This window comes from Puccinia triticina, chromosome 13A, assembly GCF_026914185.1.
Source record: "Puccinia triticina chromosome 13A, complete sequence".
Lineage (NCBI taxonomy): Eukaryota > Fungi > Basidiomycota > Pucciniomycetes > Pucciniales > Pucciniaceae > Puccinia > Puccinia triticina.
Window position 1 is genome coordinate 1,231,567 of NC_070570.1, and position 65,252 is coordinate 1,296,818.

General features: G+C 46.6%; 3 protein-coding genes across 3 annotated transcripts; 1 reads left to right on the forward strand and 2 right to left on the reverse strand.

Moving 5' to 3' along the window:
- Positions 1-31,830: 31,830 nt before the first annotated feature.
- Positions 31,831-33,295, forward strand: PtA15_13A125 (uncharacterized protein; the record flags this gene model as incomplete). Its single annotated transcript, XM_053162291.1, has 5 exons — positions 31,831-31,845; positions 31,927-31,971; positions 32,099-32,132; positions 32,299-32,466; positions 32,595-33,295. The coding sequence occupies 5 exons, from the start codon at positions 31,831-31,833 to the stop codon at positions 33,293-33,295; spliced, it is 963 nt and encodes a 320-aa protein (XP_053026281.1).
- Positions 33,296-37,511: 4,216 nt separating this feature from the next.
- Positions 37,512-40,774, reverse strand: PtA15_13A126 (uncharacterized protein; the record flags this gene model as incomplete). Its single annotated transcript, XM_053162292.1, has 4 exons — positions 37,512-37,609; positions 37,681-37,719; positions 37,945-38,494; positions 40,757-40,774. 4 exons carry the CDS (start codon positions 40,772-40,774, stop codon positions 37,512-37,514), a joined length of 705 nt encoding a protein of 234 aa, XP_053026282.1.
- Positions 40,775-61,489: 20,715 nt separating this feature from the next.
- Positions 61,490-61,801, reverse strand: PtA15_13A127 (uncharacterized protein; the record flags this gene model as incomplete). Its single annotated transcript, XM_053162293.1, has 1 exon — positions 61,490-61,801. One exon carries the CDS (start codon positions 61,799-61,801, stop codon positions 61,490-61,492), a length of 312 nt encoding a protein of 103 aa, XP_053026283.1.
- Between the last annotated feature and the right edge of the window lie 3,451 nt (positions 61,802-65,252).

The following is a 65,252-nucleotide window of genomic DNA, read 5'->3' on the forward strand; positions in this document are numbered from 1 at the left end:
TCACTCAAGGGTAAAGTAATGCAGCTCAAGAAAGCGCTCTGCAGCACCAAGCAAGTGGCCCACTGTTGGTGGAACTTTTTCCAGAAGATGTTACAGAAAATTGGTTTTGATGCTAGCAAGATTGAACCATCTCTTTATCTCTTCCACCGCCATGAACACATTATTGTTGTAACCTAACCAGTTAGGTTACATGTAGTGACACTCGCCCGCCCTCAAGACCATGTTTTTGGACTTGGAACAAGCTGTAGAGCTTGTTCCTCTCTCTGCATTACATATTCATTGTTTCAGTCACTTCAGGTTATGAGCCTGTGTAACTCATTTTTTTTCTTCTCTTCATCTACATATCGCTATCTTGGTAACTCAGCATAGAGTGTAATTGCCCAAATACTCTCATCAACTATCTATCTTTCTCGCATACTTCTACGGGTATCCCAGAGCAGGGTGTAATCGTCCCGGGTCACGGTTGTCATCATTTTCATCTTCAGTCTCACGATCGCCGGTTTGGCAACAGTCAGTGGTTGTTTATCAATTATCTGAGTTTCTTCCGTTTCCCCCCACTATCTATCCCTGAGTCTCTAGAAGCACAAGTGTGGTCGTAGCAAAGCAGTACGCCAAAACTGTGAAATTTTACTCCTTGGCAGGAGTAAAGGCTCGACGTGGTTTGCTGTGGAAGTTTCTCTTCTCCTCTCGTCAAAATATTGGAACTCAGATAGTTGAACTGAACAAAAATCATCTAACTCATCAACCTGGTCCAACCAATTGATTCAAGAACTCGACGGACAAGCTTTGATTGACGCAGTCACTGCATCCATTCAAAACACACCACGCGCCCTTGCCCGAATTTTTGGACCTCCTGGAGATTTCGCTGGGGTCAGCCTAAAGGCACCCCAAAAATTTACTTCATGTACACCAAAAAGGGGTGCTGCTGAAATGTACCCCAAACCACTTGGGGTGTACTTTTGTGCACCCCTGTGAAGATGGGGTACAGCACCTCATACCCCAGGTAATTTGGGGTGAGCCACGGGGTACCCCAAAACCAGTGAAATCTGTGGTGTACACAGCCACAACACCCCATCATACTGGGGTGCAAACACCCAGTACTCCAATATGTCACCCTGTGAAAGGGGTGAGCCACTCAACACCCCAGATTTATCTGGGGTGCCGCACCCACCCGCCCGACTACACATCAACAGTCATCGAGGGGAGTGGCACCCCTCAATGACCATCACAGACCGGTCATCAAGGGTGCTACTCCCCTTGATGACCAGCACAATCGTTCATTGAGGGGAGCTACTCCCCTCAATGCCAGCACAATGGTTCATCAAGGGTAGTAGCACCTCCCCTCAATGACCAACACAGACCAGTCATTGAGGGGGGTGCTACTCTCCTTGATGACCGGCACAGATTGGTCCTCAAGAAGAATAGCACCTCCCATCAATGACCAGCACAGATTGGATTGGTCCTCGAGAAGAATAGCACCTCCCATCAATGACCGGCACAGATACTCCCCTCAATGACCAACACAGACCGGTCATCAAGGGTGCTGCTCCCCTCGATGAGCGGCACAATTGTTCATTGAGGGGAGTAGCACCTCCCCTTGATAACCAACACAGACCGGTCATCAAGGGTGCTGCTCCCCTCAATGACCGGCACAATTGTTCATCAAGGGGAGTAGCACCTCCCCTCAATAACCAACACAGACCGGTCATTGAGGGGGGTGCTACTCTCCCCTTGAAGACCAATCTGTGCCGGCCATCGTGGGGAGGTGCTACTCCTGTCAATGAATGATTCTGCCGGAAATCGAGGGGAGCAGCACCCCCCTTGATGACCGGTCTGTGTTGGTTATTGAGGGGAGTAGCTCCCCTCAATGAACAATTGTGCCGGTCATCAAGGGGAGCAGCACCCTTGATGACCGGTCTGTGTTGGTCATTGAGGGGTGCTACTCCCCTCGATTACTGATTGTGCCGGTCATCAGGGGAGTAGCAACCTTGATGACCGGTCTTTGTTGGTCATCAAGAGGAGTAGCACCCTTGATTACCGGTCTGTAATGGTCATTGAGGGGTGCTACTCCCCTCAATGACCGATGTGTGCAGGTCTAACAAGTCGGGCGGGTGGGTGGGGGAGTAACTCCCCTCGATGGGGTGCGCGACTGATGTACACCATTTCACTTGGTGTACATTAAATTTCACCCCAAAAATTGAAGCAGTCTGGGGGTTTCAACACCCTCAGCCCAATGTTTTTGGGGTAAGCAGGTCTGCACACCAATAAATTGGGGTAGTCCAGAAGGGCACCCCAGTAATATTGGGGTGCACATATGGGTACACCAAAATTTTGGTGGACATGAAGTAAATTTTTGGGGTGCCTTTAGGCTGACCCATATTGCTGACGCCAACAACTCTCCGGGCAGCGAAACAGCTGCGATCAATTGGCGGATTCCGGGCGGCTGGCAGCAAGCAAGACCGGCAACACCCAGAAATTGGTACTATCCTGACCTACCTCAACTGCCGACACTTGAATCAAATCCCGCAGAACCAGTTTTCATCAAACAACATTTCGCTCCGCTTCCTAGATCAACCTTCCGTGCCCCCCTTTTTCCTCCACCACCTCCTCCTTCCCTTGCATCACCTCCACTACTCTCATCCAAAGAAATCTCACCTCCCAACATCACAGTTCCACCTTCTCCCCCTTCCCCCCATCATCCTCCTCCCGCTTCTTTCCAACAAACTTCCCCACGACAAAGTCCTCCCAAATCACCTCATCTCCCAACTCAACCAATCCTTACAAACTTCCCCCTCACACCGATCATCTGTCTCCTGACAATGGATCCACCACCCCACCTTACAGTGGCAAAACAAGCGGCTGACCTAGCCGAAGCCAAGGCACAGCTAGAAGAATCCAAGATTGTCGGACAAGCCATTCTTTTGGCTACTTCAAAGATTCCGGACAATATCATCCTTGCACCGGACGGATCAAACTTCAAAGTCTGGCATTGAGAACTGGGCAAAAAAGGAGGAATCCACCTCAACAACAAGGAATTCTTTGTTCAGCGGAACTCAAACACGGTCCTTGAAAAAATTGGCAGAGCTATCTTCTTGGCGATGATACACGACAGTCTCAAATCCGATGTCCACGACACTGCAAGCAGTTTTGATATGTATGAGCTGATGTTTAAGAAATTCAAGACCATCAGTAGAGTGGCTCAATTAGACGTCTTCTACCAATTTATTGAATTCAAGAATAGTGAGAATCCAACGTCCGTCGGTGTGGAACTACTCAAAGGGGAGAATAGAGCTTGGAAGGGAAATGGATAGCAACACTAATACTAATGTAAGCTAAGCAAGGGTGCTGAAGAGGCTGCCTTCCTGACTAATGCTGAGGGGATGAGAGTAACACTAAGAAAAAGAAGAAAAGGTGTGGCTGATTTCTGCTTGATCTTAGGAGCTAGTACTATGAGCTTAACTACTGACTACTGAGGGTAAGAGAGTTGGAGTAATGGTTGAAAGGGGGGGGGGGGAAAGCAATGGGCAATGGTTCAATGGCAATGGGTTGATGAGAATGGGCACTTATAATTTCTGTATCTAAAATTATATATAAATTCTGCATGAGGTACAAGTGAGGGGGGAAAGACAGTTCTTATATGAAGGAAGGATGAGCACAGACAATGAGGAGTTCTGGCTATGAGAATGAAGGTTGTACAAATGAGGAAAAGTGATGTGAACATAGTAACAGTGTGTAATGATGAGCAATGCTGAAAGGGGAATGCTGGTTATGGGAATAAAAGAATGTACTAATGGGGAAGAGTGATGAGAACATAGTAACTACTTGTAATGATGAGCACTCCTGAAAGAGGTAAGCACAGATCCAATGATGTAAGGTGTACAATAGGCATAGTACATAATAAGAAATGTATGTAAAGAGTTTAGTATGTGAGAATAAATATGTAAAAGGAATTTACTGTAATGATTCAAGTAGGTTACTAATGAAATGAGTATTGTAACTAATGAAGAATGTAGGTTGTCTGTAAGTCTTATATCCTTTATAACTACTGAACCATTGAAGATAAGGGGGTACTATGTATGAGTGACTATAGGTGAAATTTGGCGTAGAATCTGAATATGCAATAATAATGAGGTATTTGTGAAGGGTTATGGGTAAATGGGCAATGTAATGATGAATATATGTAAAGAAAAGCAATAAAATACTACTTATGGTTTGGAATGGAGCACCACATCCTCCCCCAACTTATTGTCTGTCCCCAGGCAATGCTCCAAAGAGAAGAGTGATCCAGAAAGAGTTGAAGAATGTTGAGTCCAAGAGTCCAAGGTCCAAAGTCCAGTGTTATTCCTCCAAAGGGTGAAATCCAAAGTCCTGAGTAGCAGTCCAAATCCAGAGTCCAGTGTCCAAAGCCAAATAGAATCCAAGTATAATCCAAGTCCAGTATATCTGAGTCCAAGGTATCCAAGTCCAATCCAAAGTCCAATAGTCCTATGTATCCAGAGTATCCATAGTCCAGTATCCAATCCAAAGAGTCCAGTATCCAAAAGAAGGTCCAATTATCAATGAGGGGTGAATGTTTAAGAAGATCTAACTCTGCTGAAGGCAATATCCTTGAGACAGACACATATTAGACTAATTTCCACTCTGAAGAATACAATAATTTTCCCGCCTAACTGAGGCTAAGGAAGAGCAATGCAATGATGATGATGATTGATGGGATTGATAATTGTAGTTTCTGAAGGTTTGTGAATGATTTGAGGTTGAATAACTGAGTTTCTGAGTGTCTGAATATATAATGTAGAGTGCTTTGAAGAGAATTTGAAGTCCAGGGAGGTTGATAAGCTGTCCAAGGAATGTTATTGATCCAATTGGGTGGTTTCTGAAATTGTCCCAGCAGTAGCTAGAAGTTCAACTAAACTCTTAACAGACCTAGATAAATCAAAAGGGATGAATGAATTATCTAAAAGCCATACGCCAGTACTGCTAGTTTTCCTAATTAATCCTCTATGTGCATCATAAGTAATTAGCTGGCACCTCCTGATGGTGTGACCATTCTGAAAGCAATATAAACCTCTATACTTCCTGTGTTGAGAAGGGGTTGGATAAGGCTGAATCCCAGGAATGGAATCCGTGGTGGAAGTAACCATAATGGTGGAGAAGAAAGATTTAGAATATGAATGATTGATTGTCATGATAATGATGATGATGCCGGAATTCCCCCCCAATGACTGGATGAATGCTCCCGGAAAGATGATCCATTATTTCTCTTCATTTTGTCCAGACGGGGAATGGAACATGTGTCCCTGCGCGTGTAATGTCGAAAGAGGGGTCCTGTTATCTGAGCGGGGGCTCCATACGGAAAGCGCGCGTGCGGAACGCCAACAAAAAGGAAAGAGATGGTCGACCTGTATCTTCGGAACGGCTCGATGAAAATTCTCGAAACCCAGTTCATTCGAAAGAGCCGATTCTGCAGATTAAAATGGTATATACTGATTATTTTTAAGGGTTGATTATCGGTTGTGTAGGGCCGATTAAAGATCCAAGCGAAATCCGCGGGCGCGCGTAGTAGTAACACCGCGTAAATGTAAGGTAATATGTTTTCGGGTATAACTTGGGTTTTCGTCGATGAAAAGTTCTGATTTAAGGCTCATTAGAAAGGCAAGAAGGAGGAGATGAATGGACAACCGAGCAATATTAAAGATTAATTCGGCCGATGGGCCGCCGTGGACGCTGAATGAAAGCCGTAAATGAGGCCGCGTAAATCCTAACAAAGCTTCGAGCACTTATAATTCCAAAACCGCTCAATAGAATCGGCTAAAACCAAGTTCAAACGAAAGCCAAAATCGGAAAGATGAAACTAAAAAGGTGTAATATGTATTTTGAGGCCAGCCGAATCGTTATTGAAACGCTCCAAAGTTTCATTACGGTTTCCGCGGTTTCTACCGCAAAGAAGTTGAAATCCAAGGGATACATAATGAAATAAACCAAAGGTACCGCCGAGGGACTGCCCAAATGGACTCCTGCGTCTGAAGAGGGTGTTTAGATGAAATGATCGCGGTATTTAAGCGCCAGGAGATATTGGAAAAGGGTAGATTAAACTGGGTCAAACACCAGAGTCAAAAAATTAAGAAAATGAAAGAGAATCCGCGCCAAACAATTCTGAGCGGTGAAGGCGTCCAAAGTGACGTCATAATATGAATAAGAAGCGGTATCTATAAGGCCCCAGGTCGTCGGCCAACGGAACAATCCCATTATCGCGCTACAATATCCGTAATGTTTGCCTCCAGCGCCACTTCTACGCCCTCATCGCCGAAAGATATCATTGAAAACTCAATAGATTATTCGTCCAATACGTCCATATCATCTTTGCAGCTTGACGAAGAGGCCGTCATTAGACCTTCCTACGAAATCCCCTTTTCTATTTGCAGAGCGCACTTGTTCGTCGACAACATTCACGCGTACAACGCCGGTATGAGAGATTCTTTTAAACCCGAAGAAGTCGATGCCTTGCGCCGCTATATCCAACAAGGACTCCTTGCCTTTGCTCGTGAGGACCTCGACGACCCGGTTACCGCACGAAACGCCCGTCTTAAGTTGTATAGCCGGTTCCACGACGCTTTTGCACATGTATGTTGACTGGATTCTGTATGTATATGATGAAATTTTTAAAAGAGAGAGTTGATTATAATACTAATATTTCTACCCCCTGTTTCTATTTTGATTTTTAGATGGATACTCATTCCATAATAGATGCCATGATAGAGGAAACTGAGGAGAGGAATGCCCGGGAATTATTAAGGATGAGGGACCAAGTGGAAGAGGAGGAAGATGGTTGGAGAGTAGAAGCAGAAATGGAGAGGATAAGAGCTGAGGGTAAGTTCTAATATATTCTATTTTTATTCTTTATTGAGGACTTTTACTAATGTTATGCTTTAATTTTCTTTTTATGTCTTTTGATTTCTCTTTTTTTTTTTTTTTTTTTTTTTTAGATAAGGAGAAGGGAAAAGAGAAGGAGAGGGAGAAAAGTGAAATGGAAGAGGGTGATGTAGTGATAAAAGAAGAAGAGGTGAGCTTTTGATTTTACTAGAGGCCAAGGCGGCTTCGCCGCTGCACACCCAAATTTCAGCCCTACACCCCCTTCGCACTCCTATTCAGCTAGTGTGAGGCATTCAGCTTCTGCTGAAGCCAGTATGCAGCTGCTAATCAGAACAGATCAGGTATTTGATTGAACATCACAATGGACCTCCTGTAGTATAGATGCCACCCCAAGCAGTAAGGGATATGGCATGCAAAAACCATCCTTTCATTTGAAGGAAGGCAAGCAAAGCTCATCAATGAGATTTGAAGCCAGTGCCTCAAAGAAGGAACAAGTTTCACAATATTGGAGTGAAGATTAAATAGTGAGAGCAGGAAGGAGGAAAAAAATTAAAATAAATGATAGTCCAACCAGGACGGTAAAGAAAAACTCTTCAATTTCTCTGTGCTTGATCACACACACTATTAGGGGCTACCATGTACAACCCAATTCAACACTTGGATGGGAATTCAACCAGGAAGTGTTTTTGTTGAGAAAAATCTTGTATTCTTTCAGTTTCTGATAATAAATGGTGACAATTAGGAGCACCACACAGTTACTCAATGATGGTCCTTCAGGGGGTTTGTGCAGCAGAATCCACACCTGCAATTCATGAGACAAGGAAAGAGTTATATTTTTCAAACTGAAGAGATTTCCCTACTCCAGGCAACTTGATAAAAAACTGGTAGTGTAATGCTGACAAGAAGAGGGTCCCTACAGGGCCATCTGACTCTCACCCATCCAATTACCAGAGGGCCTTAATTAAGTTGAGTAAAACCAGCTTGTGAGTCAACCTTGAATCAATGGATGTTTTTGCCAGTGTATAACCCTTGAGCCTATGCAACATTATGTGCTTTTGTAAATCAATCACAGCTGAATGAATCCACAGCTCTCATACCTGCATTTTGCTGTTCATGTGAGATTTCCCTGTTTTGATAAAAGGAATCCTGATAAGTGAATCCAGCAAAGCCTCAGGCAAGGTTGCTTGGTTAAGTTTGAACATCAATCATCAGGAATTAGAAGGGATCCATCCATCTACATATTCACAGTTCCCTTGCCACACACTCAAGTCAGGAGACAATCAACACACTAATCATTACATTGTTCCATCAAAAATTCATTGAGCCAGAAGATAAAATATGGAGAGTGAGGAAAAGAACTGAACAAGACAAGATATAAACACTACAATTACATAAATACATACATACATTGATGGGTGTCAAGTACACAGAGAGGAAGAAGATTATAATAAGCCAAATCCGGGTGTTTGAAAAGTGAATTCAGGGAAAGGGGGGGAAGTGGTCAGGTGGACAACAACTTGTGTTCATATTTCACCAACTTTTGGAAGGCAAATGTGACACAGAGGTTGTACCATGGGGGAAAGCAGGGCGACATTGGCAGCGGTCTATTTTTGGGGGAGGGAGGCGGGGCGGCTGCCGGTTTGATTGGCGCTGGGTCTGCGGGCATAGTGGGCTGCTCGGAGGAGGCGCCAAGCAAGACCCGCAAGCTCGCATATGAGTGGATCGGAATCATTGGCGCCGGCTGTAAGGAATTCCGACGCTGAGAAGAGAGGGCTGAGTTCCTGTCACTCAACCTGCGCAGAGCTTCCTTCAAACTTTTTGGTGAGCGGTACCCGCTCAGTCCTGGTTGTAACAGTTTCGGGTAGCTTGTGGCGCGGCATCAGGAGAATCATGTTCTGGATTGTCTTGATGTCCATCGCTGGGGAGAGACACCCGGAAGAGCACCAAGTTTGAGGCGCGGCGGGATGAAATGTCAGGCAGGTGGGGAAATTAGGGAGGGCCCCCACGAGAGGGGTGGAAAGTCGCATGGGGTAGATCTCCCAATCCAACGCTGAAACGAAGGACTATCCCCCGTCGGGACGCTCGACAAGAGGAGGTGAGATACATAGATGTACTCGAATACATACCATTGCCCTTCGCCCTGCGGGAAAGTCTGAGTTCTTCGTGTCGAAGTCTCTTGTGGTTCACATGGAAACCAGTACAGGCAAGACGTCCCGGCATCGAGAGACGTGGCACGTTGAAGAAGGTCCGCCTTGGCCGAAAGGGGCTCTGGGAAACAGTACATATGCTTGGCTGAGACTCCGCGACGACCAGTTACAAAGTGAATGTACAACGGATGTTTTGCTGGAAGAGGGAGTGAAACGGGGGAATATCCAAACTTCCGAGTATGGACTGTTCGAAGCGATGGAGGTAGAACCTGCCAAGATACATGTATGTACGTCGCCACCGCCACAAAATCTAAGGGCTCACCAGGCCCGTTGACTGGGATAAACCAGACCCTGCGCAACACGACTAAGCAGGGCAACTTCGCGGGCAAAGTCGCGAGGAGCAGGTTTCCTCGCCCAAACCTGTCAAGCAGATCAGACATACCTACGGGGGCGCGTGGCGGTGGCGGTGGCTGTAGGCAACAAGGCATTGGGGATTTGAGGCAAGGCATTGCTGCTGGGGGATGTCCGACCTTGTACACATAAAAGGTAGGCTTTTTTGTTTGCTTTACCCCCAGGGCGTCCTCTGCCGCTGTACTTCCAGCGTGCGGTTCGTCCTCAACCCCCTCCGCTGTTGCACTTGCACAGTTCGAGGGGCTAAACTCGTTGGCCCCCCTTTGCATAATGCCTTCAATGCGGCGCGCTGGGGGTCATCCTCTCACCGTTTTTTAACCCTGCTAGACAGGGATGGACGGTGGGCCACGGTGCATCAGCTTGCTGATGTTAGGTGGCTGTTTGCAGGTTTTTGTTGACTTTGGTATTTGTAGAGAGAAAACCCTCCATGTTTTTTTCATTGAAGTTGTAAAGGGGAAACCCTTGATTTTTTTTTGTGATTTTTGGAGATTTGTAGGGGAAACCCTTGAAGTTTTGTTTTGTGATTCAGAGGCTTTAATAAACTTGGATAATTAGTTATTTTATTTGAGAGTGTTTGAAAATGATTTTTATTGATTTTATTTCTGATTTGTTTATAGATTTGATTTTATTTTGTTTTTATGTTATTGTGTAAGAAGATGAGAAAGAGAAAAGAGAAGAGAAATGAATTGATTATTCCTTATTTATTGTTTTCACCTGGAGTGGTATTCCTTGACATGAGTTGCAGCAAACCTTCTGGCCAATTCTGTGCCATCCAATTCTTCCAAGATGTAAGATCCTCCTGGGTTTTGAGCTTTGATCCTGTAAGGGCCATTCCATTTATTTTCAAAGAGCTTGCCAAACTGAGAGTCCAAAGATTTATTATACACTACTACTAATTGACCTTTCTTTAGTGGCTGCCTTGATGTTTTCTTCTTGTTCCAATAATCCACAGAGTTTTTCCTGGAATCCATAAGCTGCTGGTGTGCTTGCTGCAAGATGGTATCCCTGTTTTCAAGCTGCTGAGTCCTAGCCAATAAAAGATCCTGAGTTGATTCTACCTTTGACCAATCCACTCCAAAGAAGGTTTCCAATTCTAAATCAATGGGTAAGATGGGGGGCTGTCCAAGAACTAGCTCATAAGGTGAGTAACCAGTTGATCTCTTGGTGGAAATTCTGTCTGCAAATAAAACTAAAGGTAAATAATTCCTCCACTTCTTGCCTTCTTTTCCACAGAGCTTGACCAAGGTATCCTTAATTGCCTGATGTCCTCTTTCTACCATACCATTTGCTTCAGGATAATAAGGGGTGGTGACTTTGATTTTGATTCCAGATTCCAGAAGGGATTTTTGAAATTGTTGTCCAAATTCAGAGCCTCCATCCACTGTGACTGACCAAGGGGCTCCATATCTGTAGATCCAGTTGTCCAAGAACCACTGAGAGATTTTCTTTGCCTGAATCTTTTCTAGTCCAACTGCCTCTACCCATCCAGAAAGGTCATCTCTTGCAATTACCAGGTACTTCCATTTGCCAGCTTTGATGTGAACTGTATCCAAACTGACTCTTCCAAAGATGGTTGCTGCTCCTGTAGGTTTCTTGGGTTCCATTGGCAATTTTGAACTCCTCTTCTGGCAAGCTTCACAAGACTGGACCCACTTGGTAACACCTCTCTTGAGACCTGGCCACCAAAATCTGAGTTTAATTCTTCTGTAGGTTTCAGCAATACCTCTGTGGCCTAAGGATTCATGAAGGGAATTGAGGATGGATTTCTGAGCTGAAGGAGAGGTGACTACTATCTGGGAGAATGGTTTGTTGATCCTGTGCAAGACTTCATTGGAAAGGAAGAAGTTGGCTGATTTGTGCAAAATTTGCTTGAATTCCAGGCTGCTGCATCCTGGAGGTTTGTTCATGGTTGAAAGGTATTCCTGGAGATGCTTCCAAATTCCTTGCTGCAAGTTACTTACCCCCTCCCCCAACTTAGCTGATGTCCCCAGAAGCAGGCCAAAAGAAGAATGTTTAGTTCCAAATCCAGGGTGAGGTTTGATCCAGGTTTCATCTTCATCAAAGCTAGGACAATCATCTTCATCAAAATCAGGGGGTCTTCTTGAAAGTCCATCAGGTAAGGTGAAAGTTTTTCCAGGAGTGTGAACAAGGTCATAGGAGAATAACTGAATAAATCCAATCCATCTGTTCATAGGGGCATTGGGAAGTGAAGGGTTGTTGATCATTCCAATAAGGCACTGGGCATCCACTCTGAGTTGAAAATGTTGGCCCCACAGTTTGGTTTGAATTTTCTTGAGGATCTTGGCAACACCATAGAGTTCTAATTTGGATTGTGAGTACTTTGATTCCCTGGGTGAAAAGACTACTGACTCATATAACACAGGCCTATCCAATCCATCAGAATCCTGTTGAGTAAGAACAGCACCTGCAGCAATAACACTGGAGTTCACTGAGAGTTTGATTAAGCCAGCATCAGGTCCATAGTCCAATTTCTTTAGGGTGATATCAGTTCCAACAATCCTTTTAAGGTCCTCAAAGGCATCCTGGCAATCTTCAGTCCAATCCCAAGAGGAGTCCTTCCTGGTGAGTCTTCTGAGTGGAGCAGTGAGGGTTGAGTAATTTTTAATGAACATTCTAACATATACACAGATACCTAGGAATCCTCTGACATCTGAAGGAGTGGTGGGAGTTGGCCAGGTTTCAATTTTGTTGAGCTTCTTGATGGATATCCTTCTGCCTTCCTTACAAACCACATGGCCAACCAGATCCAGAGCAGGTACACAGCAAGCAAATTTCTTCCCAGAGATGGTGAGTCCAGCTTCTTCAATCCTGAAAAGAATCCTTTCCAGAGTAATGGCATATTCATAGATAAATCTTCTGATCTGGGGGTTGTCCTTTAGAGTTTCTTCATTGTAGTCAGAGGTTGGTCCTTTTATACCTCCATCATCCACAAAGATTCCCATATGTTGAGGTAATTCATCCTGGAGTATCCACATCATTTGGGCCTGGTAAACTGCAACTGAATTGGTGGCTCCTTGGGGTAATCTGGTAAGTTGAAATCTCCCAAGGGGTGTTTCAAAGGTGGTCAAAGGTCTGGATTCTGGAGCTAATTCTCTTTCATCATATCCTCCCATAATATCACCTAGTCCATAGCAAGCCCTTCCAGTAAATGATTCAATGAGTTCCTCTGTCTTTGGTGGTAGTCCAGCGTCCTTAATGGTGACTTTGTTGAGTTTCTGAAGGTCATGTACAATTCTGAGCTTACCATCCTGCTTCTTTACACAAAATATAGGGCTGGAATAACTGGAAAAGGAGTGTTCATAGAGGCCAGTGCTGAGTCTTTCCCTTACCAATTCTATAACCTGGTCCTTGATGGGTGCAGGAATTGGAATTGGTTTCTGTTGCCAAGGTTCATGGGAAATGACTGGAATAATATAAGGCTGTCCATAGGTGTGTTTAAGAAGGCCTCTTTCTGTTTCCACAAAAGCCAAAGCACCTTGTCTAATCACAATTACCCATACCAGCAGGAGATATTCTTGAGGAGAGAGCCATCCAGGAGGTCCAAAGTTGATGAGGTCCAGCCTTTCTTGAGTAATCTTAGAGGTAGGAGTGAATGGTGGAGGAAATGGGTTCAAAGGAGTGAGGTAAGGATCTCTGGAGAGTGGTGGCCTTGATAATGGGGGATTGAGAGATAATGGCATTGGTTGGTTTACTGGTTTTATTTTTTTTAAAGTTGATTTATATTTTGCTGAATGAGTGTCTACAGTTTGTTGCTTTTGGTTGTTTTCCAGGGTTGCAGTTGTAAGGGAAGGGAACTGAAAACCTGGTCTCAATCTAAAAAATTTACCAGTCCAGAATTGGAAGGTATGCTGGTTTCCCACTTCTGATTTACTGGGGAGTATGATTGGAACCAAAAAAGTCTGACCAGCTGAATCCATGATTGAAAGTGCTTCTCTTCTGGCTCCATTGTAGTTGATGTTAGCTGAGACATCCATCAAGAAAGGCTTTCCAATAATCATCTGAACTGGTCCTTTGGCTACCCAGAAATGAACTGTCCTGACTACTTTCCCAATGGTTACCTCCACATCTTCAGCAATTCCAGGTATATCAGTAAGTTGACCTCCAATTCCTTTGAGCTTCATAGATTTAGCAGTGAGTACTAATCCAAGTTTATGTGCAAGAGTTTCAGGAATAATGTTGACCATAGAGCCAGTATCCAAGAGTGCTTGATTTTTCTCTCCTCCAATAGTGATGGTGATGTATCCAAGGGGGCAGGAGTAGTGAGTAGTGGGTTGCTCCTGTGCTGGTTCTTCTCCATCCTCCATGTCTGTGAAGTTTGCTGATTTGACACCATCCAATGGGACCCTTCTGTTGGTTATCTTCTTCCTAATACAGTCAGTAACTCCTGGTGATATAGCAAAGATTTCTCCAAAGGCCAACTCCATCTTTCCTGCAGTCAACATCCTACTAGCCACTTCCTCTTCAATTCCTGGGTACTCCTTGGCCAAAGTCTTTTCCAAATAGGTCTTCTTAACTGGTTTGTCCTTAGGTGCAGTGGTTGAATCCTTGTCCTTATCCTGGAATCTGACTTGAGGGGAGCCTTTTGAAGTAGGGGATTTGGAAGCACTAGGAGTAGGGGGCTGTGTCATGTGAAGTAATTCCTCTGTATCCATGTCCATTAGGTCCTGTTTCTCCTTCCTGATCCTTTTGTCTGACTTGGCTGGTTCCTCCTCCTCCTGATCCTTAGAGTTGTTTCTGGTCCTCTTTCCAAGGTCTGCTTCATAACTGTGGGTTTGATAATAGGCTGGGTCCTCCTCTAGTTGGCCAAAAGAAGATGTGAGCTTAGTTTTAGAGTACTCTTCCACTGGGGTTCTGATTGGTCTGCTTGGAATCCATGGAATAACTGATTTGTCTGGAAGTTTGTAATCTCTTCCATCCTTGATAACAGCACCACTAGACATGTCCTGGGCAAGTTGAGAGCAGCTGTTGGTTCCATGGGTTTCCTGATGACAATAATAGCATTTGAATGGCCAGGTCCTAGCAGGTTTGTCCATGTGGGGAGGTAGTCCTTTGCCAGCAGTGAGGGATGCAAGTTGTTTGGTAAGGAGTTCCACTTGTTTGTCCAGAGAAATAGAAGCAGTAGGAGCAGTTCCCTGAGTAGCAGGTGTGAGTTTGAAGGTCCTAGGTGAGTTGTCCAAAGTGAATTTCTCTTCTGCCCTCCATTCAGTCCTTCTGTTGACCACTGATCTTGAGTAAACTTCCTGGTGAATGTAGGTAAGAAGAGTTTCAGTGTCTGGCAAGATATCACCTCCATCCTTTGAGGCTAGCATTTGATTGTTCCTCATCAAGCTCCTAGTAACTCTTTGATCCAGATCCTTGTGAAGAGTTTCCAAAAGTAGGTGTCTGAATTCCTCCAGGCTAGTACTGTACCCCATCCTTACCAAGTAGTGAGTGATGGTTTCAAACTTGTTTCTGAATGTGTTGAAGGTTTCCAAGGTGCTGATTCCTCCATCCTGAGCTGATTTGTAGATTAGTTTCCTGAGATCCTCCCTGGTATATCTGACCAATGGCTGAGAGGTTCCAAATCTGGTGAGTAACTGTTTCTTCAGGGTTTCCCAATCCAAGTTTTCATGGCCTGACATGTCTTCCACTTCATCCTTAAGGTCCAACCCTTTGATAAAAGCAATGATTTGTCCAGCCAGTTCCTTAGAGTTAGCACCATCATCTCTTCCAGCACTTTCATACCTTCTAATGAATTTATCCACAGGCATGTTGGTTCCATCAAAGAAGAGCTCTTTGTCCATGGGTTTGATCTTTACTCCTCTACTGACAGGATCCTCATACCTAGGCATAGCTGGTTCCCTATTTAAAAAGTGAGTGTTGGACCTGGTAGAGTGTGTTGAGTCATCCCTTTGGCGCTGGAACCTGGGAAAGCGGGGTGGTGGCGCATTTAAATCCTCTGAATCTTCTGAAGGCTGATTGGTATCTCTATATCCTGTGTATCTAGGAATACTGGAAGTTTGAGGTCCAAGTGGAGGTCTGTAAGAACTGGAGTTGACTTGTGGAGTAGAAGAACCCTGGGGATCTGGAGCATTGGAAGAAGCCTGTGGACCTGGACCATTGGGAGGAACCTGAGTCTGACCAGCGTTGGAAGTGGTGGAGTCCTGAACTGCAGCATTACTGGAAGGATCCACTGGAGGGTAAAGACTGGGAGCAACATTGGTGTTGGGGGATCCTTGGGCAGACATGATTGAAGCAGATAAGTTGACTCTAAATCTGAAGGGTGTTGAGGGTTGATAGTGGAGATGCTGATAGTGTTACTGTTGGTTGAAGTTGATTCTAAAAGCAGGGAGTTGATTTATAAAGAAAGGAGTATGAGGAGTGTAGGTGAAGTAGTATGTAGCTGATGGTAAGAGTGTTACTAGAGCTGAAGATATCTGAAGTATAGAAAGGCCACTGTTGGGACACCAATTGTGGAACTACTCAAAGGGGAGAATAGAGCTTGGAAGGGAAATGGATAGCAACACTAGTACTAATGTAAGCTAAGCAAGGGTGCTGAAGAGGCTGCCTTCCTGACTAATGCTGAGGGGATGAGAGTAACACTAAGAAAAAGAAGAAAAGGTGTGGCTGATTTCTGCTTGATCTTAGGAGCTAGTACTATGAGCTTAACTACTGACTACTGAGGCTAAGAGAGTTGGAGTAATGGTTGAAAGGGGGGGGGGGAAAGCAATGGGCAATGGTTCAATGGCAATGGGTTGATGAGAATGGGCACTTATAATTTCTGTATCTAAAATTATATATAAATTCTGCATGAGGTACAAGTGAGGGGGGAAAGACAGTTCTTATATGAAGGAAGGATGAGCACAGACAATGAGGAGTTCTGGCTATGAGAATGAAGGTTGTACAAATGAGGAAAAGTGATGTGAACATAGTAACAGTGTGTAATGATGAGCAATGCTGAAAGGGGAATGCTGGTTATGGGAATAAAAGAATGTACTAATGGGGAAGAGTGATGAGAACATAGTAACTACTTGTAATGATGAGCACTCCTGAAAGAGGTAAGCACAGATCCAATGATGTAAGGTGTACAATAGGCATAGTACATAATAAGAAATGTATGTAAAGAGTTTAGTATGTGAGAATAAATATGTAAAAGGAATTTACTGTAATGATTCAAGTAGGTTACTAATGAAATGAGTATTGTAACTAATGAAGAATGTAGGTTGTCTGTAAGTCTTATATCCTTTATAACTACTGAACCATTGAAGATAAGGGGGTACTATGTATGAGTGACTATAGGTGAAATTTGGCGTAGAATCTGAATATGCAATAATAATGAGGTATTTTTGAAGGGTTATGGGGAAATGGGCAATGTAATGATGAATATATGCAAAGAAAAGCAATAAAATACTACTTATGGTTTGGAATGGAGCACCACATCGGGGTGGTGTCCAAGTTGAAAGATCTGGCAACCAAGTGGCGCAACCTCAAAGTTAACCTCACCACTGATATTTATATGGGATTCATACTCCAAGCGAGCATCAGCAGAGACACTCCACTTGGGCTTGATTTTGATTGCCAAATAGAGCTCGAACTCCAGAAGACGCCGGAAAACACCATCCCCACGTTCAACAAGATGGTTCAGATTCTGACGGCCTACAAGCTCCAGGACAATCATACTTGGACACCGGGACGCCAACACACCACAGTCTCTCATTCTCCGGTGTGGTGCCCCATTTGGTTTTCCGCTAGTCAGAAGCATTCCCCCCGCCACCAGCCTTGATCAGCGAGATCCCCAGCGAGTAGCAAGACCTACAATCACCCCTCAAGAGTCTCTTCCATCCTCAAGACTTCAAGACCCTCAAGATTTCATCCCCAAGGCTTCAATAATTCACTCCTCAAGACCTCTCAATCTCAAGATTTACCTCATTCCCTCTCATCCTCAAACCCTCTCTCTTCAAGATCCTTTCCTCCCCCCCCCTTCTTTCTTCTTTTTCCTAGTTGTTGTTCTTTGTTTCCTTTCTCAGTTTTATTTTCTCCTGTCCTCCCCTGTTTGTTTGTTTATTTCTCCTCTTGCGCGCGTTGGTAGGTTTCAGAGTGGAGGGTTGGTTTTGTTTTGTGTTTTGTTTTGTTTTGTCTTTGAAGTTTGCGGGCATCATGACAGGTCCGCTAGATGTCACAAACCCCAGACTCTGAGTTCAGCCCAAACTCAGAGGATGGGGCGGCATGAACTCGGTACTGATCCAAGTCAGAAATTCATCAACTCTATTGATCCTGATCCTTCCTCATCTTCCCTGAGCTTCCCTTGATCCCTTTTCCTGATCACTTTGCCGGCAGTATCCCCGGCCCTCTTCTCAAACACCTCAACCGCCGACGCGCGCTCAACGCCGTCGTAAAATACCCTTTTACCTCTTCGCTTACACGATCCTCATCACTTTTCCGGACCAACCACGAGGGCAGCCTCAACAGCACCCATCCCCTCGACGCTCTGCCTACTGCCTGGCACGGTAGGAGTTCCACACCGGCTCTTCTCCAGTCGAGCACCAATCTTCCACCGTTTGATCAAGAAGCTTTCCTGGCCGACATCCCTGAAGTCAATTGGGCCAAAGCTTTGCGTTTTTACAGTGTCACAGAAAATTGCTGCTGGAGCTGTGGTGACGAGTCCCACTATTTGGGGGAATGTCCTACTTGATCTCGTTCCACACCAGTCAATCAACGACAACGTGGACCAGGAGCTCTGTCCTATCGACCAGCCGCCCCGACTCGCGCTCTTGCGCCGCAAGCCCCGTTCATGCCAATGATTGGTGTGGTTTATCCTCCCGCAAGTTTCCTGTTCCAACAGAGACAGTTTGGCTCGACTTTCCAACAATTCCAAGGACGACCCCAGTATGGTCCAATGACATACTTTCCTCAACATGCAATGCCCTACCCCCCTGCAACAAACCAATATCAGCCCCCTTTCCAAGCGCCTCCCACTTCAACATATTGCCCCGCCGGCTCTTACCCCCCTCACACTGGCCAGTCTCAAAGACCAAATCAACAATACAACCGCCAGAGGTTCAACAACCAGAAAGGGGGTGGGGCAGCTGCAAAGGAGGCGTCTGTTGAAGGCCTTCCAGATGGGATTGCCAAAGCTGATGTTGGGGCTATGACAGCTAAATTAGACGTAAGCACCCCTGCCATTCTTGACTTGGGAGCTACCCACAACCTTACAGGCAACAAGGACCTGCTTCATAACTTCCGTGTACTCAAGCGCCATATTGCTTTGAATGTAGCTACTTCAGGCTCCGGGGCCTTCATATCTGGCGTCGGAGACCTGCTATTCCAAGGGCCAGGAGGGACAATCATACCCGTGAAACGGGTTTTGTATTGTGAGCGTGCTAGTTCTACCCTTATCACCTTAGCGGCCCTCCAGAAAGCTGACTGGACCTTCCAGTTCAACATGTCCTCAGATGCTTTTGAGCTATACAACAGATCTGGTTGTTTGGTTTTCTGTTGCGAGTTTGAGCGCGACAGGAACCGCTGGTGCATACCTTTCCCGTTGGTCCAAAACACAAAGGCGCCTTCCCTTTTGGTCTTACCCTCTGCCTCCATGACTGATGTTCTTTTTCCCTCTGTCTCTTCTGATCCTGTTACTACCGGGCCAACTCTGCCTAAGTCCGTTTCCTTGAACAAATCTAGTGATGTCTCTTCTTTTGTTCCTGCTGGTATATCCAATGAAGTCTTGGTTCTCCCTAAGTCCCATAGTGGTGAATTCCTAGTGTCTTCACCCAACAACCCGTTCATTACACCTTTTGAGCGGATTTATCCATCATTGTGGAAGCCTGAATCACTCACCGAGTCTGAGAAAGCTCTACTTTTTTGGCACCACATTTTCGGGCATGTCAGCCTGAGAAAAATTAAATCTCTCATCAAGCAACATCTAGGATTTGGACTACCATCAGATCTGCCACCAGGGAAGATCCACTACCTGATTTGTGCTATCACTAAAAGCACAAGCCTGAATCCTTTAACCAGCACTATGAGAGCTCCGGCTTGCCTTGAGATACTGTGTACTGACTTGATGGGGCCTTTCCCAGTAGAAGCGGTTGATGGGGCAAAATATCTCTTGACTCTCAGAGATGTAGCCACGGGTTATTCTTATGTGAAGAGTCTGAAAGCAAAACCCAACGCTAACCTAGTACTTATGGACATTATCCGTAAACTGGAAAAGCAAACTGGGGATGTTGTGAAGATACTACGGAGCAATAACGGAGGTGAGTTTGCCAACAAAGCGTTCAATACTTTCCTGTCAGACAAGGGAATCATAGAGGAAAGATCTTTTCCGTACCATCACTACCAAAACGGAGTGGTAGAGCGTTTTAATAGAACAGTAGCTGATATGGGACACACGGTATTGAGTGACAGCCAGCTACCAAGAACATTTTGGAGCTATGCTTTTCTTTGGGCGAATCATATTTTAAACTGTGTCCCGAACAAGGCAAGTAAGGGGAAAACACCTTATGAAGCTATGTTCGATCGGGCTCCAAATTTCAATACCTTCCGGATTTTTGGCTCAAAGGCTTTTGTTCACATACCGGTAGAAAAACGGGATAAGCTAGATGATTGGGATTATGAAGCCTATGTAGTAGCTCACCTCTAAAGTAGCAAGGGTTGGCTGTTCTATCTGCCGGATACAAACAAATTTTTTTCCTTGGCCATGGTACGCTTTGTCAATAGTGTTCCAAGGGTGACTCTTCCTAAAGCCCTGGTGTCTGCGCCGGCAAATCCTTCATCTCCAGGAAACAAGATGTCTTTAGAGTTCATAGCCTGGCAAATTGAGTTAGGTAACTTCGTAAATGAAGTAAAATTTGATAACCAGGAACTGCTAGTTGATGCTGTCCTACAATCCTGCAGTTTTTATGGGGTAGACATTCCTAAAACATATAAACAGGCAATGAAGCCGCCTGATAAAGTATCTTGGGCCAATGCTATCACTGAAGAATCATCCAATCTGCTCCAAATGGATGTTTGGGTGTCACGCCGGATGCCAGAAGGAGTGAAACCACTAGATGGGAGGTGGGTGTTTGCAAAGAAGTCGGGAGACAATGGGACGACAAAGCGGTACAAAGCGCGCTATGTAGCTAAAGGATTTAAACAGATAGCCGGAAAAGACTTCAATGAGACTTTTGCTCCCACGGCTACTTTTTTCTCCATGCGGCTGCTGCTAACAATTGCTGCGAGTCTCAACTGGCCAGTGCACAGTTTTGATTTCGTAGCTGCTCACCTCAACTCTTCCATAGATGAGGAGGTGTGGGTGAAGCCGCCGGAGGGAGTTGATCTGCCTGCAGGACATGCTTTCTTGCTAAAGGAGGCACTCTACGGGACAAGGCAGGTAGCCAGATGTTTGTGGTTGCATCTACTCGGAATCCTCAACAAATTGGGTTACTCACCATCGCAGTATGAAAACAGTTTGTATGTTCTGCGTCATGCGACTGAGAAAGGTGTGATATGGCTTCACGTTGATGATGGTAATGTTACAGCTTCTAGTGTTCACCTTCTTAAAAAATTGGAACTAGATCTTAAAGATGTACTGAAAATTAAGTGGTCAGCTCAATTAGATTCAATTGTAGGTCTCAGCATACAGCGGACTCTGGAGAGTTTCATTCTCTCTCAACCTAAACTCATCAAGACGTTGCTGGACAAAGAGTGGGATGGAGTTCAAGTATCAAAGACACCGTTGCCGCCCAATTTCAATGCTGCGACTGAGGATGGTGATCCCTTGACTTTGACAAAATACCTGCACTTATTGGGGATTATGAGCTATCTGGCAGTAGGTACCAGACCAGACATTGCATTTTCCGTCAACTATTTAGCGTGTTTCTCTACCAAACCAAGCGTGCTACACTGGAAGGGTGTGCATCATCTGATTAATTACATTGCAGGTAGTACTGATCAACGACTCTGTTTATTCCCTAACAAGGAACCAAAGGCTCTTAGGACTTTCTGCGACGCCTCATGGGGCGGTGAATTTGCGAGGTCTTCATACGGTGTTCTGATTCTGTTTTTAGGGTGTCCAGTCCTATGGGTTTCTCAAAGACAGACAACGGTCGCTGCATCAACTTGTCATGCGGAATACATGGCGCTGGGCGCGGCGACGAGGCACACACTGTGGATTCGCCACTTATTGAAAGACGTGCTCAGAGAAGATTTTGTAGGTCATTTGCACTGCGACAAACAGTCGGCAGTGCGAGTGGGAACAGACGATGCTTCGAACAAGAGGACTAGGCATACAGACCGCGATTTTTACATTACTAACAAATCTCTTTATAGGAAGCTGAAAACACTCTCGTGGGTGCCTATGGCTGAACAAAAAGCTGATTTGTTTACAAACAAGAAAGGGTAGTTACGTTACGTTGCGTTATCCGCGCGATTTTGGTAACGTAACTACCCCCGTTATCCGCCCCCCCCCCCCCCCGTTACTTTACTAGTAACGGGGACATTTCAGGCCCCGCGTGTAACGTAACGGGCCTCATTTTTTAGGCCCGTTATCGCGTTATCCCCCGGATAACGCAATAACGGACCATTTAAGGCTTTTTTAGCCTCCTTTTTTGCCCGTTCTCAGGGGCTCCGCGCGCCCGGATAGCGCAACAAGAATAAAAAAAGGGCTTAATGTGGTGCGCTAACGTAATTGCACCGCTGTTACGCATAACGCGTAGATAACAACAAAAATTCCGTTATGTTACCGTTATCTACGCATTACACGCAGCGTAACTACCCTTTGTTGTTACGAAGAGTTTAGGACCCAAATTGTTTTGACGCATGAGAAGTTTCCTGCTCAAGGCTGCCTGATTGATTTGTGTTTCACAGCTATTTTTTTCTCTCTACTTATTACTCTTTGGTTTATCTTGTTTTCAATTGCTTTTACCCTTATTTTTTCTTTCTTTCTTCTCTCTTTCTTCTTCTCTATTGGATACGTTGTCATTTCTATTTCTCATTACGATGTTAGTTGTAGTTAGGGTCTCGAGTCTAGGCAAGGGGGTGGCTGTTGTAACCTAACCAGTTAGGTTACATGTAGTGACACTTGCCCGCCCTTGAGACCATGTTTTTGGACTCGGAACAAGCTGTAAAGCTTGTTCCTCTCTCTGCATTACATATTCATTGTTTCAGTCACTTCAATTATCATTGGCTGCTTGTTGACAATGGCTTTGCACTAGCATTGGAACATTCCCTCTTGAATGAGCTCTGCCATGGAATGGAATCTCAACTTGAAATAAAATGGTTGCATAACATTCAGAGACCTTTCAGTATTGATTTCTTGTGGGATGGCCCCCATCTCCGCTTAAGCCAAATTTCAATCCCTGATGGCAAAACAAACTGTTGACACCTTCCACTGGAAGACTCTGCCACATCACTGTCCTCTACCTGAAGTTGATCTAGAGTCTTTATCTGGGGAACCAATTGATCATACAAATTTCCACTTGACCATAGGCTTGCTTATGTATCTGGCATGTGGGACTTGGCCTGATTTGGAATATGGCATCAACCTCCTGGCTTGGTCCTACACAGCACCCTTGGATGAACACTGGATGGTGTTGGATTGGCTTGTATGCTACTGTCAGGCTTGGTGATGCCAAGACACAAAGTCCTCTAGCTACACAAGTGAATGCGGCATATAGCGCGTCTTTTAGACGCGGTAGAAGGATATAACTCCTTATTAGGAGATAGTTTTGAGAGTTTATATCCTTAATAGGATTTAACGGAGGGGCCGCGAGAGCAGCGGAATGGTTTAGGTGCCCTCCGGGGCGGTTCTTACAGGGCCTGACAAGCAGGGGTAGTGTATCCTGTGTTGTCTGGGGTCCGACAAGCGGGGGTAGTTTGACAGAGTCCCAATAAGATAGGTAGGGAATAATTCCTGAGGTGATAAAGAGAAAACATGCTGGACTTACTGATAGTCCAGCGAAAATCAGTGAATCATGAACAGTCCTAACACAAGCTGGACAGCGTACAGGTTGGCAAACAAAAGGTCGGCAAAGGTGTGTGCTGATAGGCGGTTTAAGATGGTTGACAATTCTGGGGATTGCTAGTCCCTCAGAGGCCTGCCTTTTAAGCCTTTCAGAGACTGAATCTTTGGCTCTCTAGTCTCCGGACTGGCCTTCCAATACTTCTTGTTGGAGGGCATAGCCCTGTTACAGAGAAAGAAGCTCTTCTGACCCGTAGCTATTGGCTACGGGTCGCGTGGACACAATACACTTGTAGGAGGTGGTCTAGCCTTCCTACAGCAATCATCTGCTCTCAAGTGGAGAATTGCTAGGTATCAGTCTTGTAGGAAGGTTCTATTTCTTAGAAACTCGGAGCTCTCGGCTCCTGGATGACTGCCTGTAGGCGGTAATACCAATAAGCCAATGCTTTTCCCTCGCGACCCTATACTTTTTGATAAGAGTCGCGAGGTATTCTAGTTTCATACTAATATTTTAGAGGGAACATCGGGAGTCTAGCCTCTCGGCGGTCTAGTCTCCTTGCTATTATAGTTGCAGAGACGGCACTGCTATTCTTCCGTGGCTGTTGCTATTGCGACAGGTTGCGGGTTGCAAAAAAGTGTACTCTTTATTTTTCAGTGTTAGAGCCTCTGTTTTCAAGGAGTGCTCTCTAACAAACTTTTATGATGTTTTTATATTTTCTATCTATTTTTGTATATACTTTTTACATGTATTATTATATTATCTACTTATCCGCGCGCGCATCGCAGATGTCTTTGTTGTTCAACATATTTATCTCTTAGCTACACTTCCGCAGCTAAGTTTGTTTTACATATTACGTCTGCTGGCTTCTGGAATGATAGCCGAGCTGAAAGCTACAACAGACAAGGCACTTGTGTACAGGGAAGGCAATGGCAGCATGGATTTGTGGACAGATGCAAACTGGGAGGGACACAAATGATATACAACTGGGTATTTTCTTGCTCATGGGGTTAATGAACTAATACACAAAAAGAAGATCAAGTTTTCCTGGACCAGCACCCACAATAAACTGACCAATGTTTTGAAAAAGCAATTGGGACCAACAAAAATGATTGGAGTGCTTGGACAATTAGGTGTTAGTGGGTAGTTTTTGTGATCTTGGGAGGGGGGGGTATTGGAGTACTATGGTAGAAACAGGAAGATTCAAGATCCCAAAAACGCATACTCCATAAGCATTCACTTAGAGCCCAAACCTAACTGGTAGAATCTTGTCTATCACCAACTGTTTAGGTCTTGTATCTATACTGCCAGCATATTTGGCTGGGTTGAAGTCATCCCAGTTTAACTGGGATGCACTCAACCAATTTAAACTTGGTTGATCTCAACCAATTTAATATAAACCCAAGGGGTGTACCTTGGATTTATATTTCATCAGTTGAGATTGCCCAAGTTTAAATTGGTTGAGTGCATCCCAGTTTAACTGGGATAACCTCAACCCAGCCAATTACGCTGGCAGTGCTATTACAGAGTCTGGCCAATCCTGTGCCCGGATTTAATCTCTTTTCCCAGGGCATAGCACGGTGGTATTCAACACGTTTTTTGGGCCCCTCGAATACTGATTTGTCAAATATTCGAGTATTTGGAGATATTCAACGGAAAAACTTCCAAAATACATTAAAAACACCAAAAAAATTACATTTTTTGTGTTTTTGACTTATTTTGGCCCAATTATGGGCCATACAATTTTGAGGGGGTTGTCTGTCAAAAATATAATGGTGCCAAAGGTGCTTATAATATTTCAGGAGGCATGTCTCATAATGGCAGACGCACTATTCAGAGTGCCAGACGCACTTTTGATAGTGCCGGACGCACTTTTCATAGTGTTGGACGCACTTTTCATAGTGGTGGACGCACTTTTCATAGTGGCAGACACACTTTTCATAGTGGCGGACACACTTTTCATAGTGGCGGACTCACTATTCAGAGTGCCGGATGCACTTTTGATAGTGCCGGACGCACTTTTGATAGTGCCAGACGCACTCTTCATAGTGGCAGACGCACTTTTCATAGTGACAGACACACTTTTGATAGTGGCAGACTCACTATTCAGAGTGCTGGACACACTTTTGATAGTGGAGGGCTCACTTTTCATAGTGGCAGACACACTTTTCAAAGTGGCGGACACACTTTTCATAGTGGCAGACACACTTTTTGTAGTGGCGGACGTACTTTGCAAAGTGCCAGAGGCAGATTTTTTTTGTGTTGCACCAAAGGGGATGGTATAGGGCCTGTGCAAACTCATCTGGGGCCTTTGGGCCCCAGAGAAGCTTGCATTGGCCCTCTACGCGCCCCTTTGAGCCATTATTCAATTTTTTTTGAATATTCGAGCTTAAATTTGCCCAGGCATTATTTGACTCAAATCAAATTCAAATACGAATACTTGAATCAATTTGATTTGATGTGCTATGCCCTGTCTTTTCCTCACCAAGATTGCAGCCAGGATTTGTCAGTGCCAATAGCTGACCGCAACAGGACTGTATCATCAAGGTTATTTCATGTTTTACCATTTAGTCGTTTTGCAATTATACCAAGATTGGAGCTGTGATTTTTCAGTGCTGATAGCTGACTGCAATGGGACTGTATTTTCCAGTAACCATTTGCTCTGAGCATCTCATAACCCCTTGGAAACCATGCAATGGACCTTTGACCAATGTCAATCACAATTGGGTCCCAGCTGAGCATCATATGTGTGATTATTGAGCCATGAAACTTTTGGTCAACAGCTCAGAGGGAAAAAACATCCAAGAAAAAAAATCCTTCCTTAATTTCAGCTTGGTATTCATCCCTTCCAACTCGCTCCGCATCCCCCCTCCTTACTCCCATTTTTTTTTTTCAAAAACTCCCCAAGTATGCAATTGGCAAATTTCAGAATATTCCATTGATTTTCATCTTGCCTTCCAGTTGTTGCAATGGTGAAACAGATACAATGCATGCATTAATATTGGCCCATATCACATCAACAATGTCACCCAATACTGTGCATCAAATCACATTGTCTTGGAAGGCCAATGCAATATGCATTGCTTGAGTGTTGTGATACAGGCTTTTTGTTGGATGTGCATTGGTTTCAAGTTTAAACAATGTGATACCAATATTTATCATTCTATCTGTGCGTAGATTGGTTGCATCACAGCTGTATCAATCAAGCAATGCAATGCCAATGCCATGCATTGATTTTGCAATGTGATACAGTGGATGGGCAATCTGGTATATTTCCCCAAAAATGCAACACCAATAAATGTGCAATATTGCATTTAGGGTGTTCAAAGTTGACTTGCATAAAATCATTAAAAATCACTAATTACATTGACACCTACTTTTTCCGCGCAGCATTTCCCTATAGGGGGTTTGCAGGATAAAGAGTTGCCAACATAATCAGTGATTTTAAATTGAAGGACAATTCTGGGAGGACGACAATAACGGCATAGCCAATCAATACCTCCCAGGGTCCTGTGGATTTGAACAAAGGCGCGGAGACGGCCTCCTATTTATATTCATTCCAGACATTTCGCCAGCTAGCTCTCAGGTGCAATTGTCAATACAAAAGAAAATTCATTTTTGATGACCAATCACAAAGAACAAAGAGCAATGAAAAGACATATTGAGGTTTACACAAATCCGGCGTAAAAATTTAGAAATTACCGCATGGTGCACTTTCCATGTTCATCTCATCTCACAGTTCCGAAATTGATGCCCAAAGACATTTCTAAATCAGCAACGCCCCAATTAAGTACGTCATGACAAAGCCAGCACATTAACCGGAAAAGTAGTACTCTTTTCCAAAATAGATGGGAGAAAAATTCTAAAACCAATCCCTACAGCTGGTCGCAGCTTACCACCGGACATATTATGTGGTCTTTTCCGCCAGCAGTATGCTTCAACTCAGCTTCCAAATTACTCTTCTCCCCGTGATCCCAATAAATTTCCCATACCGGAGCGACACGTATTGTCCAGCTCCATAATAACTAACTTGCCTACTTTTCTCAGTTCCCAGTGCCCCAGTGTTCCCTTTCTAAAAACACTCAGTTCTATCCGGATTGCACAGAACTAAGGCTACACAGACATACCCAAAAGCGGCCCCGGAACATCGACAAAATCTGCGACACGTCCACGTACATTCCCAGCATAATCAGGATTGACCAACATGCTCTTCCTAAAACCAACTCCTACACATTGGCGACGCTTCCCCCTGGAACTGCTATCTCACCGGAAAATCTCCAAAATCAGAGCGACGTCTGTCCAAGGCCGGTCCGACACGATTCCAAAACGTAAGCACTCTTGGTCTCTCACTCTTGTTGTCAATGTAAGCCATCCCAGCTTCATGTCAGTCCATGATATTGCTTTGCCATTCTTGGCCATACACTCTTGCATATGTGTTCTCGGCAAACAGTATACGGAGCTTTATTTCCTTGTTCGCTGACTACCAATGGGTCCCTGGGCAGATCACCACAAGACAGGTACGTTCTAAATCGCCGCATCGGACCGCGCCCGCATACCCATCATCCATAGCAGTGCTTCTTTCTCCGCTTCGCTTGATCTCAAAGAGCCCGTAGCAGCGGGAACTGATTTAAAATGAGCTGTCTTTCATTATGTTCCTGCTGCTGTTTACCTGGAAAAAATCTGACTGTTTAAAAAACCGCTATTTTCAGACATCCATTTCTGCCCCAGTACAAAACAAGAGTGGGACAGGATCAATTTTGACGGACTCAAAACCAATGACGAAGCCAGAGTACGACCCTGTGGAGGTTCCGGAAGCCCGCTGTCTTTTTGTCATGAGCTTCGACGTTTTCTTGTTGAGTCATCTCCAAGACTCCTCATGAGAAGGGATGTGAGCTTGTCTTGCCGGAAGAACGCTGTTGTCCTGTCTTGAAATTTTTTACGGGTATAAGTGGTTACAGTTATGACACGTACGGGGCTGGTGATCTCAAAGTATTATAGCAAGCAGTTCCCACCAATTGTATTTCACACATACACACGCAACAAGCACCAGCATTTGTCACTTACACTCTCATGCTGCTGTCTGCAACGCTCGGCTTGTGAAACTCCATAAAATATTATGTGTCCTATGGGAGTTGAACCCATGTCTCTTATATTCATGTCAAGTGTACTAACCACTGTACTAAGGACGCTTGGATATGAATGGCTGCAGGTGGGTGAAAGAACATCCACTGGTGTCACATGAAGATCCCTAATTGAGGGTAAGACCTGTAAATGACAGGTCATGAATGAGTGACACCAGCAGGTATGATAAAGCTAAGAGTAGCAGAACCACAACCTGACAGCCCCCCGTGCTATGAAAGGGGTTTATCATACCAAGACTCCATAATATCCTAGGTATCACGCGGTAGCGCTGGGCTCATAACCTGTGAAACTCCATAAAATATTATGTGTCCTATGGGAGTTGAACCCATGTCTCTTATATCCATGTCAAGTGTACTAACCACTGTACTAAGGACGCTTGGATATGAATGGCTGCAGGTGGGTGAAAGAACATCCACTGGTGTCACATGAAGATCCCTAATTGAGGGTAAGACCTGTAAATGACAGGTCATGAATGAGTGACACCAGCAGGTATGATAAAGCTAAGAGTAGCAGAACCACAACCTGACACGGCTCATTCTAGGCTTCGGAGGCCGAAACCGCCTCTGTGCTGAGGCGTATGTGAAGGCCATTCTCGCAGCTTGAGAATGAATTCCTCGTGGCGCCGCCGAGGGTTTCCAATATCAATAAATCATTATATAGTTGCCGGTTTTTTGATGCTGATTTTCTATTTGTAACTGAAGCCACAGGTGTTGCAAGAGTTTTCTCAATGCACCCATGAGCCGGGCCGATGTAGCACGCTTGATCCACATCAGCTTGTTGGTGCGCATGGCGTCCCTTCTCCTGCACATATTTATGCAGCATCAACAAGATCAAACAACAACCTTGGGAGGTGATAGATTGACACTTGGAGAGCATGCACCGCAAGTTGCAAGACTACAAAGTAGCGTGAGTTCATTACTAATCACTTTGTTTGCGGGAACACATTCTGATCAAGGGTTACTTATCAGGCACGGGCAGCCTATTTTTGTGTACCAAACTCAACTTTTTGATGGCACAAAGACTGCAAGAAATCTTGCTGGAATCTCAGTTGCCCTACCCTCTGAGGAGTGCAGGCAATCTTGCTGATCAGGGGCCAGGAGGCCCACGTTGACAAGGACAAAGAAGGCACTATCAACCCCATTGACAAGGACAAAGAAGGCACTACCAACACCTTCTAATTTTTACCTCTTATTTCCTTCACATTCTTCCTTATTTTCCTCTCTACTATGGCTAATTGTTATTTTTATGCTCTCTGTGCCACAGCTGAGTGAAATTGGTTCCTCTCTCTACCACGGCCATTGGATTTGCAATGCTGTGTGTAGTACCCTGGCAGCACCACATTTTGCTATATGTATACCTGGCAGACTTGATTTGTTCTGTACAATGCTACCCAAGACACAGCACCCCCAAGGGTGGGTGCAAAGGATCACCTAAGCCTGGTGGAATCCACTGAGGAGCCACATGGTTACATATCTGTTTGACTGGCACTTAATCTTTGCCTTTGTTCTTGGGCCTACATCCCATGTTCTGCGGCACAGCCGCAATTTCCCTAGTAACAACATAAAATCATAAGATTCTGAGGTGAAAAAAACATGTACACCCAAACACTCAAATTAGAGCAACATTCCTAAAATGGTACATATAAAATCATCATTTGAAAGTTTTATGATTTTACGATTTTATGTAATGAAAATTTTATGATTTCAACTTTGAACACCCTTATTGTATCACATCTGTTTCACCGTTGGTTGTTGTGTAAAAGTAATTTTTGTTTTCTCTTTCTCATCAGCCCCCCAAGACCCTGTGAGCCAAAAACTGGAGTCCCAACAGGCCATCTTGGCCCTTGTGGACGCCAAAAATTTCTATGTACCCACTTATGGTGTTCAAAATTGCATATGTCACAGTTTACATAAAATCATAAAGCCAATTTTGGCTGGGAGATGTCAGCGTGCATAAAACTTAAAGTGACATCTCCCAGCCAAAATTGCAGTTTATGATTTTATGCAAAAAAATCTTATGCAATTTTGAACACCATAACTGTACATTAGGTGAGAAAACGTCAGCCGGAATGGACGTGCCACCCCTTTGCTTGTCATGGACTATATTAGGGGGTTTCAAAGTTGGCCATATGCAACTTGCAAGCACTTTTGCAAGTTGGTGTTCAAGTTCATTCTTGAACACCAAGTTGCAAAAGTGCATGCAAGCCATACTGTACTACACCCCCTAAGTCTGCTTGAATGTTTTTTTTCTTTTTTTTTGAAATTTGGTGTTCAATAAAAGCCTTGAACACCAACTTGCAAAAGTGCATGCAAGTTGTGCATGGCCAACTTTGAATCCCCCTATAAGCACCTTCAATTGGGCCTATAATTCAGGAACACAAAATCCATTTGGCTGGTGCATCCTTTCTGATACTCGTGTTGGGTGCGACTGCACACGCTATCACCCCCTATGCTTTGTATAATGACCAGTAGCATTGAGCGCCCTCATGTATCAAAGATTGGCATGAGTCTATGAGATCTTGAATGGGCTGTTTTGATTATTTTCCCTCTCCTTTTGTTTCTCCGCTGCCCAACAGCTTGGGTAGTCCCAGAAATGAAAAATAGTGCAAAACAGGTGTAGACACTCTTGTGTGAGGTTAATTTCAAAAAAGTCCCCACCAATAGGGCATTCTCTACTCCCGCTGGGTCAACATAGTCCTCAAGTCCCTGCTTCATCCCCTCCAAAAGGCTTCGCGCGTCCGAACGGCCCCTTAGTTAAGTTGGGCTTGAAACACTCCGGCTTGAAACACTCCGGGTGGTGGAACTAATTTGGTTCGCCTACAAACTTTAGCCGCGGACCAAGTTATAGCCCAACCAATACGGATGCTCTTTCATACCAATACATTACAAATTGTACCATATTCACATTTGGTTCACCAATGTTAGAGCCTGATACTAGAAGGACTGAGTATGTATTCATTCCTTGGAGTATTGCATCATGCCTTTTGACCTTACCTCTCAAACTGGTCAGAGGATTGGAATGAGACTACACATACTGCGAGTGACACCAGCATCATCATGCTGCTACGTCACTCAGCTTAAGTAAGCTGCAAGCGCCTCGTGAGGAGACGCTTTGCTCTGCCCTGGAGGACTTGTGTGAAGTTCGCTGCACACCCTACTAATTTAAGTTTCTGTCACTGGATCAGGAATTGCAGATGCAAATTTGATTGCCTATTGAAATCAGACTCTCAGACGCCGTGATCGAAATGCGGTTAACCTCAAGTATTCAATCAGGTCCAGTCTACACCTTCCTAGTCTCATTTTTTCTGCTATTTTTTCATGGATTCCCATCCGGTGAGTGATTGGTCAAGTCTTGACGGTAGATGAGTGGAAAAGCGTGTTCTAGCTATTAATTTTTCGAATGGCGCGTATCAGGTCTCGGCCAAGGATATTTTTCTGATATATTCGAAGGTTTTCACGGTAAGTTTAAACGAAGAAACTACCAAACAACATCTTCAGGGAAATAGCTCACTCAGCCTAACTAAAACCCGATGGTCGCACCGTCTGACCAACATGTTTCTGTCTTTTGTATTGCATGTATTATCAGAGCCAGTCGGTACTTATGAGCTCGACGGGCACCAGTACGTCTGGTCATCCGAGTCAGGCACTTGGGTAGAGACAGATGCAGGTAACAAACACGATTCTTCACATTTAGACCATTTCAAACAACTCTTGCCAAGCATGACTGTTTAGTTGTTGATATTGAATCCCGGAATGGTTTAACAATTATGTTCTCGTGGATATTAGGTGGCCAGACCGGGCTCAGCGACGGGACCGAGGCGCGTGATTGGGGCTATTCCGGCATAAACCATGATTACATTCAGAGGACGTATGGTCCCTGGCACCATCATCAACCCGAATACGAGACATCAAGTTCGCATGTGCCACCCGTCTCTTATGGATCAAGTCCCCCACGTAAGTCTGCAGATTAAATCCATAGCAAAGATCAGCATAAGATCCATCAGCGCTGCTTTGCTAATCAACGTTCATTGTTGCAAAACCGCTGCCTTTCTTTCTTCAAAATTGTGCAATGCGTGCACAAGGTGTCCAATATTGGCAATCCTCGCCACCAAGATTCCAACAAGCTGAACCAACAAATTCTTGGGCAGAAATCCAACCCACCCCACAGGACTACTACAATTGGGCAGATAGTCGATCGGATCAAGCAAGTCCGACCACTGCTGAAACGATCCCCGTAGTGCGAGAACACAACCAGTCTTTACTTAGGAGTTCAGAAACGTTGCAACAATGTCAAAGGTACTCAGCTAAAATTTCAGACCGTCCTCCCCAACAAGCAAAACTTCTCAACCTTTTTTCGTACGGGGTGCAACAATTTACTGCTACTGACCGCTACATAATAGGCGATGGAAACTGTCAATCCCGGGCCTTGTCGTATTGGCGTTTTGGAACACAAGATAGGCATGCTGATGTTAGAAAGGCTATTTATAATCTGGTGAAAACTGGGAGATACAAAGACTCATTGGAGAAGGGCACGTTGAGGAAGTTTAATGAAGCGCAGGCGAAAGATGGGGTATGGGGTGACGAACAAACACTTGCAGCCGCAGCGGAAGTATACAAGAAAAGGATAATCTTACTTTCTTTAGCCTCCCCAAATAAACCATACTTTGTAGAATATGGAAAGGCTTATAGCGTTGATCCTAAAAGGCCGGGGTTGATCTTCTGGAATAATCACTATGAGTTGCTTTTTTTTCAAGGGAATAGAAGAAAATTTGACAGGATTTGAATCTTCTAGTTTGGGAAAATTTTTCTCTACGTTGTCCTCATTCATCACATATCTCATGTCACTTTTTTCTACTGCTTGTTGCTATGATCTTCTTGAATTCCATCAGATCTGTTGATGTGTGGGGTGGACAAGCTCCACATTTGGAGTATCATAGAATCAAGAGGCAGGCAGGGTGGAGAAATGGATCCTTAGGCATTCTGGTTATCTAATATCACAAGATCCATACTTCCAATACAAAAGAACAGAAGAATAAGTTTTTACAAGTGAAATTCATGTTGATCCAGATGATTTCTTATTTTCCATACAAAGAGAAAAAAAATTGCCCCACCCACCCACCAAGTTGTGGGTCCTTCCCCCCTGTTGGGCTCAGACAATCATTTTAGATGAATTTTTATATTATTTGTGTTGCATACAATGAGTAGGAAAAAAATGGGTATGAATGCGGAAAAGGGTGTATGCAAAAACCAGGCATGAATGCGGAAAAACTGGGTATGCTTAGTAGCCCCCTACTTTTATATAGTAATCTCTGTCAAACCTAGATAATCAAATTCAATATCCTAGAAGACCAGTTTTAACTACAAATACTGTGGTTTTTATGGTAACTAGAGGCCAAGGCGGCTGCACCGCTGCAGGGTGTAATTCTGTACCTCTGTGATCTCCCCATCCCAGGCCACCAGGAAACTCCCCCATCTCAACCTGATCTCTTCAAACATGGTTTAATATTCTCTTCATTATTTTACTTGAATGTAACCTCTTCTCAACCCTACATTTTTTGCTTGGTCTCAATCAAGAAGTATTCCTTCCATGCAGTTGTCACACATATGTCACGGATTACACACTCATAGTTTGAGAGGATGGAGATCCAGACAGCTTCATCATTCCGCAATCTACCAACTTAGGATCTGTCAGCGGTGGTGATACCAAGCACTATGCTCTTCTAGCTACACCGGCTGCAAGCTGTTGCTACAGTACAGATGTAGCAAATAAATGAATAGAACGGCTTCTAATTTATAATGTCGGTGAAGAAGTCTAAAAAAGTTATATTTATATTAAACGGAGGGGCTTCACTCTGAGAGTCATGGGTTATAAGTGCCCACTGTTAGATTTCAGGGCCTGCAAATCAGGGGTAGCTGTAGTGCCTGATGCAGCGGGGGCCTGGAGTACAGGTTTGGTTTGCTGGAATTGCCCCAAATGAAATCTGTTAAGGAGATTGCTAAAGGAAGGAAGAAGTGTAAACTCACTATGGAAGTAATCCCAAGGGGACCGGTGGCATTTTTGCAGGGTTTTGATTAGCTGGTTAGCTCCAGCAGTGGGTACTTACAATACGCTGTGGTAGATGGAAAAGTGGAAAAATAAAAAGTTTTTTCTATGCCACATAATTACTCATACTAGGCCTCAAGATACCATCAAATGGACCCCAGAAATGGATTCTACAGCCAATTTCAACCCTAGTCACCACTGGAAGCATCCCTGGACCCCCTCTAGTGTGGAAGTTACACCTCATGGACACCTATCACACGGCCAGCACCAGTAACCCAGCTGTCACCTGCCTCAACCCAAGTTTCACATTAGTACACATATACACATCACAGGATACAAACATACATCTCTCCATCAGGCTACACTCATTACATATTAACTACATACACTCCTTTATATACATAGTATGACATCATTTACACTGTTTCTACAGCCTCAGACTTTGTGTATACACTAATTCCCCCTGTATGACAGCTCATGCAGTCTACTGTCACCTCATGCATGCGTTAGAATGTTCTTTTGTATATTATGACATCATGTATGCACCCCTGGCATGTTTAGAATGTTCTGTTGTATATTCTGACACCATTCATGCGCCCCTGAGGGGTTATGACATCATTTGTATCTACTCCCACCCGCTAAAATCCCTCACCCTGTTGTCTAGATTGTCTGAAACCCTAACCCACAAGCCCCTTTGGGGCTCCACTTTTGTATATAAAATGAGCTCTCTCCACCCCCAGTGGCCTGCTCCCCAGTTCCTCGCCCAGAACTCACAAGTCACCCAACACTCATCCACACTCAAATCCTAAAACCCTTACAACAATAACTCAACCCTTATAACAACAATTCAACCCTTATAACAAAGTAATTAAAACACTTACACGTTGCCAGTCAAACAGATTTCATCTGGAACAAACCAGACCTATCACTTAATAAAACTTGCCAAGCTGAGCTTGGTGGGTCTTGTTGACTGATAACAGAAGGGCAGAGCTTGAAACTCCATCATACCCTTCACCATTCAGCAAAAGGGTTTCATTACCAATTTTGAGTCTTACAACGCTACGATAACCACTGTTATCTGCGTAGTATAACGCTTGCCGTTACTGCGCTCAGGCGTTAGCGCTACTATTAACAACCACTTTTAACGCCGGGCCTGTATTGTAACAGGCCTTATTTTTTTGGTGTGTTACTTGCGTTACTAGTAGCGTAAAGCTTTAACCACCGGTTAGTTATCTGGGAGTGGGTATGGCGCGGCGAAGAGACGTGCTGAAAGGCAAGTGTTTCAACACAGGTTGAACTTTGAAGTAGTGAGACAGTAAGGCTCAGTATTCTGGTCAAAAGGTAAATCAAATAGGTACTGATGTTGGTGTTGGGTTAAGTCAAGATGAGGATTCAACAGAGAGCTCCCTCTTCTTTATTTTATAGAGGATTTGTTGTTAGAACTTGGTTAATTTTCTTCCCTAAGGATGATCTGTCGTTGGAGTAGCTCATCCTGAATTAGGTCAGGAGATGAGCCCTTGGGACTTCTGATGAATTCTTCCATTTTTTAGCTAGCTCTGATACAGTAGCTGGCTGACAGGATCCAGAAACTTGCAGGCACCAGAATCCTCAGCTCCATCTCCACATGAAAACAAGACCATAACACACAGACAGGTCAAAAGGTGTATAGTTTAGCACCAGCAGGGCTCAAAACTAATCATGCCCAAGCCAGCCAAACACAGGCCCCACCAACTGCACCAAGACACATTTTGACCTATGGGGGGCCTTTGGCAGTTAAATTCCCACTTTGTGATGTATGCTCACCCAAAAAAGCCCATCCCTAAAAACCATTTGCAGGAAAATTGAACCGCAAGTCTCCAGACCAAGGAAAAAAGTTGTTTCTGATTGCCTGGCACACATGCAGTGTCATGCCAACTCTCCCAGTAATTATTCAACCACATCCCCCTAACTTAATTGGTACTGTAGGAAGATAAATCCTTTTTGTCAACCTGTGCCATTGTGCCAGCAGGCAGTGGGGCCGTTTGAGAAATGATTGTTGGCTGCATTTTTGCCTGGGATCAATTTAAACTTCATGGGTAAAATTTAATGCATAAAAGGCTTAGAAGCCCATGTGAACATTCTAGGCATGATAATCATGATACATTCCAACTCCAAGAAAGTTTAAATCACATTTTACCTTGGGAATTATCTCCTGAAGTTAATTTTACCTGGTATGTGGCTAAAAATCTTCTCCTATCCTTGAGCTTAAATTAACATGCAAGCAAATGATATCTGCACAACTTTGAAGTGAAACAAGAATTCATAAGCAGTTTCATTTAATGTGAGCTTTGCAGTGGGCTATTTCAGGATTGGGAGAATATTACCCATTCCCATCCCCTACCCCATTTTGATGCTCCCTGAATTTAATCCTTTCTTTTTCTAGTTCTTGTATACTGGGTTTGCATTCACCCATTACTTCTCCAGTCAACTGGAAAGCCATATCTACAGTCCCTGGACATTCTTGCCAGCATTTCATTCTTTCAGGGATTTTTTGGGGGACTATGGTTGTTCATAGCACTGAAAATCTACGGGGGGCTGACAAATTTGGGGGACTATGGTTTTTCATAGCACTGAAAATCTACGATGTTTGGGCGGGCAGAAATATTCCGGCGGGTGTTGACCCAACTAATTTGGCGGAGCTTCCTGGTGGGCCTGCTGGTGTACATCTGGGTGTGCTGGATGACGGCGGAGTGGGACGAGTACATTTACCTCGATGAGCTCAAAGAAGGACACACCCAACGCAGGGTGCAGCGAGGTGAGCCAGAAAAATTCTCAGCCGCCTTGCTGCAGGATCGCCCAGGTCGCCAGAATCTTGGAGAACTTCATCACAAAACTGACGGAACCAAAAGATCAGTGATTTAAGTGGCTAGAAGAGCAGGAAGCGGAAGAGGAAGGGAGCGCGGCGCCAACTGAAAATCTACATCCGACCCAAAACTGCTTTCCCCTGGAACGCCTTGCGCGTGATGCCGGCCATGAATAATAGACTGAAGCAACAAGATACAGCATTACCTCTTCCTAGAAAAAAACAGCAAGATGAGCATCCCATGTCAAGAGAAAGCGAGTAGAAAGAGGGGGGAGGGACAGACCGGCATTGCCGAGTGCTTTGGATTTGCCGCCGGGGGAAACTGCAGGACCAGCAGATGCCAATTCTCAGCCCACTCAGAGTGCCCTCTCTTGTCCTGCTCGTCGCCGCCGCCACCACTACCAAAAGGTTCAGCCGCCTCCTAAGCAAGAAAAAGGCAGCAGAAGAAGGAAAAGAGGGGACATACATCAGGTTGTCCACTGGGAGAGGTGTGCGGCACCTCCTGGATTCCGCAGCCCGCATCAGTTTGCTCAGTGTGTGTACATACAGGTCAGAACCCTTTCTAGGACGGCGCTAAGCTTGCCTAACTCTAATGGGGGGGTGGTGAGACGTTGCCGGTTATATCGGCTGATGCCGACGGGAGGGGTGATAATAAGTTCGGCCGCCTTTCCCTGCTGCCCGACCCTGATATCTTGGGCCAGCTTCCTGTTGATTGGCGACGGGTGCGGCAAAGGACTGGTCGTCGGGCCAAGCGGGGAAGTGCTTGCTTTCAATTTGTTTGGCAGGGACAACCCTGAGGAGAACGGAAGGATCGTGGGTGAAGAGTGTTCTTGAATGACCTCAGGCCGAGCAGGGTGGGCGCCTGGAAGGCGTGGATCTCCAGCGTCCAAGCCTGGACTCCAGCAGCGGGACAGGCGAGTAGGAGGGCGGTGGTGTAAAGATTTCCCTCCCGGGTGACGTCGAGGCAGGTTGATAGCACCTATGGGTGATTGGAAGAGCGCCGGGTCTTTATAAGTTGAGGACAGGGTGGGGAGTCGAGGGCAAGAGGAGCATGGTCCGAGCTGGCTAGGATACGCAGGAAGGATCGGAAATCCGTTCTAAATGTGAAGAGAGACGCTGAGGAGAATTCAAAAATCAGGGGCCTTTCCAACAAGGACGGTCAGCTTTGGACAAGCAGGGACTTATTCCGACGGTGAGGAGACCTATTCAACCAAGAGAGGACCACTCCAACAAAGAGGGGGCTGCCAACGACAATAATGAGGATCCAACGATGATGTTGAGAAGCATCCACTTAGCTTCATGTGATTTTGATGGTAGATTTCGACGACAAGACAGTTGTTCCAATGATGAAGAAAGACATGAATTCGGGCTATCATTCAAGAATGGCAAGGCTGTTCCACATGAAAAGAGATCGGTCCAATGATGACGCAAAACCTCCAACAATCACAAGAATCTGCATGTTCCAACTCCGCATCTGCTTTTGTGATTATCCAAGATGTTCCAACCTAACGGTGGAACGGGAGCATTACCACTTGACATCCCTTGGCCAGAAGACAGAGTGGCTGGGCATGCTGGTGACTGGTTCAGGGTATAACTGATGGCAACAGGAGATTTGAGGGTTTTTTTGACGGTATTGGCATGGCGTGAGTACTTGATTCCAAGGTTGACTGGTTAGTTTCTTCTGAATACATTTTGCATGACTGATTAGGCACCACCTGGTGGAGACGACGAGTTGCAAGGAGGAAACAGATGCAATTTTGCGGAGGACCCAGCAACAGTTTCCAGGGTGGTGCTGTGTAGCTGATAGGGCCATGGCGGTGTTGTTGATGAGTGCGAACCTGAGGCAAGGGTGACACCGTGAGGATGTGCCAGGCTGTGTCTATAAATACGGGGCCTGAGGAAGATTTGTTTCCTCAGGAAATTCCTTGGGCTGGCTTCCAGCTGGGGGGTTGTCTCACCCCCGTCCGCTGTTGCACTTGCGCAGTTTGGCGGGGGAATATTTGTTGGCCCCCCTTTTGCTTAACCGCTGGGGGTCATCCTCTCATTGTTTTTTGACCCTGCTAGACAGGGATGGACAATGGGCCATGGTACACCAGCTTGCTGATGTTAGGTGGCAGGGTACAGGCTCTTATTTGTTGTATTTTGTTTATTGTTGTGGGTGTTTTTTGTTGTTTTTAGGATTTGTAGAGGGGAAACCCTGGATTTTTGTTTTCCTGGCACTTGTAGAGGAGAAACCCTTGATTTTTTTTGTGCATTTTTTAAACTTGTAGGGGAAACCCTTGAAGTTTTTTTTCATGATTCAGAGGCTTTAATATACTTGGATGTTTGTTATAATTGTGCTAATGTATTTTGAGACTTGCTAGCAAACTCTTATTACTACTAATATTAATGTGCTAAGAGATGAGATGGGGTTGTTTGTCAGCCTCATTGATGCAAAGAACCGTGCTCCTCTGGCAACACCTGGTTATGGAGATAAGATGAGATGTTTGTATAGTAATTATTTAATAGAATAATATAAAAACTACCATGTGTCCATCTGAGTTGAAGTCACAGGTGGTACCTGTTGGAATACAGGCCCAGGCCCGCAGCAACCAGCCAGGAAGCTAGCGCGGCTCAACCCAGAACTAAACCCAGCCGGAGATAAAGGTAAGCCCTTTTTTCCGAGCCCAGACCCACAGCCCTAACAGGCCAGACAGCTGATGTGTATTGCCACGTCAAACACAAACAGTCCCAGCCGAAGTTAGAAACTTACCGGCCCAGAACAAACAAGCCCAAGCAAACCACAGAACCCTGTACGTTCCCGAGGATAGAGATCAACGGATTCAAACAGATAGCTGACTGAATCTTGTGCATCCCTAGAACCCTTGCGGAACGACTCGGCACACAGACCAGACAAGAGCTACTCAGCAGAATCACGGAAGACACCAATCACCGTAAGTTCCAGAGTAGCTCCTCAGACCAGACATAGACCAGACACCGAGCTAAGTTGTTACAATGCTCGAGAAAACAGATAGAACCACAGCGGAACCTTTTCGTCAGGGCAAAGCGAGATTATTCTAATAATCTGCTGTCTCAACAGTAAGCAAAAAGCAAACCAGAAAAGAGTAATCAAAACAGACTACAGGGACTGATTGAGATGCAAGCTTTTCCCGGCATGCAGAACCTATAAGCAATCACCGACAGCAGCGCACGCTCAAACCATTCCTCTCCTCCCTGTCATCTCCTACCCCAGAACAGCCATCAGGATCTCGTGTCCTGCCTTTAGGTACATAGAAACACAATTTACTTGTAATTAACTAGTAAAATAAATTGTACCTAACTGGAAATAAAACCTTTAGTTACTCCAATTTTTTCAGTACCTGGGTGCCAAATGCCATCTTTATTCAGCCTTTTCCCATTTTTCAGATACATCTGATTCAGTTACTCAATTAAAACAGGCATCAAACAATCTCTTCATTAAAACATGATAATTTTTGTAGCATGTTACATAAAGGGTTATGTCTCACTACATATATGGTGTTCAAAGTTGGTTTGCATGATTTTACGCATGCATAAATCATAAAATCATAAAATCATAAAATCTTTTTTACAGGGTATATAACTGTCTGATTATGTAATACAAAATTTCCTCACCAAAATATTTTTATGATTTTATGATTTATCCAAGTCTATTAAAACCAGAGTTTTGTGGGAAAAAAATTCAAGGGTTTAACCCCCATATCACCGCATAACCCTCTGATTTTTTCACAGCCTCCGGTACCATTAGAATCAGCTTTTGTTTCTACATAATCTCATGTGTCCAAAACAACACCTACCACCATCCACTGAAAAAAAAATGATGTAGAAATTCCACCTGGGAGCCTATCCGGCCTGATCTAAACCGGATAGCCAGTCCGGTCTAAACGCATGAAATTAAGGTTTGTCATCATATGTCAAACCCTGTGGGACTCCTGGCTTATGCACTCAAGAGACCTGCCCAAATTGATCCAATACTGGAAAAAAACCGTGAGAGTGTGTCCTACCTCAACCTTTGGATAATCCAATGGCTTCTTCGCATTGCTCAGGAATAGCCCTCACCAGAATGGCCACTGAGCGGCCAGTTTTTGATGGTTCTACTTGAAAAAATATGTACAGGACAGCTCATATTGAGAGCTATAACCTGGCATATGGGGCTTTGAATTTCAAGTTGAGAGGGAGAGGGAATAGAGATGTAAATACAAAATATGTGATTTTCTGCGCAAAACCCTGTCAGCCTCAGGCAAAGAATTTGACTTTAGTCCTAAGCCTCTCCTTCGGAGACGCTTTGCACCTCCTCGGAGAGGCTTAGTTAAGCTCAAGTCTGATTCTCCCCCCAGTGTAAAGGCTCAGTCAAGCCTTTCACTGAGTGCTACTATTCTCAGTGTAGTCCGTATACGAGACCGGTATGTCTCGGAGAGAACCTGAATTCTAGGACCAACAATTATATTGCATGTGCTAGCTCAGTAGAAAGAGTCAGTCGTGGTTCTCTACTATGTACAATTGGGAATGGTGAGAGATAGAAATGAAAGGTGATGGAGCTTACCTAGCTCAGTAGAAAGAGTCAGTCGTGGTTCTCTACTGAGCTAGGAGGGGCGGGGAGTCGCGGACTAAGTGTGCGGCTCTGAGGTCGTCCTGTGATAGCGTTGTGACACTCGCGTGGAGCGCGGTGCTCACAGTCCTCCCTCCTATAATGTGCGAGAAGGTACAGGAGGGGTGGGGCTAGGGTGCCACAAAGCGGGGGGAGCGTCGAGGCGAATCTTGCGGAGTCGAATGGACAGATGGCGGCTGTGGGGAGGGCTGTGGGGGTGGATCATCTTCAGGAAGAGGCGGATCTGGTTCTTCAGCTGTGTCCCCAATTGGGAGGACGCGTGGTTTGAGCTTGGATACGTGAAAGGTTGGGTGACGTCGGTCGCTTTCTGGTAGGGCAAGTTTGACGCTCTGGCCATTGTTGAACACCTTCAGAACGCGGTAAGGACCCTCAAAGCGCTCTTTGAGTTTGTCCACGCCGCCCTGATGCCGGCCGCGCCAATCGGCCGAGTCCAGGAACACCCAAGAACCGGGGAGAATCAGAGGCTGGTCCCGGCGGCGTCGATTATGCTGAATTGCTTGTCTGACCCGGGCAGTCCATAGTCCGTCCTTAGAGTCCGCCCACGCTCCTTCTCGGGACTTGAGCCACTTGTCGAGTGCGGGGGCGGAATCTACTGGGCCGTCGGAGGAGGGGAAGAGTCGGGGTCGGCGGCCAAAGAATAACTCGAACGGGCTGTAGCCCGTGGACACATTGACCGCCAAGTTGATGGCGAATTCCACCGCAGACAGTGATTCTAGCCATTTGCTTTGCCGTTTAGCGGTGAACGTACAAAGAATATGGCCAACAGTCTTGTTGGTGCGTTCACTCCGCCCGTCTGCTTGCGGGTGGAAAGCCAAGGTCATGTGAAACTGTATATGTAGTTTGTCCATGAGGGCTTTCCAGAACCGGGAAGTCCATGTCTTGTCACGGTCGCTGATGATTGTCCGTGGTGCTCCAAAAATAGCAACCCAGCCGCTGAAGAACCGAGTCGCTGTTTTCTCCGCCGTGTCTGTCTGCAGGACCGGAATTATGCGCGTGTATCCTGACAGCCGGCAGGTGCACGTCAGGATCATGTCAAAATGGGATGATTGGCGCAAGGGTCCTACGAAATCGATGGCTATTTCAGACAGCGGCGTCGATGGGAAGGCAGGAGTCTGCATCTTGCCGGTAGGCGCAGTGGTTGGCGCCTTAGTGCGTTGGCAGACGTCACAGCCCTTGACGAAGTTGAGTGTGTCTTTGGAAATTCCGGGCCAGAAGAAATTGCGCCGCAGCTCGACGACGGTCTTGAGGTATCCAAGGTGTCCGAGGCGTAGGTGGGCTTCTTTTATAAGGTTCATTCGCAAGGGAGTGTCGGCCGGGATGACGAGGCGGTGGTCGATGAAAAGCAGCCCATTGAGCTCGGTGCAGTCTTCGCGAAGGGGGAGGGCCTCCTTCAGTGCCTTGCAGAAACCGTCCGATCCATAGCCAAGCCAAACGCGGTCTTGAATTGCTGGGGAGAGAGAAGATCCGATTTCTGTGAGTGCTGCTACACAAGCAATATTGCCGGCGTCAATTTGTAACTCCTCTGTGTCCTTTCTTGACAGAGCATCCGCAACCGAGTTTTCCTCTCCACGGATGTACTCGAAGCAAAGATCGAAGTCGGCAAGAAGCTCTGTCCAGCGTGCTTGTTGGCGGCTAAGGTTTTGTTGTTTCAAGAAATGGATGAGCGAGTGGTGGTCCGTCAACACATTGACTTTCATCCCAAGGAGCAGCATTTTCCATTTCTGGAGGGCGTGCACCACGGCCAAGAGCTCCTGTTCATGCACCGGGTAGTTGCGTTCCGCAGCTGTCATCTGATGGGACTCATACGCAATTGGCGATGCACCCTTCCAGTCCTTGCCTTGGAAGAGCGCGGCGCCGAGGCCAGTCCCGCTGGCGTCAGTGAACAGCCATAACGGATTGTTGGACTCGTAATCCACGTTTTTCAAGCACGGGAGCGAGGTCATGATCCGTTTGATGTTGTTGAAGGCCTTGTCTTCTGCTTTTCCCCAGTTGAACTCTTTGGGATCGCGTTTACTACTGGTAAGGGGGGTCAGCGTGCCTACATATTGTTGTAGCCCCCAGATGAACTTTTTCATCCATTGTACTACTGTTCCGAGGAATTTCTTGACCCCTTTCGAGGACCGTGGTGTCGGCCAGTCTTGGACAGCTGTTATTTTACTGTCGTCCGGTTGAATGCCGTCAGCCGAAATCCAATGTCCCAAGAACTTAATCTTGTGTTGAAAGAGTTTGGTCTTTTTGGGACTGCAATATAACTTTGCAGCTTGGATCCGATCCAAGACCCGGCGGACGTGCTGTTTGTGCTCTTTGAAAGAGGTCGAGAATATGACGATGTCGTCCAGGTAGACGACGCAGATGTCACCGATGAGTTCCCCAAGCGCCTCCTCAAGCCGGGCCTGGTGTGTAGCCGGCGCATTGGTGAGTCCCATTGGCATGACGCGCCACTCGTACAGTCCCCACGGAGTCTTCACCGCAGTCAACGGTATGTCAGCCTCGCGCAGAAAGCGTTGGTTTGATCGAGGATCGAAAACGCCTTACCAGTTGCTACCAGGCGGACCAGTTCATCTACGTTTGGGAGGGGCGACCAGTCTTTGACTGTCAGGTTATTAAGTTTCCTGTAGTCACAGACCCAACGGGGAAGAGCTTCCAGGTCCTTCTTTGGGATGATAAGACTGGGAGACGCGTATTGACTAGTAGATCTGCGAAGGCGTCCTGCTGTGACGTGTTGGTTGAGAAGTTTCTGCCAGGCAGCGAGGTACTTTTGAGGGTATGAGTACTGCTTTTCGTTTATGGAGGCGTTTGGGTCGGTGAGGATAATTCGATGGCGGACTCCAGAGCTTTCGTCCTGCATGATATCAGGGAAGGGTCCGTCGGGGAAGAAGGTGTGCGTCTCGCTGTCTTCGGGGACTGCAGGGATATCGGTGGGGAATAGATCTTGGAATTCATTCAACATCATCTGTTCCGCACGTTCCCGCGATTCAGTCGAGTCTGATATCCCAGCTACGTGGGTCGTTCTCGTGTCTAGTGCTCGGTAGTCGTGGATTGTGATCGCTGGCGAGCGACAAGAGATGCATCGGTCAGGGAAGGAGAACAATACTTGGGCCTGTTGGAGAAAAGGAGTCCCAAGGATCGCATCGAGGCCACCGTTAATTGGTCCAATGTGGAAAGGAGTGTCGTGAATCTTGGCTCCCGAGGTGGGGTCGACAATTGTCGCGTGTGTGTAAAATTGTAGCAGCAGAGGTGTGGGCGACTTGTTGTCCATTGCAAGACCGATTTTTATAGGTCTCATCAGTTGAAGTGGCTCGAGGCCCGCGGATACGACCGTTTGAGGCGAGATGAGGTTTAATTCGGATCCTGTGTCCAACATAGCCTTGATCAGGGAGTTGCCCAGTCGAAGTTGAAAGATCAAGCGATCTGGGCGCGAGGAAATTGAGGGTTTCATGGTGGAGACCCCAGGAGAATGAGTTCGGAAGAAGAGTTCGTCGGGAGTTCTGCGTAGCACGTTGTTGGTACGAGAAAAAAAAAGTGTAAAGGCTCAGTCAAGCCTTTCACTGAGTGCTACTATTCTCAGTGTAGTCCGTATACAAGACCGGTATGTCTCGGAAAGAACCTGAATTCTAGGACCAACAATTATATTGCATGTGCTAGCTCAGTAGAAAGAGTCAGTCGTGGTTCTCTACTATGTACAATTGGGAATGGTGAGAGATAGAAATGAAAGGTGATGGAGCTTACCTAGCTCAGTAGAAAGAGTCAGTCGTGGTTCTCTACTGAGCTAGGAGGGGCGGGGAGTCGCGGACTGAGTGTGCGGCTCTGAGGTTGTCCTGTGATAGCGTTGTGACACCCGCGTGGAGCGCGGTGCTCACACCCAGCCGCATCCGTTTTGTCTATGGCTGGACCCCGGGTGATACCCAAGAGCCTCCAGCCCTGCCATGGTAATACCCGAGTAAAACTAGAGGTTTTGCTCCCGTAGAAATAACCGCGGATAACGGGTTGGGTAGACGGGTAGATGCGGGTATTTTTCGCGGCGGGTACCTGTGGAAATACCCCAGAACTATAGGGTATACCCGCGGGTACCCGGTCTCTTACGCCTATTTATCGGACTTCGGGTCGTTTATGCCTGAGACAACTTCCCCAGGGCTTTGGCATCAGGTGTGAGCACCCAGATGCCTATTCATGCCGTGCCTTGGGCAGCCAGATGGCGCAAAAAGATGAGCACACCGGCCTTGCGCCGCTGCAAGGCGTAAGGCCGGTGTGCTCAACCCCTGAGACCAAATACCCATTGGTCCCCGTGAGATCAGCAGAGTGTCCCAACTTTTATACCCAAGAATACCCGACGGGTATTTTTTGAAGAGAGCACTGCCGGCCCCCAACCCGTCGGGTTGGATATCCGGGTATACCCATCCACCCCGTCTTCGGGGTCCAGCCCTGGTTTTGTCTGTAATTCCAGCTGGCGGTGCGTCTCACGCTCTCCCGCTGCGCATATGCATTTGCACAGCCTGGGGGGTTAAAGAGCTGGCCCCCACTTAGCAGATTGCCACCGCGCTGCTGGGGGCCTTCCTTAAATACTGTTTGACCCATCCGGTGAGTTGGGCGGCAGTATGGGCCTGGGTGCAGCAGCTTCAGCTGGTGTTGGGCTAGGTTGCGTTTTTTGCAGAGGATTTCCTCAGATATGGGAAGCCTTTTTTGCTTTTGTGTGATTAAAAGATAGGGAAAACCCTTTCTTTGTTGTTTTGTGGATAAAAAATAGGGGAAACCCTTGAATTTTTTTCCCACAAAACTCTGGTTTTAATAGACTTGGATAAATCATAAAATCATAAAATCTTTTTTACAGGGTATATGACTGTCTGATTATGTAATACAAAATTTCCTCACCAAAATATTTTTACAATGACTGGTTGGACCGGCCATTGAGGGGTCTCATACCTCTTGATGGCCGGTTGGTACCAGTCATTGAGGCCCCAAGGGGCCTCCACAGTACAGTACTACACCTTGATGACCAATTGGTGCCAGCCGTCAAGGGGTCCCTCACCTCCCGATGGGTCCCTCACCTCCCAATGAGTGGTTGGACCAGCCATTGAGGGGTCTCACACCTCACGATGGCCGGTCGGTACCGGTCATTGGGGGTCTCACACCTCTCAATGGCTGGTTGGTACCGGTCATCAAGGGGTCTCACACCTCCTGATGACCGGTTGGACCGGCCATCAAGGGGTCTCATAGCTCTTGATGGCCGGTTGGTGCCGGCCTGTGCCGGCCATTGATCTCTCACCTCCCAATGACCGGTTGGACCGGCCATTAAGGGGTCTCACACCTCCCAAAGACTGATCTGTACCAGCCATTGACAGGTTGCACACCGCTTGATGACTGGTCTGTACTGCTCATTGAGAGAGTTGCACATTAGCTGGTCATCAAGTGGGGTGTGCCCTGCTTGATGACTACTCCAGTTCATATTTGCACAGCCAAAATCAGGGTGGAGTGCATCCCATTTTGGTGTATTTTGGAGTGCCCAGGCATGTGCTCCAACAAAGGAAGAGGATTTCAATTTTCAGACTTAGGCTAGGAGTATAATTGTGGCATCATAATAAATAGAAAGTCCAGAGAGTACTCCATGAGTACCACAAATATTCCATAAAGCTTAGATACTGGGACCTGGGAGTGCAGCAACAAAGCCGCCTTGGCCTCTAGTAGATTCCAAAGGAAGATTTTGCCACTGTTGGGACACCACTTGTGGAACTTCTACGCAAGGCGTGATCTGAGCTTGGAAGGGAATAATAGCAAAACTAAGTAAGTTTAAACTATAAGGTGCTTGAAGAGCTGCCTTCCTTAGTTAAGCTCTGGAGAACTTTACACTAAGAATTTAGTGTGGCGCAATCTACTGAAGTATTCTATTATTTAGCTATTTCAGAAGGGTCAGCCTAAATGCACCCCAAAAATTTACTTTTTTTACACCAACATTTTGGTGTATCCACATGTGCACCCCAATATTACTGGGGTGAACTTCTGGAGTACGCCAATTTATTGGTGTGCAGACATGCTTACCCCAAAAACATTTGGGTGCAGGTGTTAAAACCCCCAGACTGCTTCAATTTTTGGGGTGAGATTTAATGTACACCAAATGAAATGGTGTGCATAAGTAGCGCACCCCATCGAGGGGAGTTACTCCCCCACCCACCCGCCTGGCTTGTTAGACCTGCACACATTGGTCATTGAGGGGAGTAGCACCCCTTGATGACAATTACAAACCAGTCATCAAGGGTGCTACTGCCCTTGATGACCAACAGAGACCAGTCATCAAGGTTGCTACTCCCCTGATGACTGGCACAATCAATCATTGAGGGGAGTAGCACCCCTCAATGACCAACATAGGCCGGTCATCAAGGGTGCTTCTCCCCTTGATGACCAGCACAATTGTTCATTGAGGGGAGTAGCACCTCTCCTCAATGGCCAACACAGACCGGTCATTGAGGGGGGTTCTACTCCCCTTGATGTCCGGCAAAATCATTCATCAAGGGGAGTAACACCTCCCCACGATGGCCGGCACAGATTGGTCATTGAGGTGAGGAATCAATGACAAATCTGTGCCGGCCATTGAGGGGAGGGAGAGTAGCACCCCCCTCAATGAATGGTCTGTGTTGGTCATCAAGGGGAGGTGCTACTCTCCTCAATGACCAATTGTGCCGGTCATCAAGAGGAATAGCACCTCCAATTGATGACCGGCACAGACCGGATTGCTAGACGCCACACCCGTGTCCTCCGCACCTTCTGAGCTTGCCAAGGACAAGGCGCCTCCTGGAACCCAAACCTCCTCCTCAGAGTCATCCGATTCCGTGGTCTAATCAAAATCCGTAGAACCCCGCGCATAAAACCGCTTGACATGCCTCGCCGCTGCTCGCCGCTTCAACAGAGTCCCTTCCAGCTCTTCCAACTCGTAACTTCCACCAGGAAATTGCGACACAATGCAATAAGGGCCATTCCACCGGTTAGCAAACAGCTTGCCCCACTGAGACTCAAGGCTGCGATTGTAAAGAAGAACCAATTCCCCCTTGCGGATAGAATCCCGCAAGCAATGAGAACAGCAACGGTCCCAATACCGAACCGCCTTAGCACGACTCTCCTTGAGGCGGGCCGCCGCCTTCGCTATAACTAAATCCCGCCGCAACAGCTGCTCCGCTCGCGCCAAAAGCAAGTTGTCCGCCGATTTAACTTTCAACCAGTCTACCGCCAGATATGTGAACATCTCTATATCTACCGGCAAAACCGGCTGGCACCCAAACAGCATCTCGTACGGCAAATACCCCGTCGTCTGCTTAGTGGAAATCCAATCTGCAAACAAAACAGCGGGCAAATACTGCTGCCACTTCTTACCGTCCTCACCGCACAGTTTCACCAGAGCGCTCTTGATCGGCTGATGTCCGCGCTCAATCATTCCCGCACCCTCTGGATAGTACTCCGTCACTTTGCCAAACTTAGCGCCACACGACTCCACTAATTTCCGCAAACCGCCACAAAATTCCGCTCCGCCATCCACAGTGATAAGTCGCACACTTCCAAACCGCGCAAACCAGTCTTCTTCCAAAAAATGTTTTACTTTAGCAGCCGTAAGATTCGCCAACGGCCGCGCTTCCACCCAACCGGAAAGGTCATCCCGCGCCACAATCAGGTACTTGAATTTCCCAGCCTTGATGTGCACCGCGTCCATAGATATCCTACTGAATAGCGTGTCTGTTTCCGTAGGTTTCCCGACTTCTTTAGGCAGACGCAGAATACGCCTCTGGCACTGCTCGCAACTCCGCACCCATTGCCGCACGCTCCACTTATACCCGGCCACCAAAACCGCGACTGGACTCGCCGCTTGGTCTCCGCTTCGCCTCGATGACCTAACTCCTTGTGTAAGCTCCGCAGGACAGCTTCCTGGTCAATGCGCCGCGTAACTACCACCAGATGTACCGGCGCACTCCGACGCCATAGCTGGCCCTGATGCACGAAGAAATTCTCCGCTTTTGGCTTGATCGAACGCTGAACTGTTGGCCCAATTCCCGCAGGGTAGCAAAGAGTCGTCAGAAATACCACCAAGTACTTGTACCTCGTAGTCTGAGTCACTGGCAGGCCTCCGCTCTCCTTCGCGACCGCGTCCTTGGCCATTTGCACGTTGAGAATCCGCCGCTCCACATCCAGCTGTTCCGCCAGTGCAAATCAATCCGCATTGTCACCCAGCAGAATGCGGGAAAGCACGTCTGGTAACGTGAACGCTTTGCCCGGCACGTGCACCACTTCGAAAGAAAACAACTGCAAGAATGCCACCCACCGCGTCATAGGGGCATTAGGCAACGACAGACAGTTGATCATCTGCACCAATGCCTCCGCATCAACCAGTAATTCAAAATAGACGCCCCACAGTATGTGTTGCAATCTCCGCACAATTTTAGCCACTCCACACAGCTCCAGCTTTGGCTGGGAATACCGCAATTCCACATCTGTAAACGTCACCAATTCATACAGCACGGGCCAATCCTTCCCGTCCTCTTCCTGGGTGAGTACTCCGCCCGCACCGAACTCACTTGAGTCCACCGCCAAACGAATTCCTCCATTATCGTAGTCGAGTTCTTTCAACAAGATCTTTCGGCCTACTATGTCCTTCAGCATTGCAAACGCCTCATCACATTCTTGGGTCCAGTTCCATTCCGCATTCTTGCGTGTCAATCTCTGCATTGGACTTGCAATTTCCGCAAACCTCTCGATGAAAATGCGCACAAAACTACATAACCCAAGGAACTGCAGGATATGGGACGCCGTACGTGGTTTTGGCCAATCCAGTATCTTGTTCCGCTTAGGTTCCACGGCCCGCCGTCCGTTTTTAGACACCTTGTGCCCTAGGACCTCCAGCGCCGGTACACAAACCGCAAACTTCTTCCCTGAAACCATAAGGCCCGCTTCCTCAATCCGAAACACAACCCGCTCCAGAGCCACTGCGTATTCCCAGATAAACCGACAAATATTAGGGTTTTCCGCTAACGCCGCTCCGCCATAGTCACTCCTTGGTCCTTTCACGGCCGCATCATCAATAAATATCTGCGCCGTGTGAGGTAACTCATCCTGTAGGATCCAGGACATCTGCGCCTGATATACCGCCACCAAATTTGTAGCCCCCTGCGGAAGCCGAGTAAGCTGCAAACGCCCCAATTGCGTCTCAAACGCCGTCAGCGGTCTTGACTCCGTATGCAATTCCCGCTGGTCATATCCGCCCATAACGTCCACCAGACCATAGCAAACCCGCCCTGCCATAGTTTTGATAAACTCCTCTATGCGTGGCGGCAATCCAGCGTCCCGTATACTGACCGAATTAAGCCGTTGCAAATCGTGCATGATCCGCAGAATCTTCTTGTCCTGCTTAATTACCTCAAAGATCGGACTAGAATAGCTGAAGCATGATTGCTCATACAACCCCGTCCGCAACCGTTCCCGCACTAGTTCCGTCATCTCTCCACAAATCGCTGCCGGTATAGGGATGGGCTGTATCTGCCATGGCTCATGCGAAACCGTGGGTATTCAATAAGGATCCCCAATACTCCGCTTGGGTAAACCCCGATCTTTGGGTCCGAACAACAACACCTTTTCCTGCAACGTAATGGCTTCTGCCAACAAGTGAAACTCCTCCTTCTGAAGCCATTCCGGTGGCCCAAAGTTGAGACTGGCCATCCGTTCCGCTGTAATCCGCTTTGTTGGCTCAAACCTTGGCGGAACCCGGTGAAGAGGTGTCTTGAACGGATCCCGGATCCACTTGATCTCCCTCAATGGTGGGTTGAGCTCCTGCGGCATCGCCACATTCTGCGGCCGCACCTTCTTCGCCACCGGTTTATACCTCCCACCATTGACTCGCCCCATTCTTGCTTCCCCATTGTTGCCAATTGTCCTAGCCACAATCAAACCCCTGCGCGGACGTCTCATCTCACTCACAACCGTGGCACAATGGTAGGGTTTTGTAGACAGCCGACTCGGGAGTGCATACTTGGGAGGACTTACTTGTACACTGCTCGCCTCCGCCGCGCAGTTCCTAATTTCCGCACCAACTTTCCCGCTCCCCGCTCGTCATTCGTCCCTGTCGCAGAGTCACGGCTCACCACAGTGGCGCTGTGGTTGTCAGCCTGTAGGTAACTAACCGTGTCTGAGAGGGTTCTTACTAGCAAGATGATAGTGTAAGATGCCAAGGATGGGCCAATGGGTTCGTGGTAAGACCTGTAAAAGGTTTCACTCTATCAGTAATCTTGTCTGAGAGGCTTGCTCAATTAAGGCGCATCCAGATCAACACAGGGTGTTAATAGGCATCCAAGGAATAACTCAACTTGGGTTCGTGGTTTTACCTACAGAAAGGTAAGGGTAATCAAGAGTTGATTTTATTCCTGAAATGAAAGATGGGTGAGAATGAAGGCACTGTTTAACTATGTATGTTTTAAACCTTGCTATAATAATATTCTGCGGGATAAGCAGTCCTGGGGGGCGTGTTTATATAGAGGGGAAAAGAGCAGGAGGGAACATGAGGCGCTTGGAGGCGCTTCAGGACCAGGGGGGAACTGGAAGCGCTCAAGGGAAGCAGATCCTCATGAGGATCAACATTAGAAATGATCAAGGCAGTGTAATGATCAGTACTGATCCTAGACCAGTAGTTGTGCACACTAGCTGATCATAACCAATCAGTGATTCCATTCAGTGCTCTTTGAATTGGATTACATCATGTATTGTTTATGTATTTATATCATAACCAATATGTTATGTAAATAGGAACTGAGGCGTAACAGGGGATAAATGAGTGATACCTGTCTTGGGGTATTTCACGTGTACAGTAATATTACAATGTATTGTAATCTTACTGTTTGCACGTAAGTTAACTCTTATAACAACAGTACATTATGGTAACTGTATTTAACTATGGTTATCTGTAATGTGATGTATAACAAGAGTACATCCTTAAGCCTGTATCTAATGATATACATATGTAATAAAGGTGTAAAAGGAATGTACTATGAGTAATGTGAACAATTGCAGGTACTTGGTACGTGTAAGGTACTGTGACATGTACTCTGCGGCTGACAGTGGTAGTGCTTTGATCCTTCCACACTGAGAGATGCACACAATGGAAAGCTCACTTTGGTATTGACTCGCCTCTCCGTCCTTTTTTCAATACCCTCCCGCTTCTTAAATGTTGACCGTCCGGGCTGAGTCAAAGCTTCCTCCGCCTGGATATCTCGGCCAACAACTAAAAATCCTCCGCGGGAGGCTCCGCACAGTGATGCGGTGCCCCGTTGCCCACCTCCGTCACCCAGTCTCCGCTTTGAGGCTGGCAGATGATCGTCTTGTACTGTTTCCCGTGAGTCCCTTCCACCCGCATCACTTCCTCTTGTCTTGCGGGACAGAAGCGCAATTGTGCCCAAAAAGCAAACAGAGCTGGTCAACCAAGAATAATTTCATGAGACCTGTTCACCAAGAACAATAACTTCTTGACCACTTTCGCCACCTCACGGTCTCCGCTTCCGCTATCCCGTCTACTTCACAAGTTAACCCGCCCATCGTGCGGATTTTTATGTGAGTTTTCCGCAGCACCAAGTTGGCCTCCGTCGCCAAATCCGCCGGGAGAATGTTGATCGTGGACCCCGTGTCAATCATGGCCCATTTAGTGACATTACCTACCCTCATACTTACCTATCCCAGTGGGCAGGACACGGCTGTAGTTGGTAGAATGGGAAGTGAGTCCAGCGAGCATCCAAACTCCGCACACTTAACCTCCGCCGTTTCCGCGTTAGTGGTGACAGCCGTTGCCGCGGGTTTCCTTTCTCCCGACGCCTCTCTCAGCACGCTGATCATTTCATCCGCCATCACCGGAGAAATTGCCGCCAGCTCCCTCAAGGTAAGGGCTACTGTGGTTTCCGCGCCCATTGTTCGTCGCGCAACCTCTGCGGCCTTCTTCTTGTAGCCCCCTGCCGCTGGAGCTACTGGAAGTTGCTTGACCGGCTCTGGTCTGGCTTTAGGCACGGGAGCGGAATCCAAATCCATCTTTTCCAAACACTCCCCCAAGAAGACTTCCCCCGTCTTCACACACTTCACACTGCTGGCCACTGCCGGTGGTTTCCGCACCATGCCCTTGACCATCCCAATATTCACTTTCCCCTCCACCTCTTTTCCTTTTGCCAAAGGTTGTCCGGCCTGCACCACATCCCTCGGAATCGGTCCGTCCACTGGTGTACGATCCGGCCAAAAGAAAGCGCACCCCCACGAGGAAACCTTTCCCGCAGCCTGATCCGTTTCAAAGTACTCGCACTGATTCCGCATATGGCCGGTTTCCTTGCAGTAGTTGCACACCAGGGGTCCTCGCCTCCATGGCGGCATTCCCCCAGCCTGCGGAGCGCCGTCCGCCTGAGGAGCCGCGGGAGCAGCTGCTGGTGACACGGCCAACTGCATGTTGCTCCTTTGGTTGCTTGTGCGCCGCTTTCTGCATGAACAGTTTCAGCTCCTTCAGTGTATCCGCCAGGTCACTCACGTCTTTGACCGTAACCGGCGCCTGCGAAGCCGATTCCGCCCTCACAACCGCATCTCCTTGGCTGTCATTCATGAGCTCCAACACTTTGAGCTCCGCCTTGACAGTGGACCGCAACTCCTTCATGCTGGGCAACAGTTTCGGCCCTCCAAGTTGTGGTTTGACCATCAGCCCCCGCTTGTTGAGTCCCTGAAGCACCTTCTCCGTGAAGGTTCGATCAAATCCCTTCAAGAAAATCCGCTTCTTTGTGCCCATATCAGCCGTCACGATCTTGTTCCGTTCCAAATACCGCAGAACCTGGTCGAAACTGGTAATGTAGGACACGTACTCCGCTCTTGTCCGAACACCACCTTTTTCTGCACGCTCCAAAGCCACTTTCTCCAAGTCACTCTCCCAATACCTAGGTCCACGATCTTCCCACCTCTCAAGTATCTCCTCCTTGAGCTTGGTCCAATCCTTATTCTCGAACCCCTTCATGTCTTCCACTTCCTGCAAGTCCTCACCTTCCGGAAAGAAGTTGACCACCTGGTACGCCTTATCCGCATCCGTCAGACCTTCCTGAAGAGCTGCTCTTTTGAACCGTTCGATAAAGCGCTCCACCTTTGCCTCTGAAAACTTAAGGTGCAGATAATCCCTGGGCCATATCTTTGCTCCGCTTGGCGCAGGAGCAGCAGGTCGTGGTCCACCTAGCGCTTCTTCCATGGTCTTTTCTTCAGTCTCCTCTGGTCAAACTCCGTAAGTTCCGCTCGTTGTCCCTCCGGTTGACACCACTGGTCAATTGTTCAAAGTGCTCCGCTGGTACAGCTGTTGCCTTCTTGTCGCGAGTGACTGATTAGGTGAAAACTGGTTCCGCACCGACAAAAAAGATGATTGCCCTACTCTCAGTCACTGCAAGAAAAACTCTAGAAACTGCTTGCAGTTGAGATGCAAGAGCTCAAGGCAAGCTGTGCATCATGCAAGAATCAAGCACTGGTTGATTCAATTTCCATGCACATTGCATAATTTATGCAAGAGTGAGTCTAAGGTACAAAAAAATGAGTACAGGCTCCAAAATAGTGAGTTGATACCTGTTCAAATTCCCCTATGTGCTCATATCCCTTTTGTATGTATTCACCCCTTTCATAATGTGTACATAACCCTTTATGTGCACATACCCCTTTCATGCGTGTGTATCCCTTTCATGTGCGTGTATCCCTTTCATTTATGTGTATCCCTTTCATGTGCATGTATCCCTTTAACAATGTGTACATACCCCTTTCATCATGCTTTCATGACCCTTTCATGTTTACATGTCCCCTTTGAGTTTTTTACATCCTTTTCAACCCTTTCATCATTCAGGTTTACATACCCCTTTGATGTTTACACATCCCTTTCATGTGAAAATACCCCTTACTGCACATACCCCTTTCATGCATACATACCCCTTTCATGCATACATACCCCTTTCATGCATACATACCCCTTTCATGCATACATACCCCTTTCATGCATACATACCCCCATGAATACATACCCCTTTCATGAATACATACCCCTTTCATGCATACATATCCCTTTCATCATGAGTAAATATCCCTTTTATGTGTTAATACACCTTCTCACATTCCCCTTTCATGCGTACATATTACTCTCACATGTACATATCCCTTTCATGTGTAAATAACCTTTTTATGTTATTCTAGCTGGATTCAATGGTACATGGGGTGTTTTCTAAAATCAAATAAAAGGGTGCTCAGGGGGATGCTCATTTTCAAGGTTGAACATTTGTCTCAGCCTACTGCATGAGCACTACAGCATGTTAAGCATTGACATGCTGAACAAGGTGCACACTGAAGGTGCACCAGCATGGAATCTGGGTGCTTGACTCCAGCTTGATCTGAGGCTTGATTCAAGCTTGCTGCATCTCAACTGCAAGCAGTTTCTAGAGTTTTTCTTGCAGTGAGTCCTCCCGCTAATCCCAACCACAATGGTGTTTTGGCTGGTCTTGAAGAAGAACCTTCTCCGTTTTCCGCAATTACTGTGTCTCCGCTTTCCAAGCCGCCTTATCCAATCTGAGCTTCTTTGTTGCCTGGAGTAAAGAATTTGTCTTCCAAAGGGTTCATTCAACGTTTCCGCACGAGTCTAGTTCCCAAGTATCCGATAACAACACAAAGTTGGGTTCCCGGCCAGACCCCCACTTGTGAGAATGAAAGCTAGTTAGTCAGTGAAGGATGTCCGCTAACCGCCTCCTTCAAGAATATTGATGTCCGGGCTGTGTGATTGTCGGTAACTCGGCTCCGCACTGCTACTTTCTGCTAGCCTTCAGCGCTCCTCTACTGAGCCTGATCTATGGCGTAATAATCCACAGGTGATTGAAGCTCCGCACTTTGTAAGCACTGAATCCGCAAGTAACTCTCAAAGTAAAGATAAAGTCCCAGATAATCCTTTAATAACTCGAGTACGTCCGTAATTGTAAGTACAATGATGAGTAATCCCTCTTTTTCCGATTGATGATGATGGAATATGAATCAAAAGAAAATCCCTCCCCCCTTTTTTTCCGTCCTTCCCTCCACGCACATTGCTGTTCACCTGCTCCCGCTCGTCTGACACTTTCCCGCACTACTCCTCCAGCTCCGCCCACTATCCCGCTTGTCACTTTCCCAGACTCTGCTCCTCTCCGATGCTTGACCTCCCACCGTCCTTTGTCTAGCCTCCGTCATTCGGTCTCTCGCCACCGCCGCCACCTGGGTTCCACCCACTGGTGGAACCCGTTTTGGCTGTCGTGACTCACCCGCTGACGCGCCGCTGCTACCAGTCCACGTGTGTAGCCCCGCCGCAGTCCAGCCCTGTCTTTTCCGCTCCAATCCAAATACCCGATCTGAAATCCGAGATCCGCAATCCGCAATCCGTGCATTCCAGTCCGCGCGTGACTTTCCGTAAGCTTTCTTAGCGTGCTTTCCTGACCTCATCCTCAGTGCTTATTTCACCGGAATGTACTCTGCCTGAGCGGCTTTGTGCATTCCCGCCCGCGCTATCCCCGCGTGGACATTCTACCGCACTCGTCTATATAAATCACCACAGCGGTTGGCCGAGTTGGGGGGGGGGGCGTTTGGGATGGTGCTGCTGGGCAAGGATCTGGTTGGTCTGGTCTTGTGGACCAGTCTGGGGATGTAGCCATACTCGGCATGGGTGTTGGCAAAGTCAGCAAAGTCCTGGGCAAGGCCGGGTATTGAGCCAAGGAAGAAGTCCTGGGAGGGCTACAAGCATGGTCCCTAGGTAATGAGAAATAAGCGCTGGGTTTGGGGGTGAGAAAATCAAGATGGTGTATATTAGGGGGTTTCAAAGTTGGCCAGATGTGACTTGCATGCAATTTTTCAAGTCAGTGTTCAAGTTCATTCTTGAACACTGAGTTGCAAAAGTGCATGCAAGTCACATTGTCTTACACCCCCCAAACCTGCTTGAATGTTTTTTTGAATGTTGGTGTTCAAGAAACGCCTTGAAAACCAACTTGCAAAATTACATGCAAGTCATGCATGGCCAACTTTGAATCCCCCTTGTACCAGCGTGCATCCCTTCCAAAGTGCCATGAGACAGAGACCCTGCGGGCCTGCCTGGGCCTGCCCTTTCGGGTCTCTCACACGGAGGCAAAGCTCGCCAGCCCACAGGGCAAAGGTACAGGCAACTTGTTGATATGGATGTAAATAGTATGTGATCTTGCATCGGGAATTTGGGCAACGCTATGGCGCTTCTACCTGTGCGCGGTAGACAGGGGGCTGAGGGGATGGTGCAGTAAAGCTGCCCTCGTGAGTTGATCCGGAAGTGAGTCGTAGAATCTGACAAATAGCGGGTGGGTAGGGATTTTGAGAGGACAAGGGGAATGGGATACCCCTCGGCGGTGTTGAGGGTTTGAAAGGAAAAGAAAGGCCGGAAGAATCTCTGTGGAAAAGATACGGGAAGGGGTCTTGGAACTATGCGCGAGGTGCGTCGGGGAAAAGAAACTCAGACAGGATCAATAAACTCAGAGGGATCCGGGTAACTCCAAACTCAGACAGAAAATAGGCTCCAGAATTGTGATGATACTTTTCTTGGATCAGAAAGAGGTACCATGCCGACCCCTCCTCTAAGTTCGGCTGAACTTAGACTCAGGGTTGGTGACAGTCCATGCGACAGGCCGCGCGACAGGCCCTCGTGCCCGCCGCGCGCGCGCTACAACCAAAGAAGACAGAAAGGAGAAGAAACCACAACACAGCAGGCCCACCACGCAACAACCCATAAAAAAAAAAGAAACAAAAAGCAGCAAAAAAAGAACAAAGACTAACAAACTCAAACAACCAACCCATCATCTACTCTCCCATCCAACGCGCTCAAGTGAGAAACAGAAAAAAACCAGCAGAAGCAGCAAAAGCAAAGAAACCAGAACAGAAAACATTTCAAACATTGTTGAGGGTGAGAAAGGGGAAAAGAAAAAAAAAACAAGGGAGAGGAAAAAAGTAAAAGAAAAGGGAACCAGAAGAAGTGGCCAGAGTCTTGATCCTGAAACGCCGGGCTTGATGAAACCGGATATCTGGATTATTTTTTGGCTGATGCAGGCCTCCACCGGGTTGTCCACCACAACGCCTCCTAGGGGCAGGTGAAAACAGCCAAACTAAACTTACCCAGAAGTTGTCACCTTCCCCGCCGCCAGCCTTGGTGCACAATAAGTTGGTCTCAGGAGCAACATAATTATGTACTGATCAACTGGAGCTGATGTGGTGTGGCGGTTGGGGTGTTTGGCGAGGCAGTGTGATATGGTTCAACTGTGGCGCGCGGGTCAAGTGATGGTTGCCAGCATGGTGGAGGTGAGCAACAGAGGCGCCAGCAGTTTGGGTTAGGTGTCCAAAGGGGCGGTGGTGGAGACAATATCAGCCATGTACAAACCAATGTCAGGCTTTGGTCAACAGGTATATAAAGGGAGGGTGGGATGGGTAATATTCCCTTGGCCCAGGGGCTCCGGTTCCGTCCTGGCCCCTCCGTACAGGCCCCCTACTTTGCTTGATTAGGCCCCTGCTTGAGACAACAAAATGCCAACTGTTTTTTTCTGGTTGCACTGTCATAAGATGGAGAGTCTACCCGTGGCACCTAGTGTGCGGGGGTAATCTATTCAACAGTAGCCAATTTAGGCTGCACACCAAAACTTAGATTTTTTTTGCTATGTTTTTGTGAATTTAATCATCTTGGATATTATGTTAAATTGGTTCCTTTTTTTATGTGTTTGGAAGTGGATTAGTCTCACCACACCGTAGAGATCAGCGCCGCCAAGACATTGTGCTTGACTTCCGCCCGGCTAGCGCCAGCGGAAAAGGACACTATTGCAGTTTGGACCGCCAAAGAACTAGTTCTGCAGTGCTACCATTGATTCATGGACATGTTCCAAAATTCCAGTGCTAAGAGCCTACCGCCACAAAGAAAACATGACTTTCTGTTGACCTAGTCCCCAGAGCCACACCGCAAGCAAGCCGGATCCTTCCACTTTCGCCGGTGAAGAACGAGGCACTCAACACACTGATTGCAGAAGGGCTGGCCAGCGGAACAATCCGGCAAAACACATCACCATGGGCGGCCCCAGTTCTATTCACCGGGAAGAAGGACGGAAACCTCCACCCCTGTTTTGACTACCAAAAACTCAATGGCGCTGACAGTCAAGAACCGCTATCCCCTCCCGCTGACCATGGACCTGGTTGACAGCCTGCTAAACGCCAACACCTTCACATAAAAAAGGCCTCCGCAACGCCTACAGAAACCTCCGCGCGGCGGAGGGAGATGAGGATAAGCTAGCTTTCATCTGCAAGGCGGGGCAATTTGCTCCGCTCACTATGCCATTTGGACCCACAGGAGCGTGGGGATACTTTCAATACTTCATCCAAGACATTCTCCTTGGACAAATTGGAAAGGAAACCGCCGCGTACCTGGATGACATTATGTTGTACACACAGAAAGGCTCCAATCACACGGCAGCGGTGTAGAACTCCTGTGGGACAAATGAAATATATTTGGATGGTAGTTCTGTGAGGGGGAAATAAATTGTGGAATAGGCTGAAAGGCTATCACAACTTAAGAGTGGTTTGAAAGACCTGCCCCTCTATATTACTATACAAATATGTAAGGAATCTTAAAATCAATATTTAGAAAGGGTGGCAGATTTCAAGATAGAGTTACTAAGTATAGCAGTCTCTATCAGACCTAGATCAACTAATCAATATTCTTGCAGATGTTTTATAACTGTAACAAGGTGGATAAAGCAACCCAGTGGGGTTGATTATGTGAAATTTGGGTGAGGATAGTAGAGGGTGTGATGGTTAATGAGGATGGTTGAGGGTGAATCTACTAATGAATAACTTCTGTTTATAACTACTATGAATAACTGTTGGAAATGATAACTACTAATAGTAAAGGATGTTGACTAGTATTGGTAATATTTTGTTGATGACTACTACTATCTGATGCTGGCTTAAGACTACTAATGATACGGTTGTTGATAATTCTACTGGGTTCTGTTGGTTGACTAAGCTAATAATTGTTGTTGGTGAAATAATTGACTGGTTGTTGATAAGTGATGTGTATAATTGTTATTGATAAACTAATTGACTGATTGTTGATAAGTGATGTATATAATTGTTGTTGATGGCTACTACTGCAACTACTAATCAATACTACTACTGACTACTACTAATAATGACTACTACCAATAACTACTAATGACTACTACTAATTACTGACACTCCAGAAAACACTTCTGGTAGCTCAGGACCAACTACTGCTTGTGGAGACTATGTAGGATGATGGTGGGAAAAAGCTGAGACAAGCAGAGAGAGGGCCTCCTTTTATATTAAATGGTGAGGTATTTTTGCTGCAGGGGTTGTCTCCTGGTGCTTTAGTTTTGCTGGTGAGATTCTGGTTGCTAAGTGCCTGCTCTCTGTTGCTATTTGTCTAAGCCTCCTTCTTGGTGGTAACCTGACAATGACCCTTGTAGCCATGTGATAGTATGTAGTACAATGATATCTGCTGTTTAGTCCAAACTTCTGTATCCATGATGTCACCAGGTTGCTGTGTAGTCCAATCTTCCGTATCCATGATGTCACCAGTTTGCTGTGTAGTCCAATCTTCCGTATCCATGATGTCACCAGTTTGCTGTGTAGTCCAATCTTCCGTATCCATGATGTCACCAGTTTGCTGTGTAGTCCAATCTTCTGTATTTATGATGTCACCAGTTTGCTGTGTAGTCCAATCTTCTGTATCCATGATGTCACCAGTTTGCTGTGTAGTCCACTCTTCTGTAGTAACCAAACAAGTTTCCCTGACGGCTCCTATTGTAACTTTAGTGAAACATATCTGAACTTCTTCTTGGTGTTGACACAGGTATAGATCACCACAGCGGTCAACAGAATTCTGGAGACCCTGAGCAAACATCAATTATGGCTGAAACCGGTTTCAAAACCAGAGGTGGAATATCTCGGACTCTTAATTGCGTTTAACCAAAACAGAATGGACCCCGCAACAGTGAAGGCCGTGATGGAGTGTCCCGCACCACGGAAAGTTACGGAACTCCAGTGGCTCATTGGATTCTCCAACTTTTACCACTGGTTCATTGACCACTTGTCGGGGAAGACCAGACCCTTACACAACCTGACCAAAGCAAAAACCCCCTTTGTTTGGGACAACAAATGTAACTCCGCATTTGAATGCCTGAAGACCGCCTTCACATCCACTCCAATACTCAAGATTGCGGACCCATACAAGCCATTTGTTTTGGAATGTGACTGCTCCGACTTCGTTCTTGGAGCAGTTCTGTCTCAAGTCTGCAACAAAGACAAAGAACTCCACCCCGTCGCTTACTTATCCCAATCATTAGTGCAGGCGGAGAAGAACAGCTACAAGATTTTCAACAAGGAACTGTTGGCCATTGTCGCCCCTTTCAAAGAGTGGCGGCAGTACCTTGAGTGAAACCCGGACCGCCTGACCACCATTGTTTACATGGATCACCAGAACCCAGAAAGCTTCATGACCAACAAGGGGCTCACTCAAAGACAGGTGCGGTGGGCGGAGACCATGGGTTGCTTTGATTTCAAAATCATCTTCTGCCCGGGCCACCAAGCCACCAAACCCAATGCTCTTTCCAGAAGACCGGACCTAGCCCCCGCCCCTGGCGAGAAACTGACCTTTGGGCAGCTGCTGAAGCCCAACAACATCACACAGCGTACCTTTGCGGAGATATCAGAGTTTGAATCCTGGTTTGAGGACAAATTGATTGACTTGGCGGAGGCAGAGCATTTTTTCAAGGTTGACGTACTAGGAGCGGAGGCGGAGGACAGACCGGCCATGTCGGATGCAAAGGTCATCACCAGAATCAGGGAATTGACTCTGCTTGACGCACAGCTGACCAGATAGATGGAATCCTTGAGAACCTCCGCGGGAAACCGGAACAGATATGCGGAGGCAGACGGCATTTTGTATGACAAAGGACAGATAGTCGTATCAGCGGACCCAGCACTACGGACGGGAATATTGAAGAGCCGACATGACAGCAAAGCGGCAGGCCAGCCTTGCCCTGGTCTGGCGGAGTTTTGTGTGGAACGGCCAGAAAATTTTTGTCAATCAATACATGGATGGATGTGATTCTTGCCAACGGGTTAAAGCCTTGACGCAACAGCAATTTGGGAAACTGGAGCCGCTGCCAATTCCGGAGGGACCGTGGACGGACATCAGCTATGATCTCATCACAGACCTGCCTGAATCCCGCTCTTACGACAGCATACTGACTGTTGTTGACTGCCTGACAAAGATGGCACACTTTATACCCTGCAGGAAGTCCATGAATGCGGAGCAGTTGGCGGACCTGATGGCAGAGCACGTTTGAAAGCTCCACGGCACTCCGAAGACTATTGTCTTCGACCAAGGGAGCATTTTTGTGTCCCAAATCACCCGCAAGTTGGACAACCAACTCGGCATCCGCCTCCAACCATCTACGGCGTACCACCCAAGGACAGACGGACAGTCGTAAATCACAAACAAAGTGGTGGAGCAATATCTCCACCACTTTGTGAGCTATTGACAGGACAATTGGGATCCGCTCCTGGCAATGGCGAAGTTTGCTTACAACAACAACGACCACACGTCAACAAGGGTGTACCCATTCAAGGCATATAACAGTTTCAACTTGTCGTACGGCAGAGTTCCATTGGCCAAGCAGTGCGTACCGGCAGTGGCGGAGCGACTCCACCAGCTTGCGGAGGTACAGGACGAGCTGAAGCACCGTCTGGAGGCGGCGCGAGAGGCCATGAAAAGCCATTTCAACAGCGGAGTGCGGAAAACACTGGAATGGAACAGCGGAGACAAGTTTTGGCTAGATGGACGCAATATCTCAACAACCCGCCCCAGCCCCAAATTGGAACACCGCTGGCTTGGACCATTTCCAATAGCTAGCAGAATTTCAAACTCTGCTTACAAACTGACCCTTCCGCTCTCAATGCAGGGAGTCCACCCAGTTTTCCACGTGTCAGTACTCCGCAAACACAAGCCCGACGAAATTGCTCACCAACAGCGGCGGACCCCAGAACTGGTAACAGTCAATGGCGGAGATGAGTGAGAGGTAAACGGCATACTGGACAGCCGGCAGAGAGGGCGGAAAACTCAATACCTTTTCAGTTGGCACGGATTTGGACCTGCGGAGAATTTGTGGGAACCGGTGTGGTAGACGGAAAAGTGAAAAATCAAAAGTTTTTTCGCATACATATATTTACTCACAATACGCCTCAAGATACCATCAAACAGACCTCAGAAATGGATTCTACGGCCAATTTTACCCCTAGTCACCACTGAAAGCATCACCTGAACCCCGCTGGATTGGAACCTACACTTCTTTGGACACTGGACACCCATCACACGTTCAACATACCCAGTCACCAGCCTGTCACCAGCCTCAATTCAAGGATCACAGCATTATGCTTATACAAATCACAGGATACAAACATACATCTCCCCATCAGACTGCAGTCATTACATATTATCAAGTACTCTTCTATTTCCATATTATGATGTCATCACACACTGACTCTGCAGCCTCAGACTTCATTTATGCACCCCCTGCATCCACCTGTCAACTCATGCAGTCTACTGTCACTTTACGCAGCCTTCATGTGGCCCTACTGCATTCTTATGACATCATTTATGTACCCCTGACACATTATGACATCATTTGTATCTACTCCCACCAGCTAAAATCCCTCACACTGTTGTCTAGATTAGTCAAAACCCTAACCCACAAGCCCTCTGGGGCTCCACTTTTGTCTATATAAGGAGCTCCCTCCTCCCCAGTTGTCAGCTCCTCAGTTCATTACTCACCAATCACAGTCACCCCAACATTTACAGTTCAGCCTTATATATATACTTAAACAACCTACATAACAACCCTTACATTAACAATAACAACAATTTATTCAGTGTCATCAACAAGCTCATCTTGAACCAACCAACCCTATCACTTCATTAAAACTTGCCAAGCTTACCTTGGTGGGTCTTGTTATCTGATAGTATAGAAGGGCAGAGTTTGCACCTCCATCATCCCCTTCTCCATTCAGCAAAAGGTTCTCAGGAACACTTTTGAGTCTTACACAGGAGGCAAACATGAAGAACAGCGGAGACCTATTGGCGGAGTTCAACTCAAAATTTCCGGAGGTGGCAGCCAGGGATTGGA